Here is a 69643-nt window from a genome sequence, read left to right on the forward strand (position 1 = left end):
AAGCGGGCATAGCACAGCCAGGGAGAGCAGCTCCACCCAGGAGCCCGACGCAGACTCGTCCCTCCAGGATCCCCCCCTCAAGGCAGGCACCAAACCGCTGAGCCACCCAAATCCCCCCCCTATTCCGTTATATACACATTTTTTTCAGGGGAGTCAGAAATAAGGCAAAACAGATAGCCATCTGCCCATCATCTGCCTAGTGGCCATTTCCAGTCAACCAAAATGCCTTCTGGTTGCTTTATGTTCCCTGATAAAAGATGCCTAAACCTGAATTTATCTCCCTCCAACTGGCTGTCCTTCCCAACTGCTGTATTTCCACCTGCTCATCCGGGACAGAAATTTCTGAGAGTTATAGTTGATTTTTCTCTTTTCTGGATGCACCCTGCCCACTACTCCCCTCAGCAGTTACGCAGTCTTGTTGCTTCTTCCTCTGTGATGCTTTCAGGATTTTCTTTCTACTCCTATCACAGCCATTCTGTTCTGGCCCCTTGTCACTTTACTCCCAGCTTTTGCTAGACCATTCTTTCTGGTTTCCCTGGATCAAGCTTTCCTCTTTAGATCTCTCTACATAGGGAATAGAAAACAATCCTCTTGTTTTTAGTGATACATATGTCTTTCTGGAAAACTTTCAATGCTTCTCTATATCTCAGCATAACTTTCAACCCTTCTAGCTGATAGTCAAGGGTATTCATAACCGTATCTTTCACTGCTTCCTAAGCTAATGCTTTTTTTTTCCAGATTTTATTTATTTATTCATGACAGACACACAGAGAGAAGGCAGAGACACAGGCAGAGGGAGAAGCAGGCTCCATGGAGGGAGCCGATGTGGGACTTAATCCCGAGTCCTCCAGGATCACGCCTTGGGCTGAACGCAGCGTTAAATAAATCGCTGAGCCACTGGGGCTGCCCTCCTAAGCTAATTCTTTTTTTTTCTAAGCTAATTCTTAATTCCTGATCATTCTCGCAGCTGTGCCTTTGCTTAGACTATACTCCCTATTCTTGCTGTATTTAACAAATCATAGCCACTCTAAATCTCAGCTGAAGTTTTAGCTTATCCATGCAGCTTTCTCTGACCCCTACACTCCATTGATTACAGATTCTGGTGACTTACAGAACCTATAGTCTGTACTTAATTATAGGTCACCTGTCTTTCTATGCCTATTTCCTTTCTTCCCACCTATTATTTCATATTCTAAAGACAATGCCATACTTGCATGGCTGCCACAGTACTGAGTCCTGGGCGGGGCATAAAATGGGTGCTGTATATAGAAAACCAAGGGACAAAGATGAGTTCTAAACATAGCTGAGGAATCAAATAATAGCTAACACTCACATATATGTGAGGCACTGAAAACGTGTTTTATATGTATTAACTCACCAAATCTCACAATAATCCCACAAGGTAGTAACTATTACCCCATTTTATAGATAAGGAAATTGAATCAAAAGCTAATAAGTGACAGAACTCAATTCAAACCCAGGCAGTCTAATTCCGGAATCTCTACTCTTAACCACTTTTTTGTATATCACCAAGGAGATGGAAAGAGGGACATGTTGCTATAAAGATGGGAGAGTAGAGGTTAAGCGATTAAATCATGGGGCTAAAAAAACTGGATAAAGAATAAGGACAATTACAAGTAAACGAGTGCAGACGTGGGAACCACAGCAAACAGGAAAATGAAGATAAGGACAGTTGTCAAAGAAAAGGTAAAAAGAGAGAGTCAGTCAACATGGTTGGGGAGATGACGAAGGCCCAGGAAGACCTCAAAGAAAGGCTGCTGTGTCAAGCAGGAGGCAGGGAACAAATGAGAAAAGGCAATTCTTACAAGATGGTGAAGGTGTTGTTGTCCGTGTTGGGCTCTGGCACAGGCACTCTGCGGAGCCTCTGCTTTGGGCTGAAACCAGTACACGATAGCGTCTCATCTTTGCAGGTACAGAGCTCACATATGTTGACATTTGTGGTAACACTCTGTTCTGGCTGCTCAGTGAAAGTTGTATATGCCTTTTCTGGGAAGTATTTTGCAAAATGCACCACTGAGGGCTGAGTCGTTGGGGGGAGAACCGACTCAGATGACTCTGGTTGGTGACTTACAGTAATTTCCAAGTCCATAGGTGGAACAGTGACTTTAGTCAGGTTTGGCTGTTGACTCTGAACACGCTCTCGATGTGCAAGTGTCACCTCAAGGTCCGCTGGAGAAGGAGCTGTAGTCTTCTTCGTGGTTGCAGAATGTTTAGCCTCTGTAATAGGTTCTGGAGTAATGGTAAGCCCCAAGCCCCCATTATGAAATGTGATGCTGGGTGATTCTGGATGCTGGACTTCACCCTTACTTGGAGTTGGACTCATCACTTCCTGATGAAATGGATATTGAACTTTAACCTCCTTAGGTGGCTCTGGAGGCTGAGTTGGGGTCTCTTGCCTGGCTGGAGAAGGTTCAACTTCCATATTGGATCCTGCAGTTACAGTAATTTCCAGGTCCATAGGTGGAACAGTGACTTCAGTCAGGTTTGGATGTTGCCTCTGAATCTGCTCGAGATGCGCAAGCGTCATCTCAAGGTCCTTTGGAGGGGGAGTTGTAGTCTTGGTGGTTGTAGAACGTTCAACCTGGGTAGTAGGTTCTGAAGTTATGGTAAGTCCCATGTCCACAGGATGAACTGTGACACTGGGTAAAGTTGGATACGGAGCCTGATCCTGACCTAGGGTTGGAACTGTCCCCTCCTGATGGAATGGATATTGAACTACAACCTCCTTAGGTGGCTCTGGAGGCTGAGTTGGGGTCTCTTGCATGGTTGGAGAAGGTTTGGTCTCTGTAGTAGGTTCTGGAGTTATGGTAAGCCCCAAGTCCAAAGGTTTAACTTTGACTTTATTTAAGGTTGAATGCTGAACCTGAACCTGCTCTGATGGTGGAAATGTCACCTCAAGGTCCTTTGGAGGAGCTGTAGTCTGATGCAGAGTTGTAGACTGTTCAACCTCTGTAGTGGGTTTTGGACTTATGGTAAGCTCTAGGGCCAAAGGTTGTGTTGTCACATTTGGTGACCACAGGTGCTGAGCTTGATCCTGAGCTGACGTTGGAACTGCTGCCTCTTGATATATGGAAGGTTGAGCTACAAGTTCCTTAGGCAGCTCTAGAGGCATGGTTGGAGAAGGTTCAATCTCTGTAGTGGATGCTGGAGTTATGGTAAGTTCCAGGTCCAAAGGTTGAACTGTGACCTTAGTCAAGTTTGGACGGCGAGACAGAACCTGCTCGAGATGTGCAAATGTCACCTCCACGTCTTTTGGAGGAGCTATAGTCTTTTTCAGGGCTGTAGAATGTTCAACTTCTGTAGTGGGTTCTGGACTTACAGTAAGCTCCAGGTCCAAAGGTTGAACTGTTACACTGGGTGATGATGGATGCTGAATTTGATCCCAACCTGGTGTTGGAATGGTCTCCTCCTGATATACTGGAGATTGAGCTACAGTAACCTCCTTAGGTGGCTCTGGAAGCTGGATTGGAGTCTCCTGCATAGGTTGAGGAAGTTCAATCTCCTTAGTGAATTCTGAAGTTATGGTAAGCCCCAGGTCCAAAGGCTGAACTGTGACTTCAGTCAAGATTGGATGCTGAGCTTGAACCTGCTCTTGATGTGCAAATGTCACTTCCATGTCCTTTGGAGGAACAGTAGTTTTACTCACGGTTGTAGAATGTTCAACTTTTGTGGTGGGTTCTGGAGTTAGGGTAAGCTCCAAGTCCAAAGGCTGAACCGTTACATTGGGTAACAATAGATGCCGAGCTTGATCCTGACCTGGAGTTGGAACTGTCACCTCCCGATACATGGGAGGCTGCATTACAGACTCGTCAGGTGGCTCTAAAGGAGGACCTGGAGTCTCTTGCATGGTTGAAGTTTCAACCTCTGTAATGGGTTCTGGTGTTATGGTAAGCTCCAGATCTAAAGGTTGAACTGTGACTTCAGACAAATTTGGACTCTGAGCCTCAACATGTTCTGGATGTGGAAGTGTCACCTCTGGATCCTCTGGAGGAGCTAGAGTCTGCTGCAGGGTTGTAGAAGGCTCTGGAGGTACAGTAAACTCCAAGTCAACAGGTTTAGCAGTGACACTGGGCAAGCTTGAACGCTGAGCTTGATCTTGTCCTTGAGGTGGAACTGTCATCTCGTTATGGACTGGAAGTTGTGGTTCAACCTCCTTAGATGGCTCTGGAGGCTGAGCTGGAGAAGGTTCTGACTCTTGATGGGGCTCTGGAGACTGAGTTGAAGCCTGCTGCAGAATTGGAAATGACTCTAGCTTCTCAGGGAGCTCTGAAGGCTGAGTCTGTGCCACCTGTTGGGCTGGAGAAAGTTCTACCTCCTTAAGGGGCTCTAGAGGTAGAGATGGAGCTTCTTGCAGGACTGGAGAGGATTCCACCTTCTCAGGAAACTGTAGAAGCTGAGAAGGGGTCTTTTGAGAGACTGGAAGAGGTTCCACTTTGTCAGCAAGTTCTAAAGACTGGGCTGGGGATTCCTGTTGTGTGGCAGAAGGCTCTACCTCCTGTCGGGGCTCAGGAGATATAGCTGGGACCTGCTGGGGAACAGGAGGCTGAGCTGGAACCTCTGGTTGGGTTGGAGGCTTGACGTCTTCAGTGGGCCCTGGAGAATGAGCTGAGACTGTGTACTCATTTGAAGATGGTTCAATCTCCTTATGGGGCTCTGATGGCTCAGCTGGGGCCTCCTGTTGGGCTGAAGTAGGTTCCATCTCCTTAGGAGGGTCTGGAGTCTTTACTATGAGTTCTTGTTGGCCTGGAGGAAATTCATCTTCAAGGGTCTCTGGAGACTGGAAAAGAAGCTCGGACTGGGCTGGAGAAAATTCAACCTGCTCAGGGGGAACTGGAGCTTGAGCAGAGGCCTCCTGCTGCCCTGGAGCATGTTCAAACTTAGTGGGCACTGGAGTTATGAAAACCTCCAGATCTACAGGTTTTGCTGTGATATTGGGCAACATTGGATGCTGAGCTTCACCAGGACCTAGACGGGAGGATGTCACCTCATGATGTACTGGAGGCTGAGCTACAATATCTGTAGAGGACTCTGGAGGCTGAGCCTGGTGCTCAGGCTGGACTGGAGAAGGTTCTACACCTACGACAGGCATCTGAGGCAGAGATGAGCTCCACTGCTGGCTTGGAGAAAGTTCAGTTTCTTCAGGAAGATCTCCAGTCTGTGTTGGTACTCCCTGCTGATCTGGATAAGGTTCAACATTTTCAGCAGGGGCTGGATGTTGTTCTGGAAACCCACTCTTCACATGAATTTGTGGAAATTGAGTGGGAGCCTCTTCCTGAGCTGGAGATGGTTCTCCCTCCTCAGAGGCCTGTGGATACTGGGTTGGGGCCTCCTGCTGGGTTGAAGAAGGTTTAGCTTTCTCAGGAGTCTGTGCATGATGATCCTGGCTCTCCTCCTGTATTGAGGAAGGTTCACCCTCCTCAGGGATTTGTGGAAGCTCAGCAGGGGCCTCCTGCTGGGGTGGAGAAGGTTCCTTCTCTTCCTGAGTCCCTGGAAGTTGAGCCAGGGCCTCCTCCTGGGTTGAAGGTGATTCACCCTCCTCAGGAGCCTGTGAATCCTGAGCCAGGGTGTCCTGCTGGGTTGTGGAAGGTTTAACCTCTCCAGGGGTCTGAACAGGGGTCTCCTGCTGTGTTGGAGGTTTCTCCTGTGTGGGAGATTCTGGGGACTCAGTTGGAGTCTCCTGTTGAAATGGCAAATGTTCATTCTCCTCAGGGGACTGTGGAGGCAGAGTTGGGGCTTCATGCTGGGTTGCAAAAGGTTCCACATTAAGGGGCACAGAGGGCTGAGTGACAGACTCACGTTGAACTGGCAAAGGTCCCACCTCTGTAGTGGGTTCTGGTGTTACAGTAACCTGCACGCCTGCAGGTTTAACAGTGATATTGGGCAGGTTTAACTGTTGAACCTGATGGTGACCTGGAGGTGCAACTTTCACCTCATGATGCTCTAGAGGTTGAGCTGGGTGCTCCTGCTGGGTTGGAATAGGTTCCACCTCCCCCAAAGACAGCTCTGGTGGCTGAGCTGGTTGTTCTTGCAGGATTGCAGGCTCAGCCTTCTTGGGGTGCTGTGGAGGCTGAGTCACAGTTACAGTAAGTGCCAAATCTACAGGTTTAACAGTGACATTGTGTAATTTTGGCCGCTGAGCTTCATTCTGACTCAGAGATGGCACATTTACCTCCTGAGGTGGTACCTTCTCCTCTGGTGGCTGAGCTGGGGCCTCCTGAGGGGTCCAAGGTTCTACTTCCTCAGGTGCCTCTGTAGGTTGAGCTGAGGCTTCCTGTTGGACTTCAGGGGTACTTGAAGGTTCAGCTGGGGCCTCCTGTGGGCTTACAGAATTTCCAGCTTCCTTAAGGATCTCTGGAGGCTGAGATAGAGCGTCCTGAAGAAGTGGAGGTGTTTCTGTCTCTTCAGGGGACTCTGGATGCTTGGCCTGGGCCTCCACTCCAGGCACAAAAGGTTCAGGTTCCTCTACAGTGGACTGGAGAGGTCCTGCAGGGGTCTCCTGCAGGAGTGAAGAAATTTCAAGCTCCTCAGGGAGCTCTGGGGGTTGATCTGGTCCCCCTGGGAAATCCATTGGTCGGTTTTCCTCAGGGTATATGATATCCATACCAGAATCTGAATAATCGTCCTGCAGTTGTTCTAGGAGCTCTTTATTTGCAAATTGGTTTGGAGTTCCAATAACAACTTTGGCAAGCCTTCGATGCTGAACTAGATCTTTGTCCAGGTTTGGGGATGAAACAAAAAACTTTCTTTGGTTTAAACCCTGACTGTCCAGAGGTGGAGCAAGTATTTCCAATGACTGGTGATCTTCTGGCTCATCTCCAGTTTTCATCTTACTTTTGAGTGGAGGAGGTAGAACTATGGCCTGATTCTCATCACCCAACGCTGGAACCACTTGTAAGAGCCTTTCGTGCAGGGTTGGCTTGTCATTCAGATACTGATCTGTCTCTGGGGGCAGCTCACCATTTGAATCCGTGTCCAGGAATGGAACCAAAGTCTCAGTCAACTGCTTAGGCGGGGCCGATATCTGGGCTGGAGCAGAGGACCTCAAGTTATTAAAGCCCCCCCCCGCCTCTGCGGGGCGGGTAAGTGCCTGGAGCGATTCATGCAGGAGTTCAGAAGAGTGCGAAGACCAGGGTTCCGGGGGTTCCGGGGGTTCCGGGGATCTCCGAGGGCCGGAGGTCCGACGGGCCCACGCCGGAAGCGGAGCTTCCTGGCCCAACAACCACGACGGTTGCCAGGTAAAAAGAAACAAAAGGGAGAGGCAAAGCCTGGACATGATACTCTGCGGAGCAGAGACCCAAGCCAGTGGGGCGCTCGGTCTCGCCAGAGAAACCGAAATGTTCAGGGAGCCCGGTGACGCCCCCATTGTTAGCAACTGCGCGCCCCTCCCCCGCCTGCGTCCCACCCTTTATTTACGCCACCTTTGTGAGCTTGGCACAGCTGGGGTGCGGCTGGGCTCCGAAGCCCCTGGTTCAAGCCTCTTCCCCAGAATCCCCAGGCCAAGCCTCCCTTCCCCTGCAAAGGCCACCACTACCTCCCGCCGAGCTACAGGGAAGGATTTGGGCTGCTGGAGTCTGCAAGGACCCAGACTCCAGCCGCTCTGAGGTGTAGGGTCGGGGTGTGGAGCAGTTTCCCCAGGAAGCAGAAGACCTGGCGTCCCGGAGATTCAAAATGCTAGTCCACTTCTGGCGGATCGAACTTGTCCTCTTCAAAGCTTAAATCCGAGACACATTCCTCCTCCCCCTGGCTGTACTGCTTCTAAGAAAAGAGGCTGACCTGAAGAATAAGCACAGGGACAGTGGGGAGGGGAGCACACTTCACGGTTACTCTGAATGTTGCCATTTCCTCTAAGTTCTCCCATCCGAGTACTAACCAGGCCCGACCCTGCTTAGCTTCCGAGATCAGACGAGATCGGGCGCGTTCAGGGTGGTATGGCCGTAGACTCCTCTAAGTTCTCAATACGCATGTCTGAGTTTTAATTCACTACTGTGTTAGGAGGAGGCTACCTACCACTGAATCAGCGATGGCTCCAAACTCCTGTGGGAGGGGCTTGGGGGCATGGGGGGAGGGGAGAGGTGAGCAATTCATTCTGGGAGTGAGAGTCTGAAACCAAGGGACTAGCCCTCCGTTTACATTAGGATGGAAAACTTCCGCGTCCCACCTACACTCAACACACCTGTCAATCTAGAACGAGTAACCTTGAGGTCTACCCTGTGTGCACGCATGGAGAAGGCACTTAAAATGTTGAGGTCAGCATGTTAAACTTTCTGGAAATACTGTAACTAGCGCCCCGTTTACTTCCTTCACTGTCCTTTCTATAATCTCTTTCATTTTAGTCCGTGTTTATGGGCTGGCACAAGCTCTGGAGAACGTAGGTTTTTGTTTTGCTTTGCTTTCAAGGATTTATTTATTCAGAGAGACAGAGGCAGAGACACAGGCTGAGGAAGAAGCAGGCTCCATGCAGGGAGCCCGACGCGGAACTCGATCCGGGTCTCCAGGATCACACCCTGGGCTGCAGGCCGCACTAACCCGCTGCGCCGCCAGGGCTGTTGGAGAGAACGGATTTTATCCTATTCCCAGTGTCTAGCACATACTATGGTTTTTAAATGGAACTAATTCCATAACTGGTCTTATTTAGGAATGGATCTGTTGTTAGAGTCAGGTTTCTGAAATCTATAGCATCAATACTGAATCTCTTTCTCTCACATTTCACAGGAAGCTAGACTTCTTAAAGTGTAAACTTGGATAAGTCTGAAATTTCCTTGACTGGCTTGATTTAAATTGAATTAGAAGAATTTTTGCACAGACAAAACTTCAAATGCTTTTTCAGAAAGTAACCATCTTTTCATTCTCTACTCTCTTCCCTTCAAAACAAATGTTGCAACTTCGGAGTTAGTTAAATAATCAGAATTCTAGCCCCAAATTAAGTTCTTAATGACATGAAACACATTCTTTGCTCCTATTATTTATTTTTTTTTAACATTCAATATATAGAACATTGGCATTTTATTTTAGAAATTACTTTGTCAACTTAATCCCTAATTCAGGGTTAGGGTTACAGAAAAGTTCTTCAACAAAATATTTCATACAAGATGTCTATGTGATACTGATATCTGGGTAATATACCTTATTTGAAAGACAATTAAAAAAATATTTTATTTATTCATGAGAGCCACACAGAGCCCTGAGGGGAGCCTGATGTGGGACTCCATCTCAGGACCCTGGGATCAGGCCCCAAACCCAAGGCAGATGCTCAACCACTGAGTCACTCAGGTGTCCCAATGCACATAAAGGTTTTCAAATGCTGTAGCATCATCTCACTTAAGGCCATAGTTACTCTGTTCCCAAGTCCCTGAGATTCTGTTTGAGGGGAGCGCTAAAAGGCTGTGTCCTCTTCTATGTCCACAACTATAGGAGCATTCTGATGCAATTGGCTCTCCAAATTTCAAATAAGGGGTCAGAGCCAAGGGCCAAGACTTCAAGAAAAGCCCCAGAAATTCCCTGCACTCAAAAGCAGTTTCAGAGTTTCACATTTCCCAAAAGATGACAGAGCTAACTATAGTCTTCCAAATCCTGTCAGTTGCTTTAAATTATGGTTATAGTATAGTACAGTATAGCTGTGGAACCCTTGAGCTTTAATAACCAGGTGCTTGAATTAAATCATGTAGCTCCTCTTGGGTTCTGGCATCTGTAATCTCTTCACACTGTCTGTATTCCACAGCTATTTTACCACTTTCTGTAATAAAGTTAACGAGGATCAATTCAGAGTTTTTCTTGTTCTAAAATGTGCTGTACTGGGTGTTATGCTATATGTTGGCAAACTGAACTCCAATAAAAAAAATAAAAATGAGATTGCTGTATACAATAATAGAACCCATCATTAGATATTCTTTTGAAATTTAAAAGCAGAAAATAAAGCATTTTCCTAGAAGTTTTCTCATCTCACACTTCTGTTTTTATCATAACTATTTTTTTAAAGACTTTATTTGAGAGAGAGAGAGAAAGGGAAGGAGAGAGAGAGTGTGAGCACATAAGCAGGGGGAGGGGTAGAGGGAGAGATAAAAGCAGACTCCCCACTGAACAAGGGAGTCTGACTGTGGGGCTTGATCCCAGGACCCTGGGATCATGACCTGAACTAAAGGCAGACACTTAACTCACTGAGCCACCAAGGCACTCCTCTATCTCAGTGTTTTTTTTTAATTTTTATTTATTTATGATAGTCACACAGAGAGAGAGAGAGAGAGAGAGAGAGAGACAGAGACACAGGCAGAGGGAGAAGCAGGCTCCATGCGCCGGGAGCCCGACGTGGGATTCGATCCCAGGTCTCCAGGATCGCGCCCCGGGCCAAAGGCAGGCGCCAAACCGCTGCGCCACCCAGGGATCCCTCTATCTCAGTTTTTTTTTTTTTTTTTTGTTCTAGAATTTAATTTTATTGTAGTACATTAAGAGTCATGTATGCCAGGAAAGCCAGTAATATTCATAAGCTTAGTAGTTCACCACAGTTTTAGAAAGCACATAATACATTCAAATAAGGCATTACAGAAAGTTTTGTAAAGAATTAAATGTGTCCTGCAATCCTTTTTAAAAAAAGCCTTGGTCCATTCTGAAAGATCAACATTGAATTTTTAAAAATCAAAAGAAAAGTTTTTTCCCACAAAAATACACGAAGAACCACTTGCTGGCATTTATATTTTGAGTGCCTGGGATAACAGGCCGGTGTTCAAAGGCAGTTCATAACAGGTTGTACCAGGACTCGTTGCATCTGATTTAGCACCAAGTAAGAGTAAATATCCCACTGAAGATGTAGCTGATTTTTTCATCCACCTCTCATCGCCCCACTCTTCCTGCCAGGCCACAGGACATAAGCACGCATCCTTGTTGCCCTACGAAGAAATCAAATTCTCTTCGCTTTTAAAGGGCTACTTACTCAGGCTACACACACAGGTGGAGTTCTTGCCCTGCTGACGGTGGCAGGGAAAGCCAGCAGCTGCCCGCTGCTTTCACTAGGAATAAAGTCCTTCAACAAACTCAGTTACCTTCCTGGTCCTTTTTAACCTCTCATGTAAATCCTTTTAATTGCTACTAATTTGATTAGTTTACTAATTGATTGTTTACTAATTATGATTGTTAAGCATGTCAGGGAAATTCTCCCCAGGCATAGCTGATCTATTTCTACTTCCTGAGGACCCAGTATGCTTGCTTTTATGTAGGGCCATGGGTTTGCTTTTCTTCTTGTATTTTGTCACTCATCACAGCAGATTTTACATAGTGATCAAAAAGAGAAACTGGCAAGTAGATCCTAAAGCACATACTTATACTTCTAACCTGAGCAATAATCTGAAAACACAAGACTAATTACATTTTCTGTTGATAATTCAACCTCACTGCTTTTGTAAGAACTTCCAATGTCAATTTCTAATAAATCATTTTTTTCAATACACATGTTCTCAAAACCTGTCACAGGAAAGTAATATTTTCCTATATGCTAATTTAACACAATTTTATAGCAGACTGAAAATTCTGAATAAACTGAAAGTTTGTTTATGACATAATAAATACAGTATATACGGTTAAGTTTTTAAGTTTCTTACTGTAAAGGCAACAGTGAATTTGCATCCTGAAACTAATCTGCATATCTGGTTGCTTGTTTTCTAGAATTTGATAGTGTTTCACAAAACCATGTACCACAGTGCTAACGATGCTGGGTTTTGGCATCAGTCTACAACACATTTCTCTGATGAGCTACTTTACCGAGTGACATGGAAATGTTTTTAGCTTCTCCAAAGAATAAGAAAATTTTTTATCAACCACTTAAGTCTTCTGAACAAAAGTTAATATTACTACCAATTGCTCTTTTAATTAGGACATCTGATGTTTTTAAATTACATACCCATAGAAGATACCCTGGGTAGACAAAAAGATGAATCTTAGTATCGGACTCATTTGGCCCATTCTTAATTTCCAGAATGAAATCAGTAGAAGTGAAACTAATATAATTTTCAAAGAATTCATACATGCCAGTCTCAGAACACGGAGCTTCTAAATGCACAGGCGAGGAGTCTCTGCTCATCTTACTGGTGATGTACACTTTTCCTCATGGAGTAACCGATGCTTTCTGGTTTATTTGTGGAACTTTTGTTTGTAGGAAAGCATACACATGGGGCCAGATCTTGTTGGTTTCTGTTCCAGAGAAGGTTTCCAATACTCCCTTTTTCCGGTAATATTCCAGGACCGGCTGTGTTTGGACTTCATAAGCCTTGAGTCTCTTGACAACCGTCTCTGGCTTGTCATCATCCCGCTGAATGAGAGGCTCCCCTGTCAGGTCATCAATGCCCACGGCTTTGGGAGGGTTGAATTCGATGTTGTAGACTCGGCCGCTGGCCGGATGAATCCAGCGCGCGGTGAGACGCTGCTTAATGACTTCAAAGGGCACGTTCAGATTAATCACTGTGTCTATCTGATAAGCTCCGTCCAGGGCTTCTGCCTGTGGAAGTGTCCTTGGAAAACCATCCAATAGCCAGCTATATTGGGTGAGGTTTTTCAGCTCATGAAGGGCCAGCCGAGTCATGACACCATCCGGGATGAGCTTCCCTTGGTCAATGAAAGTCTTGGCTAACACACCAATTTCTGTGCCCCGAAGCATGTTGTCCCGGAGCAGGTCCCCGCTGGAGAGGTGCTTCAGCGCGAAGTGCTTGGTGATGCGCGACGACACGGTGCCCTTGCCGGAGCCCGGCGCCCCCATGATCACGGCGCGCAGCAGCCGCGCGGACGCCCCCATGGCCGCCGGGAGCCGGGGCGCGGGGGCTCCGGCCTGGCTGCGCGCTCGCGGGGCTGCGCCGTGCGGGGCGGCGGGCGGACAGCGCTGCGCGCAGGGGGCGGGCGCGGCGCCCGGGCGCTCCCGGAAGTCTCTATCTCAGTTTTTAAAAAGATTTGAGAGAGAGAGAGAGAGAGAGAGAGAGAATGTATGTGAGGGCACTGGTAGGGGGAGGGGCAGAAGGAGAGGGAGAGAATCCAGAGCAGATTCCCTGCTAGGTGTGGAACCCGCATTCAGGGCTGGATCTAGGACCCTGAGATCATGACCTAAGCCAAAATCAAAGGTCCAATGTTGGACGCATCTAGCCACCCACAAATCCATCTCATTTACTGATAAACCAATCACACTTAAAAAATCATTATGCTGCACAGTATGCTTTAATATCTGATAGCTCTATTCTGTCTCATTACCCCCCCCCTTTTTTTTTTACTAAAGATTCCTGTATATCCTTAGATTTTTTTTCCAGAATACATTTAAAAGCAGTTTGTCCAGATCCCCTCCCCAAAGCATATCTTCCCCCCCACCAAAACATGTCTCTATTTACCTATAATCTATCTACCTACAAAGATACAGATAGATATGCAGATACAGACATAAATGTACGTATCTTCAAGAGATTTATTTTTAAAAAATTTTTTTATTTATTTATGATAGGCACACAGTGAGAGAGAGAGAGGCAGAGACACAGGCAGAGGGAGAAGCAGGCCCCATGCACCGGGAGCCTGACCCCGGATCCCCAGGATCGCGCCCTGGGCCAAAGGCAGGCGCCAAACCGCTGTGCCACCCAGGGATCCCTTCAAGAGATTTCTAGATGTTACCTAATTCAACACCAATCTTGAGGCTGGATTAAGTATCTTTCTAAATCTGTGACCCTGTCTCTCGTAATAACTATTTTTAAGGGTATAGTTCAGTGGCATTAAGTACATTCACATTGTTGTGCAACCATTTCCAGAACATTTTTCTTTTCATGTGCCCAAACTGAGACTCTGTATCCATTCGACAATAACTCCCCATCCCACCCACAGCCCAGCCCCTGGCAACCACCATTCTTCTATTCTGGAAGCCTTTTGAGATGATCCCTTCCCTGCTGGTTTCAATCCAGCTGGAGTCCAGTTTTCCTCTCCTTGCAGATACAATATACAATACTTTGGGGAGAGGGCGGGCATGCATCTGAACACTTTATTGGCAGAAACAGGCCTATGTACCTTATAGGCAATAAAATTTCCCTTAAGGCAAACTAGAGCTACCAGACTTTTTAGCCTAAGGAGTTTTGAATGTGTATATGGATACCACAGCATATTAGGGCGAGTGTTGGCATATTAGGGCGAGGCCAACAACCCAGACGTTTAGTTTGGTTCTTAAAGGTTGTCAGAGTTGACAGCTAATGGAGATTCCATCTGATGACCACAGAAGTCAATCTACACTGGAAGAGCTGCCCAAGCTGGAAACCTGTGACCAATCCAGGGACAGGGTCAACTCTTACAAACAAACAAAGCTTCTAATACTTAGCTAAGATTTCTTAGGTTTTTTTTTTAAGATTTTATTTATTCACTCATGAGAGATAGAGAGAGAGAGAGAGAGAGGCAGCGACACAGGTAGAGGGAGAAGCAGGCGCCATTCAGGGAGCCCGACCTGGGACTGGATCTCAGGTCTCCAGGATCAGGCTCTGGGCAGAAGGTGGCGCCAAACCGCAAACCACCAGGGCTGCCCGGATTTCTTAGTCTTTAAAAACTAAACTCCAGCAAACCTAGCTAACAGTTGAAGTATCCTATAGCTTCAAAATCAAGTAAGACTTGCAAATGAACTATAGATATAGACAATTGTTTTTTATTCTACACCCTACAAATATTGGTGAAAATTATGGACATCACCACCCAAATCATTGAGAGTATTATTAATTTTAGGTGGCAGGCCAATGTTGAGGTCCTTCCACTTAGAGGACTCACATCTCCCCACTTCCAGTTCTCTCTTCTCTAATGTCCAAGATTTCGATGTTGAAGTGAGTCTGATTAGTCAAAGAAAATCTATAAAGTTTGCCTTGATTATCCTTTTTGACCATCCATTGAAACCAAATAATAATTTGCCAATTCTTGGCATTGGGAGCTATTTAAGGCAAGGGCCTGATGTTGAACCGCTTTATGTTTGGTGCCAAGATGAACCTAAAGACATGAGAGAGAGACCGAAAAATATCACAACCTGCCACATAGGCTAGTTTTGGATACACCCGAGAGTTATCAATACCTATTTCATGAACTGATTGTGAAGATTAAATAGGGAACAACATTGTAAGCAATGAGCTCATAGTAAGCCCTAAATGAATGTTATTTATCATTGTTAAGCTACAGTACTGTTCTGCATCATTTCTAGGGCCTCTGATTAATTGGAAGATTTCCTTCACCTCTAGTGGTGAGAGTGATGATGAAAGCAAGGAAGCCCTCCAGAAGCAAATGACAGGGTTGTAGGTGAGCAAAGGAAGTAAATTGTTTTTGTTGTCCCATCCTGTAGCTCCTGTCTGAGAACACAACCTGAAGAGCAGACAAGATGGACCTAACACGGACAAAGGACCTTAATCTACAACACTCTTCTCCCCAAGTTACTAACCTGTTAGAACAAGGAATATACATACTTCTATAAATTTTATAAGCAACGAAACAATTAGAGGTTATTTGCATTAAATAGCTCCTTTGAGAAGGCCAATGCCTCCAGTGTTAACTCTAAATGACTTACATTCTGTGGTGAATTTCTTACATCCACTAGTTTAGTCTTAAATGCCTATGTCAACTTTAGGCAGGATGTAGTATATTAACATATTCATAAATATTTAAATTTTGCAAATAAAGTCATAGCACTATTGTTCTTTTTTAAATTTTTTAAAGATTTATTTATTCATGAGAGACACACAGAGAAAGGTAGAGACATAAGCAGAGGGAGAAGCAGGCTCCCTTGGGGAGCCAGATGCAGCACTGGATCCCACAACCACAGGATCACGCCCTGAGCACAACCACTGAGCCATCTAGGTGTCCCAGCACTATTAATTCTTATTTTTAAAAAAGATTATTTATTTATTTATTAGAGAAACAGAGAGAGACAGAGACACCAGAGAGAGACAGAGAGAGAAGCAGGCTCCATGCAGGGAGCTTCACGTGGGCGGCGCTAAACCACTAAGCCACCAGGGCTGCCCTATTAATTCTTCACTGTTTGTTCCTCCATCCTTCTCTATCGCTAGTTTATAAGCTCCTTTAGTGCTTGAAGGAAACATATCTTATTCTTTTCTCATTCCTAGAACCAAGTACATTCTGTTGTTGATTGAGCGAATGAATGAAAGAATGAGTGATAAGAAAATGAAATTACTTTCTCTAGCTGAAGCTGCCTGCTGGGAAGGAGAAATGAAGACAAACTTTTAAATGTTGGGTGCTGCAGGGGAGGCTAATAGTGAGGCATAGTGGAGCTGTTCTGGACAACAAGGAAGCTTCAGAAGGGCCCTGAGCCTCCGAGTAGGAGAGATAGCTGTCATCTTGGATAAGCTTGCCAACCAATTTTCTTCATGCTACTGAAAAACGTTCTCAGGGGCCTTAGACCTTTCCTTGATTTATTTGGTTTAAGACATTATTTTTTTTTCTGTATTTATAAAAGGCAAAAAACAACAACAAAAACCCCAACCAGGAACTATGTGTAGTTGCCAAAGTATTAAAGAACACATAAGTAAACTGGCTAACAATTTTGGAAAGCAGGAGTAATAACCCAAGGCTCTGTGTTAAATAAATAAAGAGGGTGCCTGGATGGCTCAGATGGTTGGGTACCTGCCTTCGGCTCAGGTTGTGATCCCAGGTTCTTGGGATCAAGTCCTGCCTGCATCAGGCTCCCTCCTCAGCAGAGAGTCTGCTTCTCCCTCTCATGGTCTCATTCTCTTTCAAATGAATAGATGAAATTAAAAAAATAAATAAATTCACATAATAGTAAATATAAGCAACACTCTTCTTGTGAAGATTTCCTAAAATAAGAGGCAGCATAAAATGACACGGGATTCATTTTTTTAACGGTTTTATTTCCTTATTCATGAGAGAGAAAGAGAGAAAAACAGAGACACAAGCAGAGGGAGAAGTGGGCTCCATGCAGGGAGCCCGATGTGGGGCTCCAGGATCACGCCCTGGGCTGAAGGCAGGCGCTAAACCGCTGAGCCACCCGGGGATCCCCGACACCGGATTTAACATCAATTGGGGGTTGATCTCTCGCTTCCAGTTTTTGTCATGAACCCTAAGTAAGCCACTTAACTATCCTGAGTTCAAGTTTCTTCGTGTAAAAAAAGGAAAAGGAAAACAAGTAAAAGAAAAACACAAAAACAACACAGCCACCCAAGGAAACCAGAGGATCGATGTAGCAATGCACCCGAAAGCATTCTGTAAGTCAGGAGAGCTCTATGAATGCTAGTCTGTCGTCACAGAATTCGGCACTTTGTGCCAGCGGAGTTAGGAATTTCCTACTTGACCCACCTTCAGTGGAGAATTCTGAAACAGATGCTTCTCGTGACATGCCCTTTGTGCTCTGTGAGCATCCCTTGCTGAATAAAACTTGATGATGGCACAGAAACCAGGGCGGGCCACTGCCGCGTTTGGGAAGACTCCTACCGAATACAGGAGGCCGAACTGGGAGAATGCTGTGACCAGAGAGCGCTGCGGGCTGGTCCCGCACCAAATACGTACATGAAATTTCACGCCCAGAAACCAAAACTGCCCGTTCCCTTATATTCCCTAAACCCTCTGCACAGGCAACCCAAGCACTTGTCACTTCGCGAACAGGTTTTCCTCTGGAACCCTAAGATTCGAAAAGCATTAGAAGGCAACAGGCGCTGGCTGTGGAGCGCTGCCCCTCAAAAGTCTCTTGGGGCTGAGCGGCCGCCGAGGTCCCCTCTAGAACCAGGGTGCCTCTCAGCGGAGACTACAAAGCGCTGAGGGGTAAGGCCAGTCTCCAGGGCTCCCGGTCACCCGGTCACCGAGGGGGCGGCCTTCTCCCCGCCCCCTCCATCCTGGCTCGGCTCCCGGGCAAGGCCTCGGCCGAGGGTCCGGACTTAGCTCCCACACCAGCAAGGTTTTATCCCTCTCGGTGGGAACCGCAAAAGACACCGACTCCGCCACCCTCGCGTCACTGCTCGCAAGGTGCCCCCGCGCTTCTTCAAGAGAGGCGGGGCCGGGGGCGGGGCCGGCTCGGCGGGAGTGGGGAGAGCCCCGCCCCGCCCCGCCCGCCCTGGCCCCCCACTCTGCGCGGGTCTCTAACTCTACTTCCCCTCCCGCAGCCCCACCGCGCCAGAGTCCTAGAGCTTCCTTCTTCTCTTCGAGTGAATTTTTAGGGTCGAGTCCAAAGGGTGAGCTTCCAGGATCCCAGCGTACGGTCATCTTTATAGCAACTGGCGTCAGCGGCACTGCCAGAGAAGATGTAGAGTCCCAAGCAGTTAGTAGTTACCTACTGACCTTTAAACATGTGCATTTCTCCGGTCGCCTGGCTGGCTCAGTGGTTGGGGGTTTCCTTCCGCGAGGGCTAGGGCGTGATCCCGGGATGCCAGGATCCGTCCCACCTCGGGCTCCCCTGGGGGAGACCCCTTCTCCCTCTGCCTACGTCTCTGCCTCTCTCTGTGTGTTTCTCATGAATCAATAAAATCTTTAAAAATTTTTTGAGATTTCTCAACTCCGTGTGGGAAATGATCTCTAAAGATAGAATACTTTGGCTTAATGCTTTCAGGAGGCACACCTGGGTGGCTCAATGGTTGAGCATCTGCCTTCCGCTCAGGGTGTGATCCTGGGGTGCACGATTGAGTCCCACATCAGGCTCCTTGCAGGGAGCCTGTTTCTCCCTCTGCCTGTCTCTCTGCCTGTCTCTCTCTCTCTCTCTCTCTCTCTCTCTCTCTCTCTATATATATATATATATATATATATAAAACAAAATCTATCCCATTTTATTATCCTAAAAATATGACCTTCATTTTTCATGCTAAAAAATGTTTTATGAAGAGTTGCTGATAGAGGATAGTTTTAATGAGTGCTTTTACCTGAGCTTTAAAATAAAAAGTTGGAATTTTTTTCCAACTTTGTTGATGTTTTACTGGTCTGTGAAATCCAAGTGAAGGCCCAGAAGTAGGGATATCAGTGGCCCAAGTGGGACAGTTTAATCAAACAGTGTTGTTAGCTATGTGCAGGACATTCCTCCAACTGCCCCTTTTCTGTCTTTGCATTGTCCTTATGCACGTTTTACTCCGCATTAGCACCTTCAGATCCCAAATAGAGATGCCTTTATTTTCTTAAACATCTAGATTTTAGCCCATTCTCTGAAAGCACCCCCAAATCATTGGCACCTGGCACCATCTCTTGACCCCAGCCAGCACTACTTTCTCCACCTCAATATACAAGACCCTTAGCCCCAACCATTATCTTCTTCGGAATCTTCTTTTACTCTGAAAGTAGTTGGCTTTGGAGGAATAACCGGGATCCTGATACTGTTTTAAACCAAAAATTGTAGATTTTATTACCCATCTCATTATCCATTGTATTCATTGTATGTATCCACTCAATTATTATACCCATTGGTTGAGTATGTCTCCGCTTCTCTGGGTAGCTTATAAACACCTCAAGAACAATAGTTGTGGTTTATTTTCCTTCTTCTAGTGCCTGCCACACTCTTAGATTAGGTACTGGAATATATCTACAATTAAAAATGAACAAATCAACACATTCTTTGCACAAGGAATGCTTTAATAATTATCCAAATATAACAACTTCTTCATTGTGGTCCTCTTGGTTTGCAAATGAGAGTCAGAACCAGAGGCCTGGGCCCAGACAGGTACAAGGAGGAAGCCCGAGAAAACCATTTATTCCTGGGGGCTATGGTCAGGTTTATTGGTAAATGGGAAGGAAAGAAAATAACCTGAAGCAGAGGCAAGAGGAAGGAGAAATGAATTCCTGAGTGAGAAGAGGAGCTCTGGAATGACTCTACGGCAGCCCTGTGTCCTGTCTCATCCCGAGAAACATCCTGTCATCCAGTAGGAGAGTGGCCGGCCTGCACAGTGCAACCTCCATGCTACCCTGTGGAAAGAAAACAGATTGGTTCTTGTTTTTACCACTCAGTAAGCTCCTTCTGCAGCTACATGACCCAGATCTTAGAGCAGTGCTCAGAATCCCCTTCATTCCTAGCTCTCTGCTTTGTCCCCCCTGGCCCTCTGATTCTTCCCTTAAATTTCCCCTATCTGTGGTCTTTGTCCTCTACTTTCCCCACCCGATATGCTTCCACATTTTCAAATCCTTCTCTTCCTCTGAAGTAGGAGAGCACCATTGTAGAAGGATGAAAGATACTAAATAAATTAAAAGGTAAATAAATAAATAATCAATCTCAGGTGCAACCATTGACTCTTCCTCCAGAACAGGTCAGCCCTCATAGCCATCAGTGTCCCTTGTGCGTGGTGTTTCTAGAGTAGGCAAGGCACTTAACTCCCTCCATCCTCACAGACGCCTGGAGGCCAGTTGTAGTCAACTGGCCAGTTGTATATACAGCCAGTTGTATTCTGTGTATATCTGGTTTGAAGCTCAGAAAAGTAAAGTAAACATCCCAATGTCCACCATCGTGGACAAATGCTGACAACTTGGGGGTATCTGCCCAGCTGAGGAGCATTTACATTTACAGAAAATGTTGCTGCCAATTAGCGAGAGGGGACCCTGTGGCAACCATGAAGGTATAGCTCAATTGCTCCCAGGCCTCCAGCTGATGGAGCCAAGCAGGGATCTGCATCCAAACTGAACCCATCAGGTTCTTTATCCCAGGCACTTGGACAGGGACTAAGCCTAGGCAGTCTCTGTTGCTGCTCAGGACATTAGCCCATCCACTTGGGGCAGCCAGAGTCTGTGCTGTGGAATGTGGAGCAGAGAATGCTGCTCTCTACCAAGGAAGTAGTGAAGCAAATGCACCAGGAGGCAGAAACTTGCCAGGAAAAGCTGGCTGACACTTTCCAGCTCTGCTTCCACTACCTTCCTGAGGTCTAGCCGCACCTGTGTAAGCTCAGTGAGACACCTTGTGCCCTCAGGAAACAGCTCCCTCAACTCACTTGAGTTACTTTGTTACTGCATTCAAAAGAGTTTTATTTATTTTTTATTTTTTAAAGATCTATTTTTTTAAAGATTTTATTTATTCATGTGAGACACACAGAGAGAGACAGAGACATGGGCAGAGGGAGAAGCAGGCTCCCTGTGGGGAGTTGGTGTGGGATTCGTTCCCAGGCCCTGGGGATCACCACCTGACCTGAAAGCAGATGATCAACCACTGAACCACCCAGGTGCCCAAATATTTATTTATTTATTTATTTATTTATTTATTTATTTATTTATTTATTTATTTATTTATTTTGAGAGTGAGAGACAGCCGTAACGGGGTGAGGGTCAGAGGGAGAGGGGAAATCCCAAGCACACTCTGTGCTGAGTGTGGAGCCTGACTCGGTGCTTGAATCATGACTGTGAGATCATGACCTGAGTGGAAATCAAGAGTTGGAGGCTCAACTGACTGAGCCACCCAGATGCCCCCTTCTAAAATAATTTTAGTACATCAGAAAAAGACCCAGGTCCTGGGTATTATAAGTCAGAGTTCCAAGCCCTGCCACTCTCCCACATTTTTCTAGGCTATAAAAGGGTCTAGTCCTTGCCTACTGTGCCTTTCTCTGTCACTACAACCTTCCCAGGGCTCTGGCTGCTAACTTAGTCCCACAGTGTCCTCCTCACCAGTTCTTCATACCCCCTGCTCCAGACACAATCCTTTTTGTACAGCTGATGGCTGAGAGAAGATTGGGGCTCAGTATGTCTGGAAGGGAGAGAGAGAGAGCACCTGTGAGAACAGAGGACTAAGACTGAGGCAGACACCTTGCTCCCGCTTGGCTTGTCCCTGCGCTGGCATGCACCCCCCAGGGGCTGAGTTTTTCCAGATTAGGCAAAGCCTCCTTCTCAGAGGCCTATTTAGACATCCCCACAATGGTGATAGGTAGTGGCCGGGGATGGGGCCAGGAGGGACAGGACAACTGTTTACCCCCATACTTCCTAGTCAGGGTAGATGGTAGTTCATGCCACGTTTGAGGGTTTCTAGGGAAAGAAGATGTCAAAACAGGCAGTATAGAGACCAAGGTAAATCTTGCCTGATCAGGGAGGCTCTTCAGATGAAGAGTCTCGGGATATGAATCAGAGTATGAAAGAGGAGAGAAGGTCCAAGTCATGAACCTATGGAGCCTCCTGGAGCGGCTCTGAGGTGGGCAGTTTGCACTTGGCCTTTAATCAGACATTGGCCAAAGTTTTTACTTGATGGTTAGAGTGGAGCCTTCAGGGCCACCAGCCTGGTATTCGGCACTGGTTCTATGAGCCTCAGTTTGCTCATCTGTAAAGTGGGCATCATAATAGTTTCCATCACATGAAATGCTGGGTGAAATGGGCTCTGTAGGTAAAGTGCTTAGTATATGACACACTCTCAAGAAATGTTGGCTGTTGCTGTTGCTCCTGCTCTGCTATTAACTATGCAGAGCTTTTCTAGAACCCGTACACCAAAGAATCTGCTAAGTAGATGCGCACTACAGCCACTTGTCAAGTCCTCTGCTCAGCAAAAACATTCCTGGACTCCATGGGCAGTCCCTCTGGGGACATTCCCAGGCCTTGAATAGGAAGAGAAGTCCTGTGAGTAGAGCTTTCCCACCCTGGGGCCCTGGCCAGACCTTGACAGTCCGCGTGGCAAATGTTTTCTGAGTGACTCCGGTAATCGTTGCACCAGTAATGGCTGTTGATCTGGAAGATGCCATAGTCGAAGCTGCCGTCTGCGTTTTCATTTACCTTTGATATGTTGAATCTGCTTTCCACAAAAGCCAGACATAGCCCTTTGAACAGGGAGAAGAGGGTTTTTAGAAGAGGGTTTTAGGTTTTTAGGTTTTTAGAAGAGGGTTTCTTTTAGGGTTTTTGAGCTGAAGAAGGAGGGAGATGGAAGAAAGAGGGAGATCAGGAAGCAGATGAAAGAAACAAGGCCTAAGAGGCTGGATGGGGCAAGTGGGCTAGAAACATCCATTAGCTTCTCCTCTCACTGTTCGTGACACCCACCCGCCCCTCAGTACAACCAGTCATCACCCATCTGTCCATTGATGCTTCCTGCACTTAATGATCACCTACTGCATCCCAGGAACTGTACAAAGCCCAGTTTAGGGACATGTAGCTAGGTCAAATGTAGATGCTGCCTTCAAGGGGCCTATAGTACAAGAATGAAGATACATACCTTAAAAAGCCCGAAAACAAGATAAAGGGAGAAAGACAGCACAAGACCAGTGTGTACAAAGTCTGGGCAAAAGGCAGCTATCCCTATCATGGAGTAGGATGAAGCCTTAGAACCCTCTGTTCCCTCTGCCTGGAATGCTATTACCCTAGAAATTTGGGTGGCCAGGTCCTTTGCTTATTGAGTGCTGCTTGATGTTGCCTTCTCAGAGAGGCATTCCTCGACTTCCCCTTCTAGGACAATGTTACCAATCACTCCTCCTGCTTTATTCTTCTGCATGACATTCATCACCACCGAAAGTACTTCATCTGTATGTGTATGTTTATCTCTTGCTTGCCTTTCCCTCTAGAATGTGAACGCTGTAAAGGAAGGGGCTTTGCTCATGTCTATATCCCCAGCACTGAAAATGGTTCCTAGCACATAAGTGCTCATTTAATAATTGTGGAATGAATACGGAATGTTGGGAAGGGCCTCTTGGGGAGGGCTGCCTTTTGAACTTGGCTTTGAAAGACGAATGACAGAAAGATGGCCACCACCTATGGCATGAACAGGAGAGAAGGAGAAATGAGGGGGGTGTGAGAAGCAGCACTCACAGTCATTCAAGGAGTAGCCCTCAAACCCATCCAAGTCCTCCTTGCGCAGCACCCTGGCCAAGTCGCAGCGATTGATGAGGCTGGCCTGATTTATGGCAATGAGGAAGCTGACCAAGGACATGAACAGCACCCTTGTCATCTTTGGAGGAGAGGAGGTACAGTCAAGGGCCTGTGTTTCTGAGGATCTCACAGACGGGCCTCTGGTCTTCTCCCAACACCTGAGGAATCTGGAGAGAGCAGCCACATGTCCCAGCTCACTCACAACTCCCCACATGGCTATTTCTCTTCCCTCTCATTTATCATTATATAGTTGTTTATTATAGAAACTTTTAAATATTTACAAAATAAGAATAGTATCATGAATCTCCATGTACCCATTGCCCAATGTCAACAGTGAAAAACTGAGGCTGATCTCCTTTCATCTATAGGTCTTCAGCCCTTTTAGCTATCCTCACTCTTGTAATGGGCACCCAGCTATGGGCTGTATTTGGGCATAGGGTGGGGAGTGAGGGTGGCAAAGGAGATTAATGAGAACTGTACTTCATTGGTATTTGTGTGTGTGTGTATTTGAACATGTGCTGTGGAAGGGCTAGGACACTAGACACTGAACTCTCCACACCCCACACCCCCAGATACAAGACACATGACTTTTCCCAAGGGCATACACTGCCTTGTGTAATTCCTAGGAAGCTGTTTATGGGTCTAACACTTTCATTTCCACTCAAAGGTACAAATCATAAAGCAAATAAAAGTGACCTCGATGTAGAAATAACCTTCACCTTCACACTTTCTGTGTTTAGGGGAAGGAGGGAAGAGCAAGAGCTCTAGAGTCACACGGCCTACTTTCAAAGACAGGGCTGCTCTGTGACCTCCGGCAATACACTTTACCTCTCTGGGCCTCATTTGTAACATGAAGATATACTAATACCTACTTAAAAGGGTTGTCATGATAATTAAAGGAAATTTGATCTTGGTTTTGCATTCCCCCAAAAGGAAGCAGGACTTTTAGGGAAAAAGTTGATTCCTAGGCTGGAGTAGGAAAGGATATGAGCTAAGTCTGGATTATCTTGTGCTGGGAAGTAAAGAAGGGCTAAAAATATGGATTGGAGCATGTCAAATGGACATGAGAGCTCCAAGGGGTACCCACAGGCTAAATCTGGAACACTATTTTTGGTAACAGCTTTATTGAGATAAAATTCACAATATATATTTCACCAAGCCATACAATCACTTCATTTAAAGCATATAATTCAGGGCAGCCGTGGTGGCTCAGCGGTTTAGCACTGCCTGCAGCCCAGGGTGTGATCCTGGAGACCCTGGATCGAGTTCCATGTCAGGCTCTCTGCATGGTGCCTGCTTCTCCCTCTGCCTGTGTCTCTGCCTCTCTCTCTCTCTCTCTCTCTCTCTCTGTGTGTGTGTGTGTCTCTATGAATAAATAAAGTCTTTATAAAAAAGTATATAATTCAATAGTTCTTTACTGTGTTTGCAGAGCTGTACAACTATCACCACATCAATTTTAAAACATTTTCATCAACCCAAGAAGAAACCCTATGCCCATTAGCAGTCACTCCCTGTTCCATCTCCCTCCTGCCTCTGGCAATCACAAATCTACTTTCTATCTCTACAGATTTGCCTCTTCAGGACAGCTCACATAAATAGAGTCATACACTATGTGGCCTTGGTCCCTGGTTTCTTTCACTTAACAATGCTTTCAAGATTTATTCATGGCATAGCATGTATCAGGATCTCACTATGGCTGAATCATATTCCATTGTATGAATAGACCTCAATTTGTTCTCTATCATTTTATAGACATTTGGGTTGTTTCTACTTTGGGGCTGTTATGAATGATGGTGCTACAAACAAATTTTCGTGTGGACAAATGTTTTCATTTCTTTGGTCATAAACTGAGGAGCGGGATTGGTGAGTCATATGGTAACTTAAAGTTTAAACTTTGGAAGAATTGGGGCACCTGGATGGCTCAGTCAGTTGAGCATCCGACTCTTGATTTTGGCTTGGGTCATGATCTCAGGGTCATGGAATTGAGCCCAGGGTTGGGCTCCATGCTCACCAGGGAATCTGCTTGAGATTTTCTCTTCCCCCCCCCTCCCTCTGTCCACTTCCCTCATTCTTTCTCTTTCTCTCTCTCAAATCAATAAATCTTAAACTTTGGAGGAACTGACAGACTTCAAAGTGACTGTACCATTTTCTACTGATATCAGCGGTGTCAGTGTACGAAGTTTCAAAAATTTCCACATTTTCACCGACACTTTCCCATCACAGCTATCCTAATTGGTGTGAAGTGGTATCACCTGGTGGTTTTGATTTGCATTTCCCTGGTGGCTAATGAACTTTTCGTGTGCTCCTTAACCATTTGTGGATCTTTGGGAAAATATCTAGTATTCAGATCCTTTTCCCATTTTTTTTAGTTATTTGTCTTCTTATGGAGTTGTAAAAGTTTTTTACTAGATACATGATTTGCAAATATTTTCTCATAGTCTCTGGGTTACCTTTCACTTTCTTGATTTTTTTCTAAGATTTTATTTATTTATTCACAAGAGACACACACAGAGAGAGAGAGAGGCAGAGACACAGGCAGAGGGAGAAGCAGGCTCCATGCAGGAAGCCCAATGCAGGACTCAATCCCAGGACTCCGGGATCACTGCCTGAGTCAAAGGCAGACGCTTAACTCCTGGGCCACTCAGGTGCCCTTTGATGGTGTTCTTTGAAACAAAGGAATTACATTTTGATGAAGACCAGTTTGTCTATTTTTTCTTTTGTTGCTGTGCCTTTAGTGTCATATCTGCAGAACTAATGCACAGTGGTTTCTAAGGGAATCTAGGACAATTTGACCATCAAAATAAACAACGATAGTGATGGATTATTATCTACTGAATGAGATAGGAATCCATGAGTCCTTAATAGTAATAGACACATAATGGGGATGGGGAAGAACTCTTACTGACAATAATATATGATAAATGTGGAGGTAGTCATGAAGTTGGAAAGCCACCATTCTGCAACCATCAAAGATTGGTCTGAGCAAGAATCATCAATGGGGGCTAAATCTGAGGTGGTGGGAAGCTTGATGAAGAACTGGATATATACATGCTCTTAAAGTATCTCCCCACAGATCATGTATTAGTTGCATGGGAAAAACAGAAACTATGTAGCAAATAAACCAGACAGTATGTGGACCTTGCAATCAAAATGAACACCTCCAATGAAAGACAGAGAAAGATTCTGTGCCTCCAGAAGTGATACCCCAAGAAGGACACATATATCTTATATGGTATTCTGGCCAGAGATACATAACTTGTATCTAATCCTAAGGAAAAATTGGACAAAGTCAAACTGAGGGAAAATCTATAAAATAACTGGCCTATATTCTTCAAAACTGTCAATGTGATGGAAGCAAAGGATGGGGCTATTTCTGTCACTGTGTGTGTGTGTGTGTGTGTGTGTGTGTGTGTGTTTCCCCTTAAACTAAGTATATGTTCCCAAAGGCAAAGGCCTGTGTTCCTCCATCCCCAGGCTTCAGAGTCAGGCAACTTCTGCTTGGCCAAGATGGCTCCCCTGATGGCCCTGTTTCCTCACAGATGTCTTCTAGGACTCACTCCATACCAGCCTGAGCTTGCGAACATTCTCTTGCTTCTCTCTCTCTCACTCTAGAGTTGCTAGATTTAGCAAATAAAATTAGAAGATGCCCAATTACATTAGCATTTCAGACAAACCACAAATAAGTTTTTAGTATGTCTCATGCAACCCTACTCTACTCTGACTTAGTAGATTCCTTGAGAGACAGGTGTTACTGAGCCTTGGCAAGCAGGGAGCTCTGTCTCTGCCCATGAAGTCCCCTCCCCTCTTAGGGTTTCCTTAGGGGAATACAGTACTTGTGGCAGGTGCATTCCCACACCCTTCCAAAGCTTACCTCTCTCCTAGCCTTCTCTGACCCCAGGTCCCAGACAGCCCAGTGTTTTCCTAGAGAGTCATTAGAACAAAGCCTCGTCCACAGGACCTATACTCTAGCCCCACCCAGTTCACAGCTCCCCATGTTCTAGGGAAGGTGGGAGTGCTGGGCCAGCCTGCCTTCTGGAACCCCAGTTCTGTGACATCATCATTCTCCTGGAAATACTCTGGTCTTAACCATGCAAATTGAGGCCCACTCAAGCTTCCAGCAGAAAGTACACATGGGTCTAGGACTGGTGATAACTGTGAAGAAGACCACTGGGTGGGGCAGGGCAGAGTGCTCTGGTTGTTCTATCTGCCCACTACCCTTCCCTTTGGTGAAGGTGAACCTTTGGGGGTAGCTCCTTCCCCCATGGGGTAAAGTAGTGGAAGCTGCCAATCACAGAGCCCTGAGCTCCAGGTGACAGGGGGTGCCTATGGCCCCACTGCTATATTTTGAATTGAAACTAAATTGAGCAACTCAGCTTCTCACCGGAGGCCTTCAGGTAGGAGGCCAGAAGCTGACGGTTTGGAATCATATGGCTATAGCCCATTTGAAAGGATAAACCTTCTTGGAGAGAGAGCAGAGTCCACACAGGATGCCAATCCTAGAGTTCACCCTTCCCATACTTAACCTTATCACAATCCTGTGATTCATGAAATATCTTTTCCTGCAGAAAGGAGTTTAAATTGGGTTTCTGTCACTTGCAGCCAAGGGAGACCCGCCTAGTAGAGAGAACAGGGTTAACTATCCGGGAACTGGGGACCCAACGACCTGTCACCTCCCCATGAAGTTTGCACATCTGAGTGTCATCAGTCACCAAAGAAATGAGAGATACTTCCAACTGTAGCAGAAAGGAAGCAAAGGAAAGTTTTCTGACTGATGGGCACTCTACCCTCTGAAGCAGGGTGGCAGGGCCGACAGAAAGTAGGAAGAGCTTGTGGGTGGGCGGTGCCGCCCTGTTCCTTCCACCTTGAGACTTCCCTTCCCAGCAGGGCAGCAGGACATTGCACTTGGGCTAACAACGTTGGGGTGAATAACAAACATATACCTAGTATACCTACTAGAATTAGTAGCATTATGTTTGAAGTCTAGATACAGGAGCCGTGGCGGCGGGGGGGGGCCTGCGCTGCGCAGGAGCGTGGGCTCTGCGAGCGCATACTGCGCATCCCTGCGCTGCTCCTCCCCTCCCCGGGGCGCTGGTCTCCTCCCGGGCCGGGCGGGGCTCCTCCCAGGGCGGGGCGGCTCCTCCCGGGTCCGTGGCTCCTCCGGGGCCAGCCGGGTTCCTCCCGGGGCTGGGCGGCTTCTCCCGGGCCTGTGGCTCCTCGCGGGCCGGCGGGGCTCCTCCCGGGGTGGGGGGCTCCTCCCGGGTCCGGGGCTCCTCCCGGGCCGGCGGGGCTCCTCCTGGCGCGCTGGGCTCCTCCAGGGGCGCTGGGCTCCTCCCGGGTCCGTGGCTCCTCCCGGGGCGCGGGGCTCCTCCCAGCGGCGGCTGCCCTGGAGCTGGCGGGGCGCGTGCGGAGCAAAGGCAGTCCTCGCCGCAGAGGCGGAAAGCATTACTTCTCAAAAGCGTATTTGCAAAGATTTTATTTTCAAAGTCAAAATATGCAAGAGCGGGCAGTATGATGAACCCTCTATACCCATGGTTAGTACACTATTCGGATTTTCTTCGTTTTGAATCAATGTTGGGCCTTTTAATCGTCTAAAAATGCCCCTTTAGGGGGCACCTGGGTGGCTCAGCGGTTGGGCGTCTGCCTTGGGCTTAAGTCATGACCCCGGGGTCCTGGGATCCACTCCCGCATTGGGCTCCCCACAGGGAGCCTGCTTCTCCCTCGGCCTGTCTCTGGGTATTTCATCAATAAATAAAATCTTTTTTTAAAAAATGAAAAAAAAAAGTCTAGATACAGATACAAATTTGAATAATGTGTAATGTGGTTTATGTGATATCGCAAACATTTCCTCAGCTTCCATTTACAACCGAGGCAGATACTAATACAAATTCACGTGTAGCACCAGAATCACAAATAGGAACATGAAATATGAAGAAATTGTACACTCAGAGCCTACTAGAAAATGACACTTCTTTGTGCTCAAATCTATTGCATTCAGGCTGAGAGGAAAGACCTGACAAGTTAATTAATTTGTCTTTTCTCTTACCTAAGTTCTTCTCTGCTCAAGGTCTCTGCTCTCTGAGATAGCACCTGGCAAGGGTTCTGTTAAGCTTTTGTTAAACCTTTCTATGCAGGTGCATGTTTTCTCCCATCTACATAGAGTAAGATGTGAAACATCCACCTGGGGCCTGAATGTTGTTAGTCATGAGCATAGAGCTTTAGGGTTAGATCTTGCTGTGCCAATGCTGATGATCTAAAAGGAAACATGCAGGTCCCCTGGGTGGCTCAGTGGGTGAACATCTTCCTTTGGCTCAGGTCGTGATCTTGGGGTCCTGGGATTGAGTCCCCCATCAGGATCACTGAGGGAAGCCTGCTTCTCCCTTTGCCTATGTCTCTGCCTCTCTCTCTGTGTCTCTCATGATTAAATAAATAAAATCTTAAAAAATAAATAAATAAAGGAAATATGCCTCCCTGATAGTCAGCCCTGTGAGAAAGAAATCTCAGTGAGCTGAAATCTAGCTGTGCCCACCTTCTCTGCTCTCTCTCAGTCCCCAAGCATCAGGCCACACAGCACTGTAAGTAACCCTTGGAGTGGCAGACTGCTGGGCTTTGGAGCCAAACTGAAGCTTCTGGCCAAGTGGGTTTACGTTAACTGTACGTATAGATGAAGTGTCTGACTACATCATCGTATGTTCTATTGTGATCATGCCTGAGCACTTACATGGAATTTACCTGCTATTTTATTACTTTCCTTCAGCTTCTCTTATATTTAGGGCATTATGTTGATTTTTAAAAATTACCATCATTCTGAATGGATAAACAAAGGGTAGTACACTCATATAATGGAATGCTACTCAGCAATAAAAAGGAATGAACCATCAGTACACCCACCAACATGGATACATTTGCAAAATAATGCTGAAAGAAGCCAGAGCAAAAAGAAAGAAGTATATACTGCATGGTTCCATTTATAAGAAACTCCAGAAAATGTAAACTAATCTAGAATGACAGAAAGCAGATTACTAGTTGCTTGGGATTGGGGGAAGCAGGACAGGACAGAGGAATGAGTTATTGAGTGGCATAAGGAAACTTTTGGTAGTGAGGAGATGTTCACTATCTTGATCAGGATGGTGGATTCATGGGTACATACATGTCAATAATTAACAAATCGTACACTATAAACATGTCATTTACCTGGATACCAATTACATGCCAATACCTGAATAAGGTATATTATAGTTACACGCAATATAATTTTATGAAAAGGGAGTTGTGAGTCTGCCATGGTTGAGAACCCCAGCGACAGGCCAATTGGGATGGGGGCGGGGAGGCTCCCATCGTTGTCCTCAGGCCAACTCCCGGTGCAATCTATCCAGTGGCCACTAGAGGCCAGCAGCGACCCACATACAGGATGTGTGGGTTGCTGGTCACCAATATTTTTAATTCCCTCCTCTGTGTTCTGCAGGTGAAGAGGTGGACCTTATCATCTCCACCATATAGTAGAGCTGATATTTGGGCTGTCGTCTCCTTGGGTCCTGATTCCACCTTGTTGGTCCCTCAAGCCAGGACAACTGTGCTACCATATCTTGTGAAAGTGCGTCCAGTCTCCAGTGGGGCAGCTAAGCTAGCCATAGCTCCAGGCCAGTTAGCTGCAGGGCTGACACTGAGTAGCTGGAGATGGCACCAATGTCTTGTAATTCTCAAGATGCCTTTGGAAGACCTCCCGGGCCTGGAGTAGCCTCTGTATGGGCTTTCCACTTTCCCTGGAACCCCACCATTGTAAAACAAGACAAGATGCCATTAGCCAACCAAGCTAAAGAACAAAGCACTGGAAAGATTTTTACAAGGGAAAGTGTAATTGTGTAAAGAAGGTGTAATGGGGGCAGCCCTGGTGGCGCAGCGGTTTAGCGCTGCCTGTGGCCCGGGGTATGATCCTGGAGATCCGGGATCGAGTCCCACATCGGGCTTTCTGCATGGAGCCTGCCTCTCCCTCTGCCTGTGTCTCTGCCTCTCTCTCACTCTCTCTGAATGAATAAATAAATAAATCTTAAAAAAAAAAAGAAGGTGAAATGGGGGCGGGGAAGAGATGGTGGAACACCCAGGGAATGCTACAATGGAGGCTTCCCTGTAAGAACTATTGCTAACACATGCCGAGCCCTCCCAGTGTGTGAGGCATGACGTCAACCATTGTATGCATTGTATGCAGTGAGCCATTTTGTCCTCACACCACTCTTGTGAAATTAGTTGCTGAGATGTTAAGTAACTGGCCCAAGATCACAGAACTAGTGGGAGGTAGAGCAAGGATTTGAATCCAGGTTTGATACCAACATAATGGGTTTAGTTGTTACTCTATCCATGCTCATTTTAACACCATGGTCTTTCTTTCTCTTTGGGGCCAGGGTGTTATTTAGTTCCTGTGTTAAACTGGTTGGTGTTGGTAGCAGGTGGTTGTTATTTTAGTTGTACCTCCTGAAGATAAAGCTCTTGATGCTTCAAGAGAATTTTAAGCCTCTCTGAGGGTCCAGGAGGGAAATCTTCCCTCCTTATTTGCTGAGCACTTACACTGTGTAAGATTCCATGTTAAAACTGGTACTTTCACAGTGATGGTACTTGAAGGGCAGGTGGGCAGAGGCCAGCAACAAGGAATCGAGGGGCAGGTGACCTGTAGCCATGCAGTGTTCATTTGTGCCCACAGGAGTGCGTCATAGGCAGCAGTCCCACACCTCAACTGGAGTCCTGAGCAGATAACCAGATCAAGATACAGGTCAAGAGAACTCCCCAGGATGCCCAGTTATGAGAACAAGGCCAAAGCAGCCTGGTGAGCAGATACTCATGCCCATGGTTTTTGGGTAATTGAAGTCTTCCAGAGGTTTCTCTCCTGGAGAAAACACCCCACCTTGGATCATGCAGCTTGATTCTCCAAGCAAGGTGCCTCAAGGAGGTGGTCTCTTCTGTTCTAGGTTCTGCAGGGGTCATCAGCTCTGGGCTTCTGCCCATCCTGCTGCTTCTATGCTTCTATGGCCACACAGTGGGGTGGATACAGGTACCAAGTAAAGGCTACACATGTGAAGACAAAGCAAAAGGAGGCCAAAGCTAAACATTGGGTCCATTTGCTTCATTTCATAGATGGGGAAACTGAGGTCTGGGGAGGTGAAAGGACTCAAGTGAGCTAATGGTCAAGCTGGGGGTAAGACACCCAGCAGTCTTTCCTCCCCCACTCCCCAGCCATATTTTATTTATTTTTTTTAAATTTTTATTCATTTATGATAGTCACAGAGAGAGAGAGAGAGAGAGAGAGAGGCAGAGACACAGGCAGAGGGAGAAGCAGGCTCCATGCACCGGGAGCCCGATGTGGGACTCGATCCCGGGTCTCCAGGATCGCGCCCTGGGCCAAAGGCAGGCGCCAAACTGCTGCGCCACCCAGGGATCCCCAGCCATATTTTATAATAGCTCCCTGCTGCTGGGTGCTTCTCTGCACTTTGTCAATTATTATTCACACATTATCTCTCTATTTCTTAAAACAATAATCCTTTAATATTGTAACATATTCAGTATCCAAATTTCCAAAGATGTCATGTCAAAAAGCATTTTCAACAGTTTGATTTATCAAGATGGAAATAAGAATGCACTCAGTTGTGGTTGGTTGATGTCTCTTCAATCTCTCTTAATCCATAGGTTCTCTTTCATCCTTCTCTCTTTCCTTGTGATGTATCATTGAAGAAGGCATGTCATGTATACCATAGATTGTCCAGAGTCCAGGCTTTGATTATTGCAAATCCATGATGTAGTTAAACATATTGCTCTGTTTTCTGTATTTCCTGTATTTGAGCCTAGAAGTTTGATCAGATTAAGATTGGGGGGGGGGTAATACTACTTCATACTAGGTGTTGTGTTCTCCCACAGAAAGGACCTAATGTCTAGTTAGCTTCCTTCTTATGACATTAGCAGCTCTTGATGCTCAATGCCTACAGCCAGTAATTCCCTGGGGGTTAAACATGGTGGCATCCCATCATTTCTTCTTCATTTATTAGCTGGATTACTTCTATAAAGAGAAACTTCCCTCATTTACTCTCAGTTCCCCAAGGGATTATCTCGTAAATTCTGTGAGAATTCTGGGTACATGTGATTATCTCCACTTCCGTGTGAGCAAACTGAGGTCAGTGGAGTTAAGAGAACTGTCACCAGAACTGTCCAGCTGAGCCCCGTGCAACTCACGAAATCATAATAAATAAACAGGAGTTGTTTTATGGCCCCAAGTCAGGCAGAGCCCATGAGTAGCTAGCAAGGTTGAAGAGCTCCCGGGCCCTTTACTCCCTCCATAAGGAGACAGATTTGCAGAGTCATAAACATCACCCAATTCAGCCTTTTCATGCTCAGATGGGGGAGCTGAGGGCTGGAGATGGTAATGACTCATGCAGGCTTGCACAGGTAGCCAAGGTAATGGGCATATTGTTAAAGGAAACCTCTGAAAATTCTTGTGATGAGTTCCAGTGTCTTTGATGGCTGTGTCTGATGCTCTCATTCTACAGCCCACTTGTACCCGCAGCACCAGGCCTGCCTCTCAACCTCATCTTACTGTTGTGTCCCCAAGAAGCATCTGTTGAATGGATAAATGAAGGTACCCTTGTCTTTATATCTCAGGAACTGGTTGCTCCTGAACCTGTCCACAGGGGAAGGTATTATAGGCACTGGCCCTGCTATAGATGCCCAGAGAGCAGCCAGTCAGGCACAGGGCAGGAGCCAAGGGTAAGGGGATGAGAGGGAAGCAGGGCTCACTCCAGGAAAGCAACTGGAGTAATAGGCTGTCTTTCACCTTGGCAAGAGGGAAGTCCAGCAACGCAAAATCCTGTGGGCGGCATGGATGGGGTGCACCAGCAGGTGGCCGGGTGCAACCACGGAGATGAGGTAGGGGGCAGAACTCCAGTCTGTAGGAGGAGCAAGCCAGGACCCTCATCCTCACACTAGGCGGGGACTCGGGCCAAAGGTCAAGTCAGAAGTCCTGAATGGTGTCAGTTAGGATTCAGTTGGGTTGATAGGAATGGAGAACCCCAAATGTCGTTGGCTCAAATAGCGTAGAAGCTCATTTCTCCCTCATGTTAAATGCCCTGAGGGAGTCAGTTCACAGCCAACAGGATGTTCCATGGAGCAAAGATGACAAAGGGCTCACCCATCATGTTGCTCTTTTACCCTAAAGCATGACTTTTGTTCCATAGCACAATCTGGCTTCTGGAACTCATTCTTTTCATGCCTTATCCCAAGCAGCAGGAAAGAACAGTGGGAAAAGAAGAGCACTTTCCTTTTTAGGGCAATTCCCGGAATTGTGCAGACTACTTCACTTACATTCTATAGGCCAAAACTGAGGCACCTGATGACACCTAGATGCAAATGACAATGGGAAATATAGTTGTCATCTCACACCTCCAGGGGCCCAGCAAAAAACTGGAGAGTCTGTGAGTGAAGACCAGAGAAGACGTGTCCAGTGACTTGGATTATGATACAAGGCCAAAGTGAGCAGAGGATGCAGAGTTTAGGCCCAGACGCTGGACCATAGCTGCTCACATTCCTGTTGTCCTAGGTCCTGGGACTGAGGCAGCATGAGGTCGTATGAGTCTAGCTGTGGCGAGTAGGGAGCTATAGAGCCTAGCCATAGGGCCTGACTGTTGATGAGTACTGCCGCTGCAGCAACAGTGGGCATTCTGTAGCTAAGCATGGCACCAGCCCACGAAGAAGCATCAGCAGTAAGAAAGCAGGTGTGCTTGTTGCCAAGGACAGGAGCACCCTCAAAGGCCAACAACTACTTGATGCCATGAAAAGCATCCTCAAGATTGAGGAGTCCAGGGCCACAGACGGCCTTTTCCCAGGGGACAGTGAAGTAGCTGATGACAACTGCTTTTTTTATTTCCTTAATTAAAAATTTTTTACTATAGAGTAACACATAGAAAAGCACACAAATCATAAATGTACAATGCGACAATTTTCACAGAAGTGAACACACCCAAGTATCCAGCACCCAGATCAAAAAGTAGAACATTACCACAACCCCAGAAGGCCTTAAGTATCCCCTTCCAGTCACTATCTTCTCCCCCCTGCTCCTAACTCCACCCTTTCTCCCCCCGCACTGCTAGCATTTAGAAAAACTTTCCAGGCGATTCCATAGTTAATGCTGAGAATCAGTGCTTTTTTTTTTTTTTTTTTAAGATTTTATTAGGGGCAGCCTGGGTGGCTCAGCAGTTTAGCGCCGCCTTCAGCCCAGGGCATGATCCTGGAGACCCAGGATCGAGTCCCACATGGGGCTCCCTGCGTGGAGCCTGCTTCTCCCTCTGCCTGTGTCTCTGCCTATGTCTCTCTCTCTCTCTCTCTTTCTCTCTCTCTGTCTCTCATGAATAAATCTTTAAAAAAAAAAGATTTTATTGCTTGTGTTCTCTCCCTCTCAAATAAATAAAATCTTTAAAAAAAAATAATGGTTATCAAACTTGGCTGCATATTAGAATCACATAGGAGAATGTCTGCCTTTTGAAGTAGAAGGTGGGACAGAGATAGCTAAGCAGGCAGTATGGTGCAGGGGAGAAACTTGAGAGCCAGAGTGGGCTGCCACTTACCAACTGTGTGACCTTGAATGAGTTCCTTCACCTCTCTGAGCCTCACCTATGAAATGGGAATCCTATCACAGGCCCTGCGGAGTTGAGACTAAGAGAGAGAGAGAGAGAGAGATAGAGAGGCTGTAAGCACAGGCCCAGGTAGGGTCAATATATGGCAGCCACGACTGTCATTTTTAAAGGTGAGCAACCCCAGGAAGACCAAAAGCCCTTCTTTATGCAGATGGGACCCAATCTGGGGATAGTGGACACAGGTTATATTGAGAAGACAGACAGCAGGTAGTGTTGATGAGAAGCCAGGGCCTTTCTGGGGAGCACAGGAAAATTCTAGGGGCAGCAGAGGTTCCAAGCCAGACCTGGGAAGTGGTGGGTGGGCCGGCACAGCTGCAACAGCACCAGGGAGCAGCAGTTGTGGATACCCTGGACAGGCTCAGTTTGGGCAAAGCCGATCCTTTTCCTTCAGCAAGAACAAGGAAGCTGACTGCTGCAGGCTCTGACTCTGTGAGCTGCCTATGCAGAAAGAAGCAAACTTTTTAAAAAAAAGATTTTATTTATTTATTCAACAGAGAAAGAGAGCACACGCAGGGGGAGTGGGAGAGGGAAAAACAGGCTCCCCACAGAACAGGGAGCTTGACACAGGGCTCAATCCCAGGAATCTAGGATCATGACCTGAGCCAAAGGCAGATGCTTAACCAACTGAGCCACCCACCCAGGCACCTGAGAAAGAAGCCGACTTGGTTGAGCACACACCTTGCGCCAGAAATTGTACATTCATGCCTTTGATTCTGTGATGTGGGCACACTCGCCCCATTTAACATTTAACATTTGAGGGGCTTAACCCCTGCTGCCTAACTCACAGAGCCCTGGTGTCTCCATGAGCCTGGGACCTGCCTCTCTGCCGGGCTGAAATGACAGTACCCTGAGGGTGTGCTGTGTACACACGTGACCCAGGAACACCTCCCTTCATCAGGTGCTCATCTCTGTATTTTTTTTCCAAAACAAGAAGGATATTTTTAAGCTATCTATTTTCATACTTGTTACAAGGTATAATGTTCATTGTAAAACATACAGAAAATACAGGTAACCAAAAAGAAAAAAAATTAAAGTGCTTCATAGCCACATGGTACAGAGATGAGCCCGGTCAGTGTTTCGGCATCCATTGTTCATATATGTGAGTCTGTGTATGAGTTCCGGTAGAAAGGACCAAAAAGGGATCATATGGTACACTGTTAGGTAATGTGCTCTTTTTCCCTTAACAATATATAGTGGCCATATTTCTACGTCAGAGAATATCCCTCTACAGCAGCAGCTCCGTATTAGAACCCCCTGGGAAAGCTTAACAAATATTAATGTCTGTGCTCCACCCAGACATGGATTCATTTGGTCAGGGATGGGGTTGGACTAGGGAGGGACTTCTAGACTCCCTAGGTGGTTCCAATGTGTAGCCAAGTTTGAGAGCTGCAGCGTCATTTTTCAACAGAGGCTTTGCGTTCTATTTGCTGAAGGGATGCACTATAATTTGACCAATCCCTTTTGCTTAAACATTTAGATTGGTTCCAATTTTTCATCATTAAGAACCAGAGTTAGCAAGTGTTTCCTGTAAAGAGCCAGATAATACATGTTCTGATTTTTGGGGGGCCTGAGGTGTGTGTTGCAATGATTTAATTCTGCCGTTGGAGTGCAAAAGTAGCCATCATGCATAAAGGAATTTATTTGTTTGTTTTAAATAAAACTTTATTACAAAAACAGGTGGTGGCTAAATGTAGCCCAAGGGCCATAGTTGGCTGACTCCTTTATAAATAAAGCTGCAGTGAGTTTCCTTAAAGCTAAACTTTCTAGTATTGAAATGATCATTTTCTCAGGACAGTGATTTTATACTGTTTATTTTTAGAAGTTGGACCCTTTTTCAAATGAAACTTTAAGTAGAACTCATGTTAACAACAGGTCAGAGAAGGATTGTTGTTAGCTAAATATATTTTACAAATGCAAATGTACGTTGCATATTTAGAAAGTCAGTTCGGGATTGTAGATGATGGTAACGATTTTTTTTTTTTTTTTTTCTGATCAGCCTCAGCACCTGTCGCATTCAAATCAAAGTTTTGCAGAACCAACATAACATCTCTACGGAACCCTAGTGTTCCACAACGGACACAATTTGAAAACCACTGCAATAAGATAAATTCCTGGTGTAAGTGACCAAAAGTCAGCTGGAGGAAGCTTAAGTCATAAAAAGGGATTTAATGGCCTATATTACCAAACTGTGGGAGAGCTCAGGGTCCTACTTACTGGGACTTTCTCTTAAACCTGTTAAGCAGTGGTTCCCTCTTCCCCTCTGCCAGCCCCGGGCAACCATCAATCTACATTCTGACTCTATGGACTTATCTATTCCAGATATTTCGTGTAAATGGAATTGCACAATACGTGATCTTTTGTGTCTGGCTTCTTACACTTGGACGTAACATTTTCAAGGTTCATCCATGTTGTAACAGGTACCAGTACTTCATTCCTTTGTTTGAGCAAGATCCCACTGTATGGAGAGATCACACTTGGCTTGCCCATTCATCTGTTGATGGATATTTGGGCTGTTTCCACCTTGTGGCTATTGTGAACGGTGCTGCTATGAACATGTGTGAACATGCATTTGTATCAGTTTTCCATCCTTCTGGGAATATGCCTGTGAGCGGAGTTGCTCATCATTACCATTTGCCTGGTCAGTTGCAGTCCTCCAAACTGGCCTCCACATGGTTGTGAGGGTCATCCTTTTCCTTTTCAAAAGCACTATTTTCCTTCCTATAAATGAACATGCTTCTTTTAAAGCTATACATGTTCATAGTCAAAATTTTGAAAAATACATAAAAGAGTGAGTATGAGTGTGTGTGCGTGTGTGTGTGCGTGTAATACAGGGGATTATAACTGACATCTATGAATTTAATAAAGTCTCTAGCATTCTGGTGCCCACCCAGTCTTTCGCCTCCTCTCCTGACCATCGTCTGTACTACCACCCATCCCTGGGGCTCTGCCACCATGGCCCGGTGTTCCTGTGGGCTTCTGAGCCATAGCAGATGCTGTTTCTCTATGGGTTGCCTTTCCCTGCCTAAATTCTCCGACTCAGATCTCCCTGTCACTGCTCCCCCAGCATGTCATACTTACTTGAAAGGAGCCGAGAACAGTGTGCCCAGAACCGTGAGAAAGGGAGGCTGATCCATGTGGGATGCTGTTGGGTTCTTCTGCTTGACTCTAAAGTGACACTGATCCTTACTTCTCCCCAATCTGCCTCTGAAATATGCCCCACAGCATCTGAGCCTAGCAGGGAACCTCAGACTCCCCCAAGCCTTGTCTTTAGGGGTTGGCATCTTGCTTCGTTCCCCTGTTGTGACAACTGGCAGTGAGGCTGGTGCACAAATGGACAATCCAGAAGGATCTTTCTCTTCCTTTTTCCTTCCTCTGGGCTTGTTCTTTCAACTCGGGAAGCCAGATGCTTTGGAGTTTAATTACATGCTGCAGTTGGAAGCTCAGAATGTCAGAGCTGGAAAGGAAGAACCTTATTATAAATAATAGCTACCAGCATTTATTGAACATTTACTCAGTGCCAGGCCCGTTTCCAGGCATTACCCCATTCAGCCTTCCCGACAATTTCAGCGGCAGGTGCTGTCATCATCCCTGTTTTACAGGGAAGGAAACAGACATTAGGGAGATCACAGGGCATTTCCCAAGCTGTGCTGAGTGGTACGTAGTGCAAAAAAATATTACTTTGTTTTAGTTAAATGCTGCATCCTGCATCCTCCCTGGGAAATTCATAATGCACATCAACATATTAATGGCCCTGAGAAGTCCTGTATTGATCAGACCTCTTTAGGTCAATGTCACCTCTGTTGAGTAGTTTGCAGAATGCAAGTATTAACATGCTTCTTATTTTATGGATGGGGTCATGGAGGCCCAGGCAGGGCTTTCAGTGCAGACCAGGCACAGATCTTGGGCTCCATGTTCTCTGAACCCCACAGGAAATGTAGAGCAGAGGAAGGCAGACTATGGCCCATCTGACCCACACCTGTTTTTGTAAGTATAGTTCTATTGAAGATGATTTGATCCAGGTCCCTTGATTTATAAATGAGCCAACTGAGGACCAGGGAGGATGGCTGACTTGCTCATGGTCACACAATTAGGAGCAGAGGCAGAAATAGACCCAAGATCTCCAGAATCCAGGTATTCTCCAAAATACAAAACAGACAGGTGGTGGGAGGTGAGGGGCAGGAGGCGGGGTGTGAAGCTACACGATCCCTGTGATACCTGTCTCTCTTATCTTCTGCAAGGTACATACACAGGCACGGCTCCCTTTCTACACTACACAGATCCCTCCTAGGGGTCTCCCCCTCCTGCTCTTTGGGTAAAGCTCCCATGGCCTGAACTGCCTGCACCCCCCTCTGCCACGACCACCTGCTCTCTACTTCGTGGGGGTGGGGGGAGGCAAAGGCTGAACTGGGTAATAGCATTTATTTTAATTCTGTGAGAGATGCAGTAAAACAGTATTAACTTCCCCTCTGCCTGTGTGAAACATGAGATCATTTGGACAGGAACCTGGCAGAAGGCAACCTTTGCCCGCTCCGGGGAGAGTTTGCCAAACAAATGAATAATAAATAAATAAATAAATAAATAAATAAATAAATAAAGTCCAAAGGTTCTTCGACTTCCCTGAAGTATGTTATGCAATGGTCATCTATTTACATTTTTCACCTGTGTGTGTGTGTGTGTGTGTGTGTGAGAGAGAGAGAGAGAGAGAGAGAGAAAGTAGTTTGAAGATGCAGATAAAATCATTCTTATCATTAAAATGGCTCATGCATAGGGCACTTTTTACTCTTGTTTGAAATGTGAATGATTTAAAATATCTGTAGATTTAAATATTTTAGTTCAGAAAGGTCCATCTAGTAAGTGGTACTAATTAAGGAGGTTTTATTAATCCCTGAATCTAGGGGAGGGAGGCATCTAACTGACCCTGGGTGGCCACAGCATGCCAGAAAGCTAGAGGTTCATCTAGAAACAGCTGCTGGAGACAGCAGGGCATAAACAGTGGCCTCAGGGTGGAGGTTCTTCCTGGGACAGCCAGACTGCCCAGATGGCCTTTCCAGAGCTGGGAGATGCAGACTTGTCACTGAGGTGGAGGGTAAAAATAGTCCTGTGTGGGTGGCAGCTGGGCCCAGAGGCACCGGCTTCCTTGTCTCTAGAGTAGAGAAGGCAGCCCAGTTGACAGATAACTTCTTAGGCTCCTCAGGCCTTCCCCCAGCTCTGGGGGCTGGGGACGGGGTGTCCTTCCTTAACAATGAAGCTCATCCACAAACCCCTATCCACACGCCAGGTGCTGGAAAGAGCTGGGGTCGGGTTTTAAGGTAGCAAAGGGCTTATATCCCGGCTGTGTCCAGCAGTGTGTCCTCCGGCAAAACCTCTCTCCTTCCTGGGCCTCCATTTTCTCATCTGTCAAATGGGGCTAATGATTTCTCTCTCTGTAAGGTGGCTGTGAAGCTTAAATAACAAAGACAGCGAGCACATTTTACACTGCCACCTCTCTTATATGACCCTCTCCCTCCTACCAGTTGCTCACTATCCAGCACATTCTTTAAGAGTGGCTCTGAGGCAAGCCAGCTGCCATGTCAGCCCCATAGAAAGGTCTACATATACTGGAACTGAGGCCTCGAGACAACAGCCACGTCAGTCATCTTGGCAGCTCGGTAGCCAGTCCTCTACCCCCAGGCAAGCTCCCTGGCCACCACCCTGGCTGCAACCTCATGACATACTCTGAGCTGGAAGGTCCCAGCTAAGCTGCTTCCAGCTTCCTGACCTTCCGAAAGCCGTGTGAAGTCATAAATGTTTGCTACATTTGGGGATAAGCTGTGACGCAGCAGTAATAACTAAGACGCTTACCTTTCAGGGTTGTTACACGAATTAAGAGTTGATGCACATCAAAGAGCAACCAGACTTACTGAGACCAGTGGCTCCAGAAAGGGCAGAAGGGAGTAGCCAGGGAAGGAGCATGAGTTAGGAAGCCTCTGTCCAGGTCCGGAAGGCAGGCGAGGGGTCTGAGAGACCCAATATGCCAACAGACAATGGCCTCGCCGTCTATCAAAATAGAACTCTGATCCACTCCCTGCCACAACAGCCAGCGGGGCGAAGCCCTCTCTGCTGCAGGTAGCCCAGGCAGTCAGCCCAAACACAGCCAAAGCTGGGCCACTAGCTGACAGCCTCCCTAATTTTGCCCCCACATCTGATGTACGACAAACTGGAAAAAGTCCGATAGGCTCCCCTAACCAATCACATAGGGACCCTCCTTCTAGTTAGCCCACCTACAGCTTCCCCATGCTGTGAGCCTCTGATCTAAGCCTGAAGCCTTCCCTTTGTCCCACTATAAAGCTTTCCCATTCTTCTGCCGGCCTTCAATTCTCTGCCGAACTCAAGTGGTGGTGGCTGACTCCCTTGGAGTAGCAGCCTCGGGAAACACAGCCTTTGCATCTTCTCATTTGGGTGGTCTTTATTTCCACAAGCCTATGTTCTTTCTCTGCCTTCCCTACCCCCGGGGTCAAAGACATCTTCGTCTTCCCCCAGGCAGCCACAGAAACCAGCTCAGGGATGACGGATGAAGAATGTAGCTTTGGAACAGGACAGATCCCAGCTCAAATTCTGGCTCTGATGCCTAACTAGCTGTGTGATCTTGAGTGAGCCAATTAACTACTCTGAGCCTCTGTTTTTTCATGTCAAAAGGACAATCCAATGGAACCCAAGGGCTGGGGTAAGAATTCAGTGAGGTGATAACATATTTAATGCCCTGAGCATATAGTAGGTACTTCATAAATGGAAGGCCAGCCATCCTTCTCCTCCCAGCCTCCTGCTGGACAGGCAGGCCTCTGTTCCCCATGGTTCCTCCTCTCACTCCTGCTTTCTGTGCAGCAGGCAGCCTAACCTCAGGTGCATGGAGTCAATCAAGAGCATAGTCTCCACGTCCAGGGTATGTCAAAGCTCAGGGGTTGGTCTTGGGAGAACGATGGACAAAGGACATAACCAAGCATTTCTCTAAAGAAATCCAACTGGTCAAAAGCAGAGGACAAAATATCTGGCCAGAAACCTGTTGTCTCCCTGTTTCATCCTGGCTCTAAGTGCCCTTGTGCCAGACAGCTTTCCCCGAACTGGGGAGGGTGAGCCAGGTCTTCTTCCCCCAATCTCTCCTGTGTGTCTGTGTGTGTCTAGTTTCTTTGTCTCTAAAATGAGAAATGTAATAGCTTCCCAGGAGACACATGCACAAGCACATGCACACACGTGAATCAGTTCTAATGGTGGAGCGGTGGCTTTGAAATGCTCTATGCTGGGGGCATCCAGAGTCCCCTCACTCCCACTTGCCAAGCCCTTTCCATCCCTGGGTCTCTCCCTCCATCACCACCAGCAGAATCCAAGCTCCCAGCAGCATTTTCTGCCTGGATTATGGAAAAAACTCCTAACTGCTTTCGCTCTTTCGTCAGAGCTCAAAGAATGCAAATTACACAAAGATGAGAAACCATCCCACATCCCATAAACTCAGGCAAAGATTTTTAAAATAATGCCAATAAACAGAATCAAGGGCAATGCCTTCCTTCCCCACAGGGCTGGAACGTAAACTGGTATATTTCTAATACATTTTTTAAAAGATTTACATATATATATATGTGTGTGTATATATATATTATTATTATTAATTAATTAATTTATTTATTTTAGAGAGAGAGAGCACACACGTGCATGGGGGTGGGGGCAGAAGGGACAGAGGGAGGGGGAAGAAAATCCTCAAGCAGACTCTGCTGAGTAGGAAGCCCAAAGCAGAGCTGGATCCCAGGACCTTGAGATCATGACCTGAGCCAAAATCAAGAGTCCCATGCTCAACGGACTGAGCCATCCAGGTGCCCTCTAAACTGGCATATTTCTGCAGAGCAATTTGGTAGGATGTAACCTTTTGATTATGCAGGTCCATTTTTTCAAAATGTAAAGAAAAAAATTTGACTATGGAAAAATCTGCACAGACTTCGTTACAAGCTCTTTATGGTAATATTGCTTCCCATGCAAAAAGTGAGGAGACAACGAAAATATCCAAAAATAAACACCTTCCTTAAATATATTGTAGTAGTCTCTATCTTGAAACACCATTCCTTCACTTAAACTGGTATTACAGATGAGTAGTTCTCAAAGCATGACCTGGAGAAGCTGCAGCAAGAGTATCACCTGGGAATTTGTTAGAAATGCACGTCCTGGGGCCCCCATCCCCAATCTGCCGCTTCAGAAACTCTGATCTGGGTCCACCTGGGTTGTTGAGAGCCTGCCTTTGGCTCAGGTCCTGACTCTGAGGCCCTGGGATCGAGTCCCACATCCGGCTTCTCGCAGCAAGCCTCTGCCTATGTCTGCCTCTCTCTGTGTGTCTGTCATGAAAAGATAAAAATCTTTAAAAAAAGAAAAGAAAAAGAAACTCTAAAACTCAGCCATCTGGGTTTTAACAAGTCCTCCAGGATACTCAGAACCACTGTTGTAGATGAATATTTATCACTAAGAAAAGATACATAAATGACAAAAGGTTGCAAAACAACAAGTACAAAGCAGTAGGTATGAACAGTGCATCTCTATTTGAATATACGTATGTATTGAGACACACAAAGAAAAAAGCCTAGATTTTTTTTTAAGGTTTCATTTATTTATTCATGAGAGACACAGAGACTCAATCCCAGAATCACCACCTGAGCCAAAGGCAGATGCTCAACCACTGAGCCACCCAGGCGCCCCAGCCCAGAAGACTTTGTACCAAGGTAGTAAAGTCTACACTCTGGGTGTTACAGGATTATGAGGTTTTAGATTTTGTTCATTTTGCTAATCCATATTTTCTAAGCAGTTTACAATGATGCGTTTTTGTAAAAAGGAATGGGGGGGGGCCGCAATAACTTCTTTTTAAATAAAAAAAAAAAAATCAAGTGGGGTGGGGTGGGGTGGGGGCGAGGTGGGAAGGAGGCAGAGAGCACGCCGGGCCGCCGCAGCCTGCAGCCCCGGGACAGCGGCGAGGCGCGGGCAGGGGCGCGCGGGGCCGCTGGGCACCCAGCGCCACCGCCCGGGTGGACGAGGGAGAGAGGCTAGGGAGGCCGAGGCCGGGGTCACAGCTACTCCTCCGATGTCGAGCAAGATTTACTAGGAGCAGAGAAGCGGAGGAGAGACTCAGGGCCGACTTCAGGAAGAACTTCATCCCAGAACGGGCGCCTCGGGGAGGTCTTCCGCCCGGAACCTCCCGCCGCCGCCCCCGGGGGCGAGACCCGCGCCCGCACCTCCCACCGCTTCCAGCCCCGGCAGTCCGGGGGGCGCTGAGCCTGCCTCCCCCGCGCCGCGCGGCCGGGGTGGGGGCAGGGAGGCGGCGTGGGGAGCGGGGAGCGGGGGGCGGGGCCGTTGCTAGGGGAGGGGCGCGGGCGGGCGCGCACGGCGGCGGGCGGCGGAGGAGAGCGCTCGGCTCTCGCGCTGCAGCTCCCGCGCCGCCTGTTGCTCGTTGGTCCGGGCCCCGCTTCCCGCCCGGTGCCCAGGGGCAGGCGGCCCGAGGCGTGCCGGCGCGCGGGCGGCCTCCCGCCGCCCCCTGTCCCCGCGCGCCGCCGGGCCCCGGCGTCTCCGTGAGCGCGGGTGCCGGCCGGCCTCGCCGTGCGCCCCGGGCCGCGCGCGCCGAGGGACCCCGGGCGCCGACGCCGAGCGGCGATGAACGCGACCTTCCTGAACCACAGCGGCCTGGAGGCGGCCGGCGGCCTGGGCGGCGGCGGCGGCGGGGCCGCCCTGGGGAACCGCAGCCACGGGCTGGGCACGTGGCTGGGCTGCTGCCCGGGGGGCGCGCCGCTGGCCGCCAGCGACGGGGTCCCCGCGGGGCTGGCGCCCGACGAGCGCAGCCTGTGGGTGTCGCGCGTGGCGCAGATCGCTGTGCTCTGCGTGCTGTCGCTCACCGTGGTCTTCGGCGTGTTCTTTCTGGGCTGCAACCTGCTCATCAAGTCGGAGAGCATGATCAACTTTCTGGTGCAGGAGCGCCGGCCCTCCAAGGACGTTGGCGCCGCCATCCTGGGGCTGTACTGAGGCCCCCCGCCCCCGGCCGCCGGCAGACGACGAGGGAGACCCGGACCCTCGTGCCCGGCACGGGCTGTGCCGCCGCCGCCGCCGCCGCCGCCGCCGGGCCGGGCCGGCTGCGCCAGGGACTGCGACGGGCCTCGGGGCGCCCAGGACCGGGACAGCGCGGGACTCGAGGCGGCGGCGCGGGAAGGGACTTCCACACCCGGCTCGTCCTGTGCGCGCCTCGGCGGGGGCGGGGCGGGGGCGGGGGCCGAGGTCACGCGCGGGGAGTTCTGCGTGGCTGTAGAGGGCGCGATGCGGGACGAGTTGCGGGCAGAGGAAGTTGAGGACCCCGAGGCGCTGAGCTTGTCGGCCCGATTTTGCTTTTGAGAAGAAACCTCGTAATAAACCTGCAGCCGTCGGACCCCCGGCGGCTTCCCCCGGCGCCTCTGCGGGGTGTGTGTCTGTGTTGGGGTGTGCGTCGGCTGGGGCAGGTGTGGACAGGTGTGGGCGGCCCGTGTGTACCCCCTGGGCCGCGGGGCCGCCTGGCTGCGGAGCCGTGGGGGCCGGTCCGGGGCTCCCGAGACCTCACTCCGAGGAGGCCAAGGAGGCGGCAGCTTCGGAGGGGACGGGGCTGGCCTTGCAGGGTGGCCAAACCGCTGGTGAGATTATTTAAATCTTTGGGAAATTTTAATCTATTACGTGAGATTAAAAAAAAAAAGTCCCAGTGATTTAAGTGCAAAAGGGGAGAACAGTAAAATGAATCTATCGGGACCGTGAACAAAATGTAATGGTGGGGGGAGCTAATTCTAGTTAAATTACAGGGCCAAAAGTCTCATCTAAGGGCTTGTCTGGACCTCACCTTTATATAGAGTGTGGACTAGTAGCAGTAGGGCGCTGAAGATATGCCTTCGGTGCACAGGAAGTGGGGAATGCAAGTTTGGGAGGGGCTTTGTGGTGCAAAGACCCTGGGAATGTTTAAAATGCAGAAAATGGCCTCCCAATGCAGCTGAGTTCAGGGAATTTGGAGCCTCCCATTATGAGATGCCTTCCGCTGCCCAGAACCCCGCCATTTATCGCAGATGCAGAATAAACTTAAAGCAGTGTTAATGCCTAAGAACCAGGCACTACTGGCCCAGGGGAGTGGGTTGGCTCTACTGTCTGGTTTGGGGGCGGGGGGCTGGAAACCGGGAGGGGGGCAGACAGGAGGAAAGAAAGCTGGGCTTTGTAGTCTATATATAGACCCCATAGTCCTACCCTGCCCCCTCTAGGCACCTTGGTACTTGGAAGATTAGGGGATGGGGAGGGGGCTTTAATGGATTTCTCCCTATCCTCTCTTTGGCCATGAGTGGAACTGAAGGTGAATGATAAGGAAGATGGCTGAAGCCTTTCTTGGCTTTGGGAAGGGAAGCGAAGAGAAGACTATCCCCTGTCTTCAGCACTAGTTCCACACCAGGAGAGGGGACAGTTTCTCAACAAAACCATAGATGATCTCTGACAATGAAGAATCCGGAATCTTCCTGGCTCCTGAGTCCTCCTGGGTGGTCAGAATCCTCATCCTTGGGACATGTTACCTTCCCACCCACCTCCCCATCTCAATCTCAAACCCAGGAGAATTCATCCAGTTTGACGGTCAGGCCAGTAAACTATTTGTGAAGTGTCCATGGGGCAAAATATTCTCTACAATGTGAAGCCCGGCGCCATCTGGGGAGAGCAGCCTTTAACGATTTGGACAGCCTGGGTATCCGGCCTCATGTAGTACAAGTGTCTGAGGCCTAGGCTGACCCAATGCCTTGAGCACAGAGCTCTGACAGCCACAGGGGTTCCCCTAAAACCAAAATGACTGGCAAGTGGAAGTTTTTGGAGGAACAGAGGTTCAGACACTTTCTGGCTGACAGAGACTCAACACTGTGAGAACTTTCCTCTAATGACACAGATCTGGTACTGTGACTGAGGCAAGAGGAGGGCATTCAAGAGTTAAGGTTCCTGAATTTGCTGAAAAAGGAAAGTCGTAGTGGGGAAGCCTTATTCTCTCTGTAAGGGGGAAAAAAAAGGCTAGTGAAGACATATCCGTGTGCTAACATGCATATCCGTGCTCTCCATTCCATGTACTCCATTCCATAGTACACTTGCATGTGCAAATACACACGGGTGCATGTGCATGAGTGTATGCTCTCACATGCAGGCCCACTCAAAGACAGGCCCAAGCCTTGAGGACAACAGCAAGCTTGAGCGGGGTCCTGGGAAGGGGTGGAAGGCTAGATCAGTCAGGCTTCCTTCTTTCCAGGCCCTGATGTCCCCCAGTGTTTGCTGAGCTGTCTCATTTAAAGTGTGGGGGTGGGGCAGCCCCGGGGACTCAGCGGTTTAGCACCGCCTTCAGCCCAGGGCCTGATCCAGTCCCACATCGGGCTCCCTGTATTCAAGAGGAGCCTGCTTCTCCCTCTGCTTGTGTCTCTGCCTCTCTCTCTGTGTCTCTCATGAATAAATAAGTAAAATCTTAAAAAAAAAAAAAAAAGTGTGGGGGTGGGGGAGAAACGCCCAGTTACATAAGAGCGCTGGAGGTCCGGTGCTGTTGGGGTGGGGGGCAGCGGGGAAAGGGCGGGGAAAGGTGAGGCTAGATCAGAATCCTGAGCCTGGATCTTGGAGGATGGAGGAGGGCCCTCCTTCTCCAAAGCCCTTTCCCCACCCCCACTCTTGGACAAGGAGAGCTCCTACAAGCCCTGCCCAGGATGCTGGGCCCAAATCTTCCCCAAATCACAAAAGATGACCTGGGATCCTGGTCTTTGAAATCTTAGCTGCCATGCTTCCTAGCTCTGTGACTCTGGAGAAGTAATTCAACCTCTCTGTGCCTAGGTTTCCTCATTTATAAAACGGGAAGCAACTGACCCGAGAGCTCCCAGGAAATGATGTGTGTAAAGTAGCCAACACAGTGCCTGACATGTAATAGATAATAAAGATGATTGTTGTGATTATTGCTATTTTGGTTTATTGCGTGAACTTTTGCCTCAGCCGGATGTGTTTGGTTCTCTGAAATGGGATCCCTGGACAGAAAAATAGTCATTCATATTTACAAAGCATTTTGTAGTCTCCAAAGCACTTTCATAGGCAGGACAAACATCATGTATCATGTTAATAATGTATTAGACAATGTGCCAAGGACTGAGCTCCCACCCTTGTAAGGAGGGTTTCGTTATTACTCCCATTTTACAGATGAAGAAACTAAGGCTCAAAGAGGTGGCCTGATGTCACAGAGCTAAGAATGGGCAGAGCTAGGATTCAACCCTGCCTGTGTGACCTCAGACTCAACTCTACGTGGGCCCGCTTGCTCTCCACACCAGGTTAGTGAGTAAGGACAGGCATTCTCCCGTGTGCATGCTTGGAGGAGACTTGCCCAGGTTCATTCATTCACGAAGTGTCTATCGCGAATCCGCTGTGGACCGGGTATTGTGCCAGGACTGGTGTGAGCAAGGGGATGGTGGAGCTAGAGTCCGGTTCCACCTGCAGCCCTTGAAGCCCCAGATACTCACATTACTTCTCAGGGGCTGGAGGGCTGGTTGCCCTGATATCAAGGACAAGGGATAGTCCTCCCTCTGCTTCCCTCCCTCTGAGTCAGGGATGCAGTCTCTGGGGTCAGGTGCCCTTACTAGGAAGACAGCCCCTGGAATGGAGGACAGTAGGGAGGGCTTCCAACACAACATCCACCCAATTTCCCACTTGTCCGTTGGAGTCCACTTCACACGGCCATGCTCAGCGGGCCCCTCGCCCTCAACTTCCCCAGACCCCAAGTCAGCCTTGAGCATTAGGGAGGTTTTAGAGGCAAAGAGTGAAGGGTGATGGTTGTGGGTACAAACAAAAATGGCCCACACAGAGCATTCCAGTCCGGGGAAAAGGTGTATGTGTGCATGAGCACAATCACGCATACACACACGCTTTATACAAAGGACTTTAGTAGGATTTCTGAATAGCATCTGTTGAGTGCAGCTCATGATTTTCTCTTGGTAGTCCAGGTCACAAGGGGTGTGTGGGATGTCCAGATCCCTAAGCCCCCGAGGCCAGGTAAGCATCTAGGCCTCTGAGATGGCAGTTGAGGGAGTATCCAGAAGCAGCACCTGCTTCCTCTTGCAGCCATATGCCTTTCCACTCAGGCATCTATAACTCCAGTCCATAGATAAGGAGAGTTTAATCCATGGGGAACACTCTAAAATTTTCAGGAGAAAAAAAAAAAAAGAGGCCAACCAAGTCAGAAAACTAGCTCTTTTAAGATTGTCATCTGGCTTTCTGTGTGTCCTACTGTCTTAGAGGAGCCATCAGTGGGTACTGGCAGCCCTGGGAGGTACCCACACGTAACATGGAGCCATCCACACGTAGGCTGACCCAGGTGGGCAGGCCAGAGGACATCTCCTGACACAGACACACCTTCGGACACAAAAGGACTTGAATCGTTATTTGCATGTTTCCTTGTGCTGTATTCCACAAACCAGATTACAACAGTGCTAGACTATCTTTTTTTATATGGTTGCTCTGCTACTCACTTTAAGGACATTATCTAAATTCATCCCCATAACAATTCTTTTAGGCAAATATCAGCATTATCCCCACTTTACCTTTTACTGATGATGAATCTGAGGCCCAAAGAGGTTAGGTAGTGGGTTCAGGGTCACACTCGCATCTAAACTGTGGCACAGGTGACATGTAAACCTGGGTCTCAGGAGCATGCCAGCTGGTTCCAGTAGGCCCCGAGTGTGTCCTAGATAGCTCTCCTGATGCTGCTGCTGAGGACGTTGCTAAGCTGAGGGCAACTCTGCCTTCAAGATGCCGGTAACTCGATTATGGAACAACCAATCACACGGAGACTCAGTGGGGTCCTCCTCTGTGCCTCCACTATTGGGGGGCAGGTAGCCAGTACCAGCCAGTAGGGTGTGGGGTTCTGGTGGGTGCCTGCAGGCTAGTTGTGAACGTGGGTTTCTCGTGAGGCCTGTCTGCAGCAGAATGCTTGGACAGAAAGCCCAGGACAGGGGACCAGGACGCTGATGATGAAACAGCCAGCAGGGCAGAGGCCAGCCTCCATCACCGATGGTCATGTCACACAGACTGCTGGTTCCCTGCTGAGCTGGGCCTGGCTGACAGGTCTCTGCTCCAAAGGTGAAGGTCAGCAAGGGCTCCAGGGACCCTACCTGTGACCCTTACCTTCTTCCTGGGGTTTCTTTCCTATTTCGGGTACTGTTCCCGTAGCAACACTGAGGGTGATTATGGCTAGGCTTCAAATAAAAAGCAGTTACCTGCCTTGAGGGGGCTTCCCTCCTCCCCATGTGAACTCTGCCCCCTGCCCACCACTCTAGGCCCAGGCCTCCCCAGAAGGGTGATTTTTCCTCAAAGCCAGGCCCTGGGCTCTGCCCCTCTCTCTGATTCCCAAAGCTTCATCCTCAGTGTGGGGAGGGAGAGGGAAGGAGGGCTGTACCATCACCCCATCCTGCTGAATCCGGCCAATCTCCCTGCTTTGCTGTGTGTGGGCCTCACAGAGGGGAACATGAGAGTGGTGCTCTGGCTGGGATCAAGGAGGCAAATGGAATCAACTTGGGGTCTTGAGTCCTTTCCAGGAGGGCAGCCAGACTGGCCTCTCATGGGGATGGGGAACTTTGGGCCATAAGAAGCCTCTGGAGACCTGGGAAGGGAGAGGAAGAGGAAAGACTTAGGGCAGGAAGAGGGACCCAGAGCAGTGGAGGCCTGGAGGGAGGCCCAGCCACGGAGGCTTCCACCATGGCCCAGCTCCCTGCTGCAAGAGAGGCGCAGTCCTGAGGTACCGGAGCAGGTCTGGGGTAGCCACACAAGGGCCAGGCATCAGTAGCAATGATTTCAGCGCAAGGCCTCCCCTTGGACCCATGATTTCCAAACTTGGCGGCTCATGAGAATTACCTGGCTGAGCTTTAAAAGTCCTGCCATCCACGTTGCACCCCAGACCAATTACAGCAGAATCTCTGTGGGTGGAAGCAGGCTTCAGAATTAGAAGACCCTTCCCTGTTCAGTACTGTCAGGTGGTGCTGATCACTAGAGAGATGCCTCTGGCATTTCAGGCTTATGTAGTGCCGGCTTGCCACCTGTGTCCTCAAGACCCTTGTGACCATCTGTGTAGGGGCACCGGTGTCTGGGAAGAGGAGAAGGGAATAGAATGAGTTCAGACTTTACAGAAGCAGCTGCGTGTGCAGCAGCAAGTCAATTAAGTGCTCTGAGCCACAGTCTACTCATCTGACGAATGGGGATCATAAAGCCCGATTCCTGTGTTAGTTGAGAAGACTCCATGTGATAATGATGGCTGAGCTTGGCACAGGGCTCTGCCCACAGTAGGTGTTGGATAACTGGTTGTGGTGTCATGATGATGCCAGTTGACCTTGTAGAGTCTGCTTTAAACCTCTGCACCAGCCCCTTTCCCGGCACTTCTCTCTCTGCTCTGATGATCCAGCCCTGCCACGGAGCCAGGATAGTTTAAGGCAACTATACAAAGACTCGGAGTCTCATTGAATTTCAATCTTGGGGGCAGGGGGACTGAGAACACCCAGACTCAGACCCCGGGGCTTTATCTCAACCAGCTTTTATTAAGAGAGCTAGCAGATTAGCTATAGGAATGATTAACTTTGGGAAACAGAGAAAAACATGTTAACTTCAAAGGGTAAAAGAATTGTCCTGCACAATACTTTGCAATCACGCCACATGACGTGTAAGGAGGCCATTAACTCAAGGAGGGGGAGCGGAGGAGCTGTATCTGGAGAACAATGTGGTCGAGAGTCAGTGTGCCGGCTCAGGACCTCACGTATCCCCAGTGTGCTGGGGGTAACAAGATTCAGTTCTCAGATAAGCTCGGCAGCTGATTACCCCCACAGCCCCCAAGCTCCACTCTGAAAATACTGCAGAGTTCACACTCCATGCCTTGGCTTCTGCTGCTCTGCTTCCCTCAAATGCTTTTTCTCCTCCTCCTTTGTCTCTTGATAACTACTCATTCTCCAAGGTCAAGCTCAAGTGCAATCTCATCCATGAAACAGAATTGCAATCACTTCTAACCCATAGCTTTGTACTTCTACACAACAACACCTAATGTTTATTAAGCCCTCATATGTGTTAGGCTCTATTCATATATTAACTCTCCTAAGAGGTGGCTTCTACTAACATCCTTATTTTACTCTTGGGGAAACTGAGGTCCAGCCAGGTTAAGAAACTCATCTGAGGTTGTACAGCAAGTAAGTAGAGCTGGGATCCAAACCTAGGTGGATTGGTTTCTGAGCTCACACTCTGAACTATCAGGCACACTGCCAAGGTGCATGGCACGTGCCTTGCTCTGCCTCAAGTTATGGTTCCTGTCGTTGGTGTCTCTCTCCTTCACTGTGTTTGTCCCTGAGGACCAGAACTATCTTCCCTGTGTGTGTACTTTCTACAGCACCCAGCCCGATGCTTTATTCAGCTTAGAAATATCACAAACCTTTGTTAAGGACACAACCCCTTTTTCAAAGGGGCCTTACTCATCATAGGGACCAAAAATATGTAATCAAATCAAACATGAGGAGGAGGGTATTCACTTCAGTAAGATGCAAATAAGATTTCGTGGGAATGAGTCCCTCTTTAGGTGCTAATAAGCATACTTGCCATTTAGAGAAGATCTTGCACAAGCCAGGAATGGTGTGAAGCATTTTTCCTATTTTATCTCATAATCCTTTCTGATTTTTCTATAACTCATCTCTAATCATCCCTGCAAGGCAAATATTGTTGTCATCTTTGCTCAAGAAGGCAAGGCTCAAATTGCTTAGGTCACTCATCTAAGATCACAGCAAATCACTGGTAGAATCAGAGTTCAAATTCAAGTCTATCTGAATTCAAAAGATATTTGGAGGGTAAATACCTGGTACATTTCATAATTTTAATTGAAATTTTGAAATGAAACCATGCCTTGATTTTTTTTTTCTGTTTCATTGTTTGGGATGTGGGAGGAATATTTTTGTGAGCATTTCTCACTTTTCTCTGTTGCAGATGTGACAGTGACTCCTCCATCATGAAATGTACTACTACTGGTGGTGAAGATGCGGAGGGTGAGAGAAACAACCTGGCACCATCACTAGACAGACTATGAGGTGACAGAGAAAGAGAGGGTTAGGTTAGGATGGTAGAAAAAATACTCCAGCCAGCTGTGCATCAGTGTAAAACATCAGGACTGATGGTAAAGAAGGTCCATGGCATTGCTGGGAAATAGAAAGGGTGCCCTCAGTAGACTAGAAGTGATGAAGATTTCCTACAAAATAGATGGCAGTTAGGTCGTGCCGAAAAGGGTGCCCACCGCCCACAGGTCAGGCATACAAAGTCACAGAAAGTAGGAACAGTGCCAAGGGTGCCCCCAACTCGGGTGCAAGGAAGCAGAAGACGGCATTCCTGGGTTCTGCAGAGAGTTGAGGTCAGAAGGATCAGCCTCCTCCCAGTCCCACAACTCCTTGCCATCAGGGGCAACTCCAAGGTTTTGTCATGGAAGGGACATTGGAGGGGGTGGGGGCTATGGAAGAAGAGAAATTATTTATGCCCCGTGGTGAGCGGAGGATGCACTGATCTATAAAGATCAGGAAAGCCTTGCCGTGGCAGTAAGAAGGCCAAACGGCCCCAAAGACTGCTCTGGGTCCTTGATGCCATGGACCCTGTCCACCCTGGAACCTGCCCTGTTTTGTTTTGTTTTTTTAAGATTTTATTTATTTATTCATGAGAGACACACACAGAGAGAGGCAGAGACATAGCAGAGGGAGAAGCAGGCTCCCTGCAGGGAGCCAGTGTGGCACTCCATCCTGGGACTCTGGGATCAGGCCCTGAGCCAAAGGCAGATGCTCAGCTGCTGAGCCACCCAGGAGTCCCAAGGAACCTACATTGTTATGTTCTCAACTGCAGACTTGGATAATGAGATACTCTGCTTCTAAAAATGTGATTGTATATTAATTTTGCTGCAATATACATATGTGCAGCCGCATGTGTACTTATCAGGCGGGTGAAAAACCCCAATGAATTGCCATGGAGATGACACCTGGGATGAGGTTGCCATGGTAACTAAATTATTTCTAAAAGGCCAAACCACTTTGGAGAAGTAGGAAGCTCCTGTCAAGAACTTAAAGTTAGAGGGCAAATCACAGACCTTCCCATCAGGGCCGGGTGCTCTTTCAGTTTCTTTTTCTCCTCTCTTTCCCCCCCCCCCCCTTTTCTTTCTTTGCCATCACCAAAGGCAAGAGATTTAGATTTTGGAGACCTTGGTTCAAGCACTGGCTGCATCATAAGTCATGGGGACCAGGTATCTGTGGGCTCAGAGGAGGCATGAGGAGATGGACTATTGGGCTTCCTCCCTAGTGCTGAACTCACTTGCCATGTGACCTTAGACCAGTCATTTATCCGTTCCTGGGTTTCCTCCCGTACCAAGTGGGGGTGGTGGTGGCCTGCCTCATCTCTAAAATCATTCCCATATTTTTCCCTTTTTCTCCCCTGACCCTGCCTTGCAGGGCCAAAAGCCTCCTGAGTAATAGGCCCGCTGAGCTGTCTGTGGTGCTGAACATCCGGCTGCTGAGGTCCTGGACCGTGTCCCGTTCCCAAAAAGACCTGGCTGTTCTCAGCACTGTCACACACTTTTAGACTCAGGTCATCCCCATCAGGAGTCTAGGTCCTGCTTGCAGCCGGAGAGGAGACTCCAAAGGGTCTTGGGGTTCAGACAGCACTGGAGAAGGAATCTAGAGAAGTGGTCCTAGCCTGACTCTGACACAGCTCTCAGTATGATTTTGATGAAGCCACACCTCCCCTGTGGACCTTTGTTTTCTCATCTGTGAACCTGAGGCGGGGACTAAGATGATCTCTAACACCTGATGTGTCCCGGAAGCCTGCCTGGGCTATGTGGGAGAGGAGGGCCTGTAAACATGCAGCCACTCCCCACCTGTCCCACAGCTCAGGCTTCTCTACTGGTGACTAAAGGTGAGGAACAAAGCACATTCACTGGTCAGGAACATGTGTTCTTTTGTCTGGAAGAAAAAACAGACCGTGGGCAGATGCAGCATTTACATTTTCTCAAATGACAACTGAACGCTGAGGATGATTAGTGCTTTTTATGAAATGTGTCAAAATCATAATAAAATCTCCAATTTATACCATCCGCCTACTTATTGATCATCTTTCCAGCACCCTCTTCACTCCTCAGTAGTCCAGGATGAAAAAGACAATGAGGGGTAAGCTTAAAAGGAGCTCACCACCCTAGGGGAGATGCAAACACTGTGATTCACTCCCAAATGGCTTGTGTTTTTCAGCCTTCGACTTCCCCACGTAGCCACATAATGCGATGGTTGGGAGTGTGGAGTCCATAGCAAGAAGGGCCCTTGATTCAAGCGCTGCTTATGCTCCTGCTTAGTTGTAAGACATTCCTTCCGAGCCTCCGTTCTCCATTTGTAAAATGGGGGAGGTTAATGGTACATATCTCTAAGTATTTATTGAAAGGGTTAAATAATGTTATTTATGAAAATGTTTAGCAAACAGTGTCTGGCATGCCTCAGTAGTGATTGTTTTGGATATCTATAGCTGTATAACAAACTACCTTCAAAACTTTATGCTTTGAAACTATTTTTTAAAAAGATTTTATGTATTTATTTGAGAGAGAGAGAGAGAGAACAATCTGGGGGGAGGGGCAGAGGGAGAGGGAGGAGCCGGCTCCCCACTGAGCAGGGAGGATCATGACCTGAGCCTAAGGCATACGCCTAACGACAACGGAGCCACCCAGCCACCTTGGAATAGCTTTATTATCTCTCCTGGTCCTGTGGGTTGACTGGGCGACTATAGGCCAGCTGGACAGATCTGTGAGCAGGAACTGCAGCCACCTGGAGGTTGTCTGGTGTCCTGGCAAGGACAGCTGGAAGGCAGTGTTCAGCCGGGGAGGACTGGACCTCTCTTTCCCTCATTTTCAGGGCATCTCCTTCTCTACCTTGTTTCTTTCTTTCTCTCTTTCTCTCTCTCTTTCTTTCTTTTCTTTTCTTTCTTTCTTTCTTTCTTTCTTTCTTTCTTTCTTTCTTTCTCTCTCTCTCTCTCTCTCTTTCTTTCTTTCAAGATTTTATTTATTTATTCATGAGACATAGAGACACAGGAAGAGAGAGAAGCAGGCTCCACGCAGGGAGCCCAATGCAGGACTTGATCCCAGGACCCCAGAATCACGACCTGAACCGAAGGCAGGGGCTCAACCCCTGAGTCACCCAGGCGTCCCATCTACCTGGTTTCTATAGCAGGATAGCTGTACTTACGACACGGCAGGTTTGGTCCCCAGAGTGCAGAGAAGCACAGGTGCCAGGCTTTCCTAAGGCTTTGGCTCAGAATTGGCATATTCTTCTCTCTGCCACATCCTATTTATTAAAATGAGTCATAGAGTCAGTCCAGATGCATTGTGGGAGGAGAGACTACATAAGGCCATGAATACTGGGAGGCATGGTTCATTGGCAGGTGTCTTTGGAAACCAACTGCTACATTGATCAGTACGTGATTTTTATAATTGGAATTCTAAGTATGCTTCCCACCCTTGTCTCTTTTTCAGAAATATGTCTTGCTGGGTTTGCACAGAGTTACTGAAAAGTATTTGTTGACCATATAAGAGTAATGTAGAGTCATGTGGACACCACCCAAGCTATAGTTCCCTGGGATGGGTGTCACGTTTGTTTCTCCCATATCGCCCCACAGGCCTAGGACAGGGCTTTGCATACAGCAGGTATTAAATAAAAGCCACACATTTTGTTGGATATTAATATTTCTATACCAGCTTTATTTTGGTTAAGATTTTCCTTGTGTAATTTTTCTTTAACCTTTTCTTTGCAAGTTTTCCCTGTCAATAAATGTTAGGCACATAACATATAACCAGATTTTTAAAATATAATCTTTTTCCTGGTGTGTTTCGTCTATTTTCATTTATTGTGATAACTAATATAGTTGGATTTCCTCTTACCACCTTATTTGATGTTTTGTTTTCACCACTTTTTAAATTGCTTCTTTCCGAAAAAAAAAAAAAGTAAATAAATAAATAAATTGCTTCTCCCCCCCCTTCCTATCTTCTACTGATTCAGAAGTTATGCATTTTATTTCTGTTCTTCTTAAGTGATTACCTTCAGTTTTTTTTTCTACCTTCAGTTTTTAACAGCTTTCTTGACCAAACAATCTGAAATTAATCAGTATCTCAGCCTTCATTCTTGACAAAGACTTCAATCTACCAAGTTTTGTTTAGGATTTTCTTTCCACCTTAAACAAACAAAAAAGCCTCTCTCCAAAGTAGTCGTTATAAAATGTATTTTTATCTTTAAATGTACATGCAAAACGATTCACTTTTCTTTCTTTTTCTTTCCTCTTTTTTTTTTTTTTGTATATGGAACTAAAGAATCTTGACAAAGGCTTAGGGTTGTGTAACCACCAACATAATCAAGATACGATTCTACCAAACAAATTCTTCATACTGCCACTTTGGAGTCAAACCCCCCTTCCTTCCCTCAGCCCTTGACAAGCACTGAGTTGTTCTTTGTCCGTATGGTTTTTCTTCTCAAGGATGTCAAATAAATGGAATCATAGGCTATGCAGCCTTTTCAGTCTGGCTTCTTCCACTTAGCCCGATACATCCATGTTGCTACAAGCGTCCATAGTTCATTCATTTTTATTGCTGAGCAGTAGTCCATCATATGGATGCATCATGGGGTTCTTTTTTAAGTTAAATTTTTATTTTTATCTATTTTCAGTTGAGGGACATTCGGGCTGAATCAGTTTTTGGTGATTATGAATAAAGCCAACATAAATATTCATGTACAGTTTTGATGTGTATGTGTGAACAAAGGTTTTCATTTCTCTTCAGAAAATACCTAGGAGGAGCATCGCTGAATCATACAGAGAGTATATGCTTAACTCTCTAAAAACCTGCCAAACTGTTTTCCACAGAGGCTTTTACAGTTTACATTCCCATCAGCAATGTATGAGTGTTCTAGTTGCTCAGCACTTGGTTTTGTCAGTTGTGTGTGTGTGTGTGTGTGTGTGTCTATTTCATTTGTGTGGTGCCTTTCTATGTGTGTAATAGAATCTTCTTGTGTGTTAAATTTGTGTTTTCTAACGAATGATGATGTTGAACATCTTTTCAGGTGCTTATTTACCATCTGTGCATCTTCTTTGGTGAAGTGTCTTTAGCTCATTTTTAAAGTGGGGTTGCTTTCTCATTGTGGAGTTTTGAGAGTTCATTATTCATTTCTGTTACACTCCTTTGGCAGATTTGAGATTGGCAAATATTTTTTTCCCAATCCATGGTTTGTCTTTCCATTCTCTGAACATGGTTTCTCACAGAGTTCCACACCTCCTCCATCCACTGCCTTTTTTCCTCCTGCTACTGTGTCTGCAGTACCTAGCAAGTGTCTGCATAGTAGGTACCCTCAAATGTCTGTTGAATGAATGAAGTAATGAATGAATGGAAGACCGAGCTTTCTGGTCCCTGAGGAGGTGGCTGCATATTGAACCCCTCAAGACTACTACCTCCTTGCTATGGTTTCTGTTCTTCAAGTGACCTTCCAATTTCTATATTGGCTTCCTGGGTCTCCAGATTCCCAGAAATGCATCCCCAGAATAGTGAGCATGAGTAGCCTAGTGACTGAACAGGTAGCCTTCATCCCTCCCATCCTGAGTTTAGTAAGCAGCATTCTAGTGGCTCATCATTTTTTAAAATGCTATTTATTTATTTATTTATTTATTTATTTATTTATTTATTTACTTACTTATTTAACAAAGAGAGACAGCGAGCCAGAAAGCACAAGCAGGGGAAATGGCAAAGGGAGAAACAGACTCCCACTGAGCAGGGAACCAAACACAGGGCTCAATCCCAGGACCAGGATCATGACATGAGCCAAAGGCAGATGCCTAACTGATTGAGCTACCCAGGCATCCCTCTAGTGGCTTATCACTGAATTTGGTTAGTCCTGAGACTAACTTCTTTTGAGTGTCCTGGTCTGGCTGAGCTTCTGGACTTTTCTGAAGCTTGGACCATGGCGATCACTCTGAATTCCAGCCTGGGAGGCCCTGCCTGAGGACACAGCCAACATTTCTCCTATGGCTTCTCTCTTGTATATCTCTTCCCTGCTCAGTTGAGAAGTGAGAAGAATGGCTCTTGAGGACCTCCAGGGATGGGAGAGGACTTTCCATCATTAGGGAGAGTAAAAGAGAAGGGAAAAATTTGGGGGTGGAGAGTAGGATGGCACAGAAGAGAGCCTGGAACAGGAAAAGTGCTCAAGAAATGCTCTAGCTTAATCCCTTCTCCCCGTAACTCAGTGGAAGGGGGCTGCCATCCATGGGAGGTGGTGACAAAGTTTTACTTCCAAATGCCATGAGACCCAACAGAGCCTTTTTCTTTGTTCTAAAGATAGTCAAATTGCCGCTTTTCTTAGTTCCCAAAGGAAAGATAAAAAACATCTCCTTTCTTCAGAGTTTTTAATGCAGCCTGAGCTCCAGAGATTGAAAAATAGCCAAGGTCTGGAGCACTATCCAACAAAGAGAAAGAAAGGTAGAAGGGGGGTGGGGCTGGGGGTGGTGGATTTAGGTTTTTCTAAAAAGAAAGCAGTATACTTTTCCCCTTGATCCAAACATCTGCTTTAAAAAATTAAAATTGGAAAAAAATTGAAACGTTAGAAATTGGAGCTTGCATGCTTTGCTACCTGCCTCTGAGTTCACTTGATCAGTCAGTCTCTCCATCTGTCTGCTGGTAGGAAGCAGCTGATGCTTCTGCTAAGCCTCACTCTACCTTCACCTTCCCATTTTCTGGTGTCCCTCTCTGGCTGCACTCTACGTTCCTCCTTGCCTTCTTGACACTGACTCACTTGTCTTAGGACACATCTCTGCCTGAGGAGGGAGCCTTGAGTGTAGTGCATTTTGTCAGGTTACCCTGCATGACCCTATAGACATCTCTTATCTCTGGGCTGGACTTGACTTCAGTGAAGCATTTCCCATCTCCCACTACTCACTCGGCCTTGTAATAGCTCTTCAAGGCAGGCTGTGCATTTCGCTGTGGGGGAAGCCAAGGAGTCAGGGGGCAGAGTGGCTAAAGCTCAGTTCTCCCAACCCATGTCATGTGTGAGATTTTTAAGGATTGGACTCAGGATTCAGGCAAATTCAATCTCCCCCAGAGCCTCTGACTTCCTAGGAAGTTGGGTCCATCCGTCATCTCCATCCCAAGATGTCTGGAGGCAGGGAGAACTTCCTTCCACCAGAAGTTGGTGGGGGGAAGGGCAATGCCCTTATGACCCAGTCCTTACCCCACCAGCTAGCACATCCTTCTGGAGGGTTTCATAGCCAGACCTCAGACTAGCTCAACTTGAAGGCCCCTTCCAGCTTCTACTCCCGATGGTTCTTGGCTTAGTCAGTCTCTGAGACGCCTTGGTTCCTGCCGTCAGCACTTCCTTCAGCTTAAGAATAAAAGGAAGCCATCCTCTGAGTCCCCACGCATGTCTCCCACCCCCAGAGTCTTCTTTGCTAGCTCCTGCTCTTGCAACTGTCAGGAGTGGATTTTTGGGTAATTGTTGCCATGGAGACTCTGCCTTGAGTTATTGTGCAAATGTGTCCCATCTTCCTCCTTATTTGGTGTGTGATATGGAGGCTTGCAAAATGGTGAGGCTGAAGGCTCTTTACCTCTCTCCCTTGCCCTCCAAGTTGGTTCACCTGGGCCAAAGCTTCTTGGCAGCCTGCTTCCCATTTCTCTCTTCCCTGAGGCTTCCTGGCCAGTCACTGCTAATGGAAAGAAAGTCCTGACAGCTGAGGACAAGGAGACCTGCACTCTGTGGGTTGAATGGGGTGGCCCAGATCCAGTGACATTTGGTGGCAACTGATCTCCAAAGCAGCAGCCCAGATTCCTGGGGCCTCTGGTGCCTGGATGGGGAACAGAGCCAGAGCTCCTAGCACCTTCCTCCAAGAGAGAGAGCCTGTCTGTCTACAAGTTGAAGAGTTGCTCACACAGACCTCAACTCCATCCAGTTTCCATAATTGTCACCATGCACACTGATCCGCGGTGCAGAACCCTGGCTTCACGCCTCGCCTCCATTTCCCCTGAGCGTTCATCCTCCCACATGGAGATGATGGGATCATTAGCACTATTTTTAGCATGTCTCTTTCCTATCCAAGATCTGCCCTTGTCTCCCCATTGCTTTTTCTACCAAATACAGACTCCACTTGCATTCAAGGGCTTCTGTCAAATCCCTCCTCTCCCACCAAACCAACCAGTCCTTAATGTCCTCTCTGCCCTACTCCTTCTCATCTTTGCTCTCTGCTCTCCATAGTTCCTTGCAAGTCGGCTTTCCAATGCAGCCTCACTCACGTCACTCACAATTGCCTTTCCTCAGGTTATCTGTCCTTCCAGAATCAGTGACTTTCCCTGACTCTTTTGGGAATGCATCGCCTTTAAGACCCCATCTACGGTAGCATCCTTCCTCTACATCTGCTCATTGTATAGCTTGTAGGGGCACCTGGGTGTTTCAGTCAGCTAAGCATCTGCCTTCTGCTCAGGTCATGATCTCAGGGGCCTGGGATCAAGCCCTGTGTTGGCAGGGGGTGGGGGGCGGTCCCTGCTCATTGGGGAGTCTGCTTCTCCCTCTCCTTCTGCCCCTCCCCTTTGTGCTGTCTCTCACACCCTCAAATAAATAAATAAATAAATACAATCTTTCAAAAAAAGGCTTCAGTGTAGGGATGGGGGCAAGGGGATACAATGACACTGCAACATGTTGAATAGAGCAGGACGGTGGCATCCTGTCTCTCTGGTACTATCGGCTAGGCAGGTTACTCCAAGGCTGCCATCCAACGGGAGCCATGAGACAGTATACACACGCCCCCTCAGTGTCTACTCAGATTTGACAAGCTTCCCAATAAAGGATTCATCATTATACAACAGTAGCGAAACAAGGAAAATAGGAAAGCTTATAATGCAGAATTCTGGCCTTATGTGGGGACAAGATTTCTGTTTATGTTGCTGCACAGGAGGAGACAGGACCCGAATTAGAATATTGTACGAGTTGCTGAATAACATAACTGGTCTGGGACTAATCTTAGGGGCTGTTATCAGTTTTTCCCTGCAGGGTAAGATGGACCCTCGTGCTAACTGCTCTTCCCCCTCTTCCCTCCACTATCCATCTCTACAGGGTTGGAGTCCAGAACATATTTTCTTGTCTTGCTGATGAGTTTGCAAGGGGCATGAAGATGATCCTTGATTGTGCAGGTCCTGTTCTGATGTGAGGAGAGGTAGCATCTGGCCCCTCAATCTAACAGAGAAGTTAGAGCCTCTGGCCCCAGAATGTGCCTAGTATGATGGTGGAGACACAGCCCCTGTTCTGAAAAGCTCTTCAGTCAGTTGGGAGGAGGTGTGGTGGGAGGGATAACACATGGAAGCTCTGCTGAAATGATACGTCTAACCAAGCACAGCTGGACCAAAGTGTTACTGAAAAGAGGTAATCACAAAGGAAGGAAGGATGATGGAGTTAAGACCTGGCTTGGAAGACTTCCTGGAGGAGGGGAGTGCTGAAGGAATGGTTTGTTGAAGAAAAGGGATTCCACACTAGGCACTCCCACCAAAATGTGTTTGGCTGAGCCGTCCATTAAAAATTGGAAATTCTCTTCCTGATATCGATGAATCTAGTTCAAATATCAAGTTCTTTCAAGCTTTTGACTCTTGTTGAGAAAAGAATTTGGGAGCTCAAAGTCTATTGTGTGCCGGCTTTGCATCTAACATCTTATGATGTGGGTAGCTTGAGCATGGAGAGCAGACAGATACATGGTCTTGGTCTTATGGGGAGTTTTTCTTGGGGCTCCTTCACTGAAAGAGAAACTCAATGTAAACCCGCTTAAGTAGAAACGAGATTATTGGTTCCTCAAATTAGGAAATTCTGAGGCTTCAGGCATGGTTCAATCCAGGGTTTAAGAGATACTATCTTCTTCTTTCCCTCCACCCCACCTCCCCTCCCATCTCTTAGAGGGCTCCATTCTCAGGCAGCCTCTCCACACAGCAGGAACAAAGGCCTCCAGGTGAAGACAGCTTCATCTCACAGAGGGCAGTAATCACTTAGGATTACTGCTAAAAAGAGTCATGCCAGCTGAGCTGGTTCTTTTTGAAATCTTTTCCCAGAAGCTCCTCCCAGCAATTTCTCCCCATATCTTATTGACCAGAACTGGGTGACATGACCCTCCTAGTGGAAAGAAAGTCTGGAGAGGCAAATATTTTCAACTGGGCTTCCTCTGCTGGATTAACCAAGCTATGCCTTTGTTAGTGAGACCAAGGGGAGAATAGACATTGGTCAGGGAACCAGCAGCATCCACAGCAATACCAGGGAAGACTCTGACTGGCTCTGCATGGTCATGAGGTCATCCTTGAACCAACCACTATGGCCTACTGGTAGAGTGCTCCAATTGACCAGGCCTGTTTCAGATGCTTCCCCGTTGGAGGAGGCAGCCCTAGCTAAATCCCATGGAACAGGTTTTACACAGGAAAGAGAGATTATGTTACGGCAGAAGGGCATATGGGCTTGTAGTGCAGAGATGGGATGCTGAGCAGATAAACACCATACACCCACTACAAGAATCTTCCAGGACAGAAGATATCCCAAAAAATAGCTTTGTAAAGGAAAAAAAAAAGGTTCAGGAATCTCCCCCTCTCCTTGACGTAATATATACAAAGTTATGTTGCAGAGACCAAATATAGCCACGCTGAGAGGATGCAGAGAAAAATGGTTTAGGAAGGAAGGCTTCCTGGTGGAAGTGAACGTGTAGCTAGGTCATCAAGGTGGTGACGGTTAGAGGGGGAAGCACCAGGCAGGGGCCAGGAACAGGGCTGGCAGGGAGAATTGGGTGGTAGTGGTAGACAGACCACCCTGAGTGTCCTCTCACCCTGTGGCCATGCAGGCTGGGTTTTCCTGGGCCCCACAGACTGGAGGCCTCCCCTGCCTGCCCACTCCCACCTCACCCCCACCCCTGCCCCAGGGTTAGCAGCTGCAGCTGGCTTTGGAGCAGCCTTGATTGGCATCATCTTGGTCTGGGAGGTTGCGCAGAGGGGAATGGGGAAGATCTCCAATGCTAAGTTCCAAAGGAAAGGAGGGAGGTGGCTCTGACACAGGAGCAAGAGGAGGCCACTGGGAGCAAGTTCCTAACCCAATTAAGAAGTGATTATATGGTCATTTTCAAGGGCTATGCCAGTTACCAGGCACCTCCCAGGAGGCCCTAGCTGGCAGCCTGACGATTCACCGTTAAACCTGGGATCTGGAGCTGCGCCTGGTGTGGCAGCTGGGCAAGGAGCCCAGGCTCAGTCAGCTGGGGTGGGAATCTTTAAGGATGAAATGATGGGTAAGGAGTTTGCTGTTACCATGGAAACTGACTCTGGGTGGATGAGATATAGTCCAATGGGTAATGGGGAGAATGCCACTTATCACCAGGCTTCACTATGGTGGTAAGTGGGGACTTCTGGAACACACCACTCCAGTTTTGGTCACAGGTTCTGTCCACCTCTGTCTGCATCCTCTTAGGGACATCACAATGTGGCAAATGTGCATGCCAGTTCACGGCAATATCTGAGGGCCCTCGGGAGATGCCTCCAAATCAGAAAAGCCTTTGGCATGGCTCCTGCTACCTAAGTTAGCTGTACCTGACAAGAATATAGTACAGTGCCAGGCCACGGGGTTGTAGTTGGGGTGAGGGCCACAGACTGGGACCAGGCCAAGAGGGCATGGTGAGAATGCCCATGGGCAGCAGGATGAGATGGCAGGAGCACTGGATTGGGAGTAGGTGACCTTCACTCTGATTCCAGATCGGGCATGACCAATTGGCTGAATGACCCTTGGCAAGTCACCTCTCCCTGGGGTCAGCCTTGGTGGTCCCAAGACCCCTTCCTGCTCCACTTTTCCTCTCTTCTGCAATTTTTTTAAAGATTTATTTATTTATTCAGAGAGAGAGAGAGAGAGAGAGAGGCAGAGACACAGGCAGAGGGAGAAACAGGCTCCATGCCGGAAGCCCGACACGGGACTTGATCCCGGGTCCCCAGGATCACACCCCGGGCTGTAGGCAGCACTAAACCGCTGCGCCACTGGGGCTGCCCTCTTTGGCAATTTTGAACCCGACAGTTTTCATCTCAGCCCCACACGTCAGCCCACTGAACTACCCTGCCCCAGCACAGAGTGCCTCCCCCCACCTTCCACCACCCGCCCTTCCCGAGACAAGTCCAGGTTCTTCTCAGGCTACTGCACAGGACCTGAGACAGGCAAGATGCTGGGGCGGCCTCGGCCCCACGGGCCTTTGCTGCTCGGGGCCATCCTGCCCTGAGCTCAGGGGTATCGGAGCACACGGAGGATGTTCTTGAAGCTCACGACTCACCCTACATGCTCCGGGAGATGGGCTTAATAAGCTGCCTGTTGCAATTACTCTGCCATTTCCAATAGGTGCTATTTTAATTGGGTCTTTCTCTGGGACAAGTGTCAAGGAAAAAGCAATTTGCAGTGTGAGATTTTGGCTCTGGCACTGTATACACTGACCAATTTAATCTTCTCTGCCCTCCTTCCCCTACCCTCCCTCTTGACCCTTTCACCCCCCACCCCCGCCATGTCCATCCCAGGCTCCTCAGCCTGAAGCCTCCTCCCTACCCTAAGAGGGGCAGCAGAGTGTGGGTTGGGGTCCAGCAGGCAGGGGAAGAGGACCCAAGAGTCCTGCCTGGGGCGAGGGCTAAGAAAGAGAAGGGATTCAGGTACTGCTGCCAGCTTCTGTGAACTCTTTCAGAGACACTAAAACATAGAGAAAAGCCAGTCACTAAGAAGGACCCCAAGTTCCTACAATAAAAAAGGTGACTTCTTGCCTGTCTTCAACCCACACAGCTGCATCACCCAGGGTTTCCTCTCTTTGACACACACTGTTCACTCCAACTTCAGACAATATTTATGACATGCCCACTGTGTGCAGAGGGGTAGGGAACGGAGGAGGGCAGAGAGTAATGGGCCTGCTTTCAGGAACCCAAGCCCGAGCCCCACCCCACCCCCTTAGGCCACCCGTTTGCTCACACTGTTCCCTCACAGACCTTCCTCCCAAGCTGTGCCCAATCGAATCTGACTCATCTGGAGATTCGGCTCAAGAGCCTCCCCCACCGTCTCGGGGGGCTAGATGCTACGTGGTACCTATGGCAAGAGTTGGCATGTTTTATTGTCCTGAGCTAGATGTGCGCATTGCTCAAGGAGACTGTGGTGGACTGTACTTTCCAAAGATGGCCATGCCCGTGGGTTTATCCCATCCGACCTGCTCTTCTAAACACTGGGGCCCACACTCTTCCCCCAAGAGCCCACACAGCCCAAGTATTGGGCAGAACTGATGTCATGTGGCTTCTGAGACTTGGCCATAGAAAGGATACAGCTCCCACCTGGCTGTCTCCCTCAGATGGCTCACTCCGGGTGCTGCCTGTGCTGTGAGGAAGCCCCGGCCACAGGGAGAAGCCTGGGAGGGCATTCCAGGGGATTGCCCTGGCTGAGGGGCTCAGCGGACATTAAACACCAGACACATGACTGACCTTCAGATGATTCTCCTCCCCAGCCTTGGAATCTTCCTGCTGAGGCGCCAGCATCATGCATGGAGCAGAGGTGAGCCATCCCAGCCAGGCCCCATCCTAATTCCAGATCCTTGGAAACCATGAGGTAGAACTGAGTATTGTTGTTCTAAGCCCATAGGTGCTTGTGGTGACTGGTTACACAAGAACAAATCACTGATGCAGATGGGATCTTGTGAAATCATGTTGGGACTCCAGGCCCAGCCCCGTGACGTAAGTAGCAGGTGCTCAAATACTATTTACTGAGTGAATAGATGAAGGAACTTTGGTGGGCAATGATTCCAGTCTGACCTTTCCACCATAACTCTGGTGTCTCTGACAACTCTTCCCCAGAACTCCACTATCCTTGGGGAACCTCGGCAGTCTCCAGCCTGGCTTTGATGCCTGAGGGCACCAAGCCCCGAATCACCCAACCTTGCAGCCTGCCCCAGCTCCACAACTCTCACTGCTTGGCTATTTGGAGTTGGGGTTGCTGCCTCTTGCAGTCCAGAGGATCCTCAATGGTCCCCACATGCTTAATCATTCTGTCCTCACTACACCTCTGAGGGTGATTATTACCATCCCCATTTCACATGCGAGGACACTGAGGTCGAGGAAGAGATGGGGTGAGCACGCATAAGTAATCAAGTAGGGATCTGGGTTCCAGTCTTCTGGTACCAAACTCAGTTTTCTATCCCCGGAACCTATTCACAAACACGGTCCCCCTGGAGAATGCTGGTGGGACTTTCTGTGGGGATATTAGACCCTTTGATTAACCACCACATCAAGGGGAAGAAGAAGGCACCAGACTCGGGTCTCCCGCAGTGCTGACAACAAGACTTTAGCTACTATCTTTTTATGGCCCAGTCTGTGCAGTAAGCACTTTCTATAGATTGCAGTGTTCACTGGCTCCCAGCTGGCCGGTGAGATGGGCTCTATTCATCCCTAGAAGGTAAAAGAACAGAGGCTTGGGTGATGTGACTCACTCAAGGTCACACAATTAGTAAGGGATAGAGCTGGGGTGCCTGGGTGGCTCGGTCAGTTAGGCATCTGCCTTCAGCTTGGGTCATGATCTGGGATCCTGGGATTGAGCCCCGCGTTGGGCTCCCTGCTCAGCGGGGAGCTGCTTCTCCCTCTCCCTCTGCCACTCCACCTGCTTGTGCTCTGTCAAATAACAAAAAAATCTTTTAAAAAATTAATAAATTTTTAAAAGGGAGAGGGATAGAGCTGGGCTGCAAATGCAGGCCTGCTTGATTCCTATCACTCAAGTTCTTCTGCCTTCTTACAAATCACTGTCACTTCCTGGCAAGATTCCAAGTGTGGCCATTTGAACCACCATTCTATATTATTATTCCCATTACACACAAAGAAACAGGTCAGGGTGATTAGGCCCAAGGCTGCTCTGCTCAGAGTGGAAAAGTCAGGATTGTAAGCCACGTCTGCCATCTGCATCCCAAACAGCACACCACCAGCCCCATCATGCTACATCGCACCTCAAAAGATCGTGTCCACAGTCCTTGGTGGTCAGGTCCTCCCAGCAGAGCTGAGCTTATCCACACCCCGCACCAGACTGACTCCTCCGTTATGTCTCATCAGCATGTCACCATCAAGAAAATGAGCTGTTAGGGTCTCTCAGGGTACACAGCAGTGC

General features: G+C 47.8%; 3 protein-coding genes and 1 long non-coding RNA gene across 4 annotated transcripts; 2 read left to right on the top strand and 2 right to left on the bottom strand.

Annotated features, from left to right (window-relative positions):
- Positions 1-11588: 11588 nt before the first annotated feature.
- On the bottom strand, positions 11589-12854 carry LOC119876630 (GTP:AMP phosphotransferase AK3, mitochondrial-like). Its single transcript, XM_038546987.1, has one exon. It carries the CDS (start codon positions 12794-12796, stop codon positions 12113-12115), a length of 684 nt encoding a protein of 227 aa, XP_038402915.1. The 5' UTR covers positions 12797-12854; the 3' UTR covers positions 11589-12112.
- Positions 12855-19551: 6697 nt separating this feature from the next.
- LOC480492 (lysozyme-like protein 6) lies at positions 19552-27783 on the bottom strand. Its single transcript, XM_038546988.1, has 5 exons — positions 27626-27783; positions 23695-23921; positions 22557-22715; positions 21583-21661; positions 19552-19902 (listed from the first exon to the last, which is right to left on the bottom strand). The coding sequence occupies exons 2-5, from the start codon at positions 23831-23833 to the stop codon at positions 19833-19835; spliced, it is 447 nt and encodes a 148-aa protein (XP_038402916.1). The 5' UTR covers positions 23834-23921; positions 27626-27783; the 3' UTR covers positions 19552-19832.
- Positions 27784-31160: 3377 nt separating this feature from the next.
- LOC119873242 lies at positions 31161-39305 on the top strand. Its single transcript, XR_005364322.1, has 3 exons — positions 31161-31345; positions 32447-32569; positions 38416-39305. It is a non-coding gene; the product is annotated as an uncharacterized LOC119873242 (long non-coding RNA).
- A 6771-nt stretch (positions 39306-46076) lies between these two features.
- Positions 46077-46515, top strand: RPRML (reprimo like). Its single transcript, XM_038546093.1, has one exon. It carries the CDS (start codon positions 46077-46079, stop codon positions 46440-46442), a length of 366 nt encoding a protein of 121 aa, XP_038402021.1. The 3' UTR covers positions 46443-46515.
- The last annotated feature ends 23128 nt before the right edge of the window (positions 46516-69643 follow it).

This window comes from Canis lupus, chromosome 9 (assembly GCF_011100685.1).
Source record: "Canis lupus familiaris isolate Mischka breed German Shepherd chromosome 9, alternate assembly UU_Cfam_GSD_1.0, whole genome shotgun sequence".
Taxonomy (NCBI): Eukaryota; Metazoa; Chordata; class Mammalia; order Carnivora; family Canidae; genus Canis; species Canis lupus.

What these genes read in the sequence shown, in the direction of transcription:
- LOC480492 (XM_038546988.1), bottom strand. Translation starts at nt 23,833, where the DNA reads ATGACAAGGGTGCTGTTCATGTCCTTGGTCAGCTTCCTCATTGCCATA. An exon ending in GGGCTACTCCTTGAATGACT is followed by an intron (nt 22,716 to 23,694) that starts GTGAGTGCTGCT and finishes CCCTGTTCAAAG; the next exon opens with GGCTATGTCTGGCTTTTGTG. An exon ending in GCAGGGGGTATGAAGAACTG is followed by an intron (nt 19,903 to 21,582) that starts GTGAGGAGGACA and finishes TTCTTTCCACAG; the next exon opens with GGTAGCATGGAGGTTGCACT.
- LOC119876630 (XM_038546987.1), bottom strand. Translation starts at nt 12,796, where the DNA reads ATGGGGGCGTCCGCGCGGCTGCTGCGCGCCGTGATCATGGGGGCGCCG.
- RPRML (XM_038546093.1), top strand. Translation starts at nt 46,077, where the DNA reads ATGAACGCGACCTTCCTGAACCACAGCGGCCTGGAGGCGGCCGGCGGC.